We start from the raw sequence: 72089 nt of genomic DNA, 5'->3' as shown, positions 1-72089 counted from the left end.
ACGGGTCAGGAGTCTGTTGCTAGTGAATCCAGGAGAACTCCATGTGTAAGTTGTGGCACGAGTCATCGGGGTCAGTGTCTTGTTGGCACCGGTGTGTGTTACCAGTGTGGACAAACAGGGCATTCCAAGAGGGCTTGTCCATAACTGAAAGTAGGAGTTCAGAGGGACCAAGGAGTTAAGTCCCACACAGTTGAACAGCCGAGAATCTCAGCAGCCACAGAAGAGGGAACTAGTGGTGCAAGACAAAAGGGAGATGAGGGAAGACCTAGGCAGTAGGGAAAAGTCTACGCCATGACTCAACAGGAAGCAGAGGACGCACCAGATGTGCTCACTGGTATAATTTTGATTTGTAATGCACCTGCACGTGTTTTATTAGATCCGGGCGCTACGCATTCCTTTGTTTCTAGTATGTTTTTAACCAAGTTGAATAGGATGCTAGAGCCTTTATCGAAGGAGTTAGTCATATGCACACCAGTTGGCGACGTTTTATTAGTCGGTGAAGTGTTGCGTGATTGTGAGGTTGTAATGGAAGGTCTATGTATGTTGGTGAATCTTCTTCCCCTAAAGTTGCAGGCATTGGATGTAATTCTGGGAATGGATTTCTTATTCACTCACTATGCTTCGATGAATTGCCATAGGAAAGAGGTGACTTTTAGGAAACCAGGTTCGACTGAAGTTGTTTTTAGGGATGAGAGAAAGATTATCCCTACGAGTTTGATTTCAGCTCTGAAAGCTGAGAAGTTGTTGAGGAAAGGTTGCACAGCGTTTCTTGGCACGTGGTTGAGGTGCAAGAAGAAAAGTTGAAACCAAAACTCACGGCTTGGTTCTTCCGCACAACTCAACACCCTACGACGGCCAAGAGCAACTACAATTGAAAGTTGAGAGCTCGGGTTTGTTATTCTTCTTTTCCTCATCCTATGACCTCTTAACAAGCCACAATCCTCATCATCATCTTATTCTGTCAGCAATAGTTTGTTCCTTATTGTCCTTTAAAAGGAAAAATGTCCTAAAAGATCAAATTGGTCCTCCACAATTGAATCCTCCCCTTGCACGTGACTACTGTTGCACCATTGTTGAACACACACTTCCATCAGTCAACGACAATGAATACTTTGCTGTTTATTTTTCCTTTTGGACTTTTCTGGGTTCTTTCTTCAAAAGATTATGGGAGAAAAGAGAATGTGGGTATGTTTTATATATTTGGACAGTGGTTTGAACTGAAAGGAGAATGTAAGAACGTTTTTTGTTCATCCACGTCAATAATAATAATAATAATAATAATAATAAAGTTTATAAATTTTTTGATGTGTTTCATATAGTTTGGACAATGGTTTGAATTGAAGCGTTGGATGAATGATGTTTCTTGGGTATACAAGATTGGTAAAATAAACTTCCAAGAGTAGGTAAAATTAAGAACTCCAATCTTATATAGGCTATGAACAACTACAAATTGAACCGTAAACTCTAGGAACTAAAGCAGAGTACCACAACTACTAAATGCAATAGAATAATAATAAAAAAAAAAAAAGCAGTCAGAAAGAAGCAGATTATAAGAAATTAAAAGGGAAATGAAACTAAAAATTCATCGAAAAAGAGAAAAATAGTGATTGGAGGTCAATTACTGGCTGGAGTCTTGCGCTTGCTGAAGAGTAAACTCGTAAGCATGTCGAACATATCAACTTTCAAAATTGAAAATTCTAACGTTTTTATTCACACTTTTTTTTATCTCGAACAACTCCCAATTTTCAAATTTGAAAGAAAATTGTTATACTATTTTTGAAGTTGCATGATGTTTGCCAATCACATAAAGCACGTGTGAAAATAAAATCAATTTTGGGTGTTGTGAAATGTTTGTGAGATTCATAAGAAACAATTCTTACTTAGTTGACTTGCTAAATTCCAGAGCTCTTAACAAAACTCCTTGAACATGTTATTATTGGTGTAATTAAAGTAAATATTATTCTTGTATTTATGCAATATTATTCTTTTCTTAAGTAGGCTTTTCCTTTGTGTATAATTATCTTGTATCTTTGGCCAATATGAATAAGATATACAAAAATATTCAATAAAAACTATTGAATATATTATATACTACTGAATATTTTTGTATATCTTATTCATATTTGCCAATGATACTAGATAATTATACACAAAGAAAAAGCCTACTTAAGGAAAGAATAATATTGCATAAATACAAGAATAATATTTACTTTAATTATGCTAATATCCTCCCTCAAACTCAAGTTGGTAGAGTAGAAATCACCTTGAGTTTGTGAAGTAACTGAGTGAAACGAGGAGAATGGAGAGCTTGGTGAAAATATTTGTTGGTTGATCAATGGTGGAGATGGATTGGAGATTGAGGGTGTTGCTTTGAAGATGATGACAAACAAAATGACAATCATTTTCAATGTACTTTGTTCGTTCATGAAATACATCATTGTGTGCAATCTGAATAGCATTACGGTTATCACAATGACGAATAGTGGGTGGTCTTTGTGGGATACCCAGATCAATAAGAAGCCAACAAAGCCATAGTAATTCCAAAATAGCATTAGTCAAAGCACAATATTCAGATTTTGTGTTGGAATGGAAAACAACAGATTATTTCTTACTACACTAGGGATAAGAGCATCACCTAAATAGAAACAATAACCAGTGGTGGATCTTCTATCAATGGGATCTCCCATCTAATCAGCATTAGATAATCTAGAGAGAACCAAAGAGGATTGTGAGGAGAACTGTAGACCATGACCCAAAAGTGCCTTTAATATAGCGGAGAATACAAAGAACAACAGTGAAGTGAATAGTACGAGGAGCAGCCATGAATTGACTAACAATGTGAATTGCATACGCAATATCTGGATGGGTCACAGTTAAGTAAATCATGTTGCCAACAAGTTGCCCATACAAAGTGGGATTGTTAAGAGGAACACCATAAAAAGGAGTGAGTTGCATATTTGGATCCAAAGGCGTTGTGGACGTGGCAGAATCAGTGATACCAGATCGACTGAGAAGGTCAGCGGCCTATTTTGCTTGAAATTAGTAGTAGCCATTAGTCGAGGATGAGATCTCAAGACCAAGAAAATAGTTGAGAGTTTCTAAATCCTTCATCTTAAAGTGGTTATCGAGGTAACATTGCACATCGGATATGGCTTGAAGGTCATTTACCTGTAATAATCATGTCATCAATATATAAAAGGAGCACAATACCACTAGATGTATTTTGAATAAATAAGGTCGAATTGTGAGAGTTGGAGGTGAACCCAAGTTGGACAATAGTGGAACTGAATGTGGCAAATCAAGCTCAAAAAGTCTATTTGAGACCGTAGATAGCACGATGATGAATACCCACTTTCTGAGGTGGCGAAGTAGTACCAGGTGGTGGTTTCATATAGACTTCTTTAGATATGGTTTTATTGAGGAACACATTTTTAACATCTATTTGAAGGAGGGGCCATTATTTTGCAGTTGCGATGGCTAAAAGACTTCAAACAAAAGTCATTTGAGCTGCTAGAGCAAAACTTCATAAACATTTCCATATTCCTAAGAATAACCTTAAATCACCTTAAATCATTTATGTTTACACGATATTTTCCGAGAAATTTGATTCGTGGTGTTAAACTTGTGTTAATGTTGTATTTATGTTGATTTGATGCGATGTGGTTTGATCTCTAAAATTTGATCCTCTAATTTCCTCTAGGTTGGATGCTTATGCTTGATTTGAAGAAGTGAAGCACATGTTGTTCTTGAAGTTGGAATCTTGGAAGAAAGCTTATATCTTCAAAGGAGCTTCAATCTTTGACAGCAGTCGGCTTCAAGAGTTAGGGAGTCTTTTTGGCTCTTAGGAGAATTATCACTAGACCTTTTTGAGTAAAAAATTTCCAACCACTACAAAGGAAGAGATCTCCTCTATTTATAAAGTTCACTTGTGGGTTTTTATGGACTTTGGGCCTAGTTGATCATAGACCAAATCCATGGGCTCAACCACATGGATTTAGGTCATATTTAGCTTTGGGCTAAATTAAGCTTATTTTTTGGCTCAATTGAATTTTAGCCAAAGTAAATAATATTTAATTGGACCAAAATAATTAACTTGATCCAACGGTCATAATAAAGACATGTGGCATCATTAGAATTGGCCAATTTATGTCTTTAATTTTAATTTGAGACACGTGTCAATTATTAATTAGTCCCAAATCCAATTATTTTAGTAAATAACGTGGCAATTTATGATTGGTTCTAAAATTTCTTATTCAACAAATGCCCCCTTTTCAAGATTTATGCACATATATGGGTGGATCTCGAAAAAGATTAATTTGAAGTCAAAATACGAGCATTTTTTTCTTTTTGCTCAATTGAAAACAAAAAGAGCACGTATATGGATGGATCTCGAAAAAGTTACACCGTCATCATTTTGGAGAGTTGGAGGCCGAGCTCTACCATCGTCATTTTAGAGAGACGAAGTTGTACCGTCGTCGTCTTCTTGGAGAGGTGAAGATGGAGTTGCACCATCGTCACCCTCTCAGGGATACAACATATTGAAGATGACGACTTTCTCGACTGCAACATATTAGAGATGACGATCTTCTTGACTGGAACATATTTGAAAAGATACTTAATCTTTTGAAAGTTGAAGTTCGAGTGGAAGTAGACGCTGGACATTGGTTTTCTTCTTCTTTCTTAATCATACTCAACTTTTGAATGACTAAAGAATGAATAGTTGAAGGCTTGATACGATCAAAGACAGAAGTCCTTTGCTTAATTTCATTTGAATTGTCGACTTCTTCATAAGATGCATAATTGTTGTCGACTTCCATTATGTTGACGACATGACATGTAATGACTTCTAATACTTCCTCTAGAAGATCATTAAGAAAGTTTCTTGGGAGAAATTTTGTCAAAGTTATTGATTATTGAGGTCCGAGGAAGTCCTTGTCTTTTTTCTTTGATAGGCTTAGGCTTCCCCATCTTCTTATTTCTTTTTCATTTCTTTTTATGGGAGATGCTTCCTTTTGCATGCTTTTGATGGAAGTGTGACTTTGTTTGTATGGAATTTGTTTGTTTCCCTTTTCGACAAGCCACAACATCCATTCTTCGTCATCATCCTCAACAGGCTTTTCTTTGTTTTGAGAGTCTGTCGTCATGATTTTTTATTGGAATGTAACAAGTATAGGTTCAAAAGTCCCAAACTGAATCAAGCTTTTCCTTTGATCATAAAGTTATGTTAATGGCTGAACACTTGAAGTTATCTCGACTGCAACATGATTCGTTTAATATACTTCATCAATATCCAACTCAATCTTTTTTTCACAAGTCAACTCTAGAATCAGCTCCTTCAACACGAAACACTTTTCAACAAGGTGACTAATGACCCGATGATACTTACAGTAATTAAGATCATCTACTTTTCCTGCTTGTTCTAGTTATTTGTATTATGGCAGTTGAATAAGTTGTTTCTCTAGCAGCTGCTCTAACATGTCTACAACATCAGAGTTAGAAAATGGATAAACTTTTTTCTACCTTTCTTTAAGAGTTGGATAATGCTTCTCTTTGCCATCATGCTTTCTTTCAATTTTTGTTTCTTTTCTTTTGAAGAAATATTTCAATGGAGTCTCACGAACAATTATATACTCATTTATGACACTATTTACGATCTTTTTAGTGTCATTGATTTCATTCTTGTCACTCCTCATTTTTGGAACCAAGAAATCTTTTGCTTCCATGTTGGCAATACTTAGTTCCATATCATGGGCACGAGTCGCCAACTCTTCAAACATGCGGGATTTTATTTCCTATAGAATATAGAAAATTTCCCAATGCATGCCTTGGGTGCACATCTCCATTGCAGACAGTTTGGTGAGTCGATTTTTATAGTCAAGACTCAGAGCTCTCCATCTGTTGATGTAGCGATGACTGACTCTCTCTTTCGTTGTCTTGTGTTTGTAATCTCCATCATTCTTACGATATGTCCGGTGTTGTAGAAGCACTTGAGGAACTCGTTTGTAGATGTTTCCAACTGTCAATGACTTCGACTCTAGATCGGTATACCACTCAAAAGCATTTTCTTTCAAGCTTCAAACGAACTACCTAACAAGTTGGCCTCCTCTTGATCATGCGTTCCTACATGTTTCGACGAAGTGAGAATGTGCTGCTTTGGGTTGCCCTTTCTATCAAACTACTGAAATTTTGGAGGCTTGTACCTAAGCGGCATTCTCAAGATGTCAATTATTTTGGTGTACAACTTAGAGTACATGAAAAAAGTCTGGGATGAACCTCCATACTAAACTCTGATAAAGTTCGTGATCATATCTTGTAACTACTAAACCGAGAGGGAAGCTACAGAAGTTGATTGTTGTTGTGGTTGATTTTCTTGCATCACATTCTTTCCTTTGTCACCAACTTTTACTATAAGAGTTTGACTCAACTTAGTAGTTTCACGAGTCTGCATTTGCTCTCTCAAAGCTACAATTTCGTGATCTCGTTCCTCAACAATCTTCATCAGAAGATTAATTTTCCTCTCCATTTTCACTATGGCAGTCTCGACCGTTACATTAGCCATCATGACAGACATTACGCCAAGGTGTACTTCCTTCTTTGACTTTCTAGAGGTAGAGTCAGAGTTATCATACAAAGAATTTTCCTTGATGACAATCTCAGCTTTAGGAGACTCCATCAATTGCTTAAAATGCTCTGTGTGATGACAAAACCTTTATCCTGCGCTTGGATGATCCTCTTTGAACAACTATGGGTGATAGGTCTTGTGTAAGCGTCGCTTGAAACAGAATGCATGGATGCAACTGTCTTTGGTGCCATTGTTTTGCTTGTAGATTTGGATGACGAGAGAGAGATGAAAAGTAAAGAGGTCCCACTGGATGTGCCAATTTGTTCACATGAGATTTTCGGAGAAATTTTGATTCGTGGAGTTGAACTTGTGTTGATGTTGTATTTATGTTGATTTGATGCGATGTAGTTCGATCTCTAAAATTTGATCCTCTGATTCTCTCTCGGTTGGATGCTTACACTTGATTTGAGAAAGCGGAGCACATGATGTTCTTGAAGTTGGAGTCTTGGAAGAAAGTTTGTATCTTCAAAGGAGCTTCAATCTTCGAAGGCTAGCTTCAGGAGTTTAGAGTCTTCTGGCTCTTGGAAAAATTCTCTCTAAACCTTCTAGAGTCAAAAATTTCCAACCCCTACAAATGAAGAAAACTTCTCTATTTATAGAGTTATCTTGTGGGCTTTTATGAACTTAGGCCTAGTTGGTCCATGGATTTGACCTATGGGCTCAACTACCTGAATTTGTGTCAAATTAGCTTTTAGGCTAAATTAAGCTTATTTTTGTGGTCAATTGAATTTTAGCCGAAGTAAATAATATTTAGTTGGACCAAAATAATTAACTTGATCTAATGGTCATAATAAAGACACGTGACATCATCAAAATTGGCTAATTTATGTCTTTAATTTTAATTTGAGACATGTGTCAATTTTTAATTAGTCATAAATTCAATTATTTTAGTAAATGACGTGGCAATTTGTGATTGGTTCCATAATTTCTTATTCAACAATTTAAATTAACTATATAATTGATTTGGAGATAGTATTTCAAAGTTGGACAACGCGAGATATTTTCGAGATGTGAATGAGATATCTGTGAATTGTGTACGAGATATTTTTTAGATGTGTGTGAATATTGGCAAGATACATGCAAGATGTTTGCGAGATAAGGGTTTGATAACGTTTTTGTTTCCTGTTTTTTGTTTATGTTTCTTATTTCCGAGAAAAATAAAGAAATTATATGAAATAGTTTTTTCCTGTTTTGTTCTCATTTTATTTTATTATATTTTCATTATGCCTTGAAATTACTAGTCGGGCTTATTGATTGGGAGACATGCCTATATTTGCTTTTGGCTTAAAGGTCTTGGTTCAATTCCTAACTTGGATGATTTTTGTATTTCTTTCTTTTTCTTTTTTATATATTTCTTAACATATAATTTTATTAAATTTTCATATTTATATGTTTAATGTTTCTTAGCTTAACTTTTTCTTCCTTTATTAATTTTTGGGGTCTTTTAAAAAATATAACAAAACAGAAAAATATTTAACAATTTTGAAAACGGAAAAAGTCCACAGACCCATAATGAAAAATACCAAAAATACCATTTCAACAACGCGTGTAATATATTTGGTACATGATCGTTTAAATTTGGCTATTGTTTGGTATACGATTGTTTAGATTTGGGTAGCTAAATCTAAACGATTTTTTTTTCAAGATTCTTTATATACCATCGTTTAATTTGGTTACACGATTGTTTAGATTTGATAGGTTTTTTTCAAGATTCTTTGGTACACAATAGCTTACATTCGACTATCCAAATCTAAACAATTTTTATAAAGATTCTTTGTTAGATGATCATTTAGATTTGACTATTTTTGGTACACCAAAATCTAAACAATGTTTTTTTTTCTAGATCTCTTATATTTAGTACACTATCTTGAACAACTAAATAACAGTTTGAAAAAAAATCGATTTTTTATATTTGATACATGATCTTGAACCAAATAACAGTTTGTAGAAAAAAAAAGAAGAAGATGAAGAGAAGAAAGATGATGGAAAGAAAAAAATCGCTGAAGAGGAAGAGAAGAAATATGATGAAAATGAAGGGCAAACCTAAAATATTTAAAAAATGGTCATCTTCATGAACTTTTTCATTTTGTTATGTGGACTGCAAATATTTTGCCGGTTTATTATATTTATGAAAATTTTCCTTAATTTTTCATATTTGTATTTTAATATTTCTTAATTTATTCTTTTCTTTCTTTATTGATCTTTCATATAAGTTTAATATCTTTTAATATGTTTTTATTTTTTTCTTCTCTTCATTTTTCATAATTATATGTTAATTTAATTTTGAATTTTAGATTTATAGTATTTTAGATTAAAATATTATTTGATTTTCAAATTTTAGATTTAATTTTAGAATTTCTTTGGTTAATTTTCATATATGTAACAAACAAAAATATTTATGGCATGTATAATAAAAACGAAAAGCCCATAAAGCCGATAAAAATATTTTCATAAATTCCAAATTTACCCATGCTATTGCGAATGATTCGTCACTTCTCTTTCTTCTTCTTTTCGATTTATTCATCTTCTCTTACAAATTTCTTCAGCCCCTCTTCTAAATTTTCTTTCTTTTATTTTCAAACAATTTATTATTTTGTTTAAATCTCATATTTTATCTTCACCATATTTTTGCAAGATTTTTTGAAGCTACTTCATCTTCCTTTATTCAAGAATATCAAGATCGGTTAAATACCACTTTGACATGATCTAAACGATCGTTTACAATTGTCAACATGATCGTTTAAATTTGAAGCCCTATTGTTTAAAATGATCTGAACGATCGTGTTGACATGGTTAACATGATCATTTAGATTTGAAGCCTATTTTTCATCATTTAAAAAGAACTAGATGATCGTGTAGATATGATATAAACGATTATTTACCATAGTCAACGCGATCGTTTAAATTTGAAGCATTTTTCCATCGTTAAAAAGCACTTCACGATCATGTTGATACTACCTACACGACCATGTATCATGATCGTTTAGAAGAAGAATTACATGTGCATGTGGTCAATTAATCGCGTGTTGACTCGAGTATTTTTTATATTTTCTATTGTGGGCTTGTGAGCTTCTTTTTTTTTTTCAAATTGTTTTATACGGTGTAAATATTTTGCTAATTTGTTATATGTTTTAAAAAACCTCAATTTCTTTTCCATTTAGAAATATTTATTTTATATTTATATTTATTAATATTTAATATCTAATATTATTAATATTTAATTTATCTGTTTAATTTAATTTTCAATATTAATCTGTTCAATATTTAAATTTATATATTATTTTTAGGGAAATTGCATTAGATGACAAAAAAATTTAGAAAAAAACAGCCTATAGCACATCTTTTTACATATTGCAAATATGACAAATATAATAAGTAATTAGATATATCATACGACTATCAGAGAGCTATCCGCATTTCAATTTGCTACTTTTGCAATTTAGAAAATGTAGTGACATAGGGCGTATTATCATAAAATTATTTGCTACTTTTGCAAACGTCCCTTATTTTTATCTTCCAAATTTAAATTGTAAATATGTTTATTTACTTATTTTCTAAATTCAAAATTTGCAACATGCATCTTTATATGTTATTCTAAATTTAAATTTATTATTCTTACTATCATTGAAATAGTCCTAACTTTACATTTATATATATATTTTACTAAAATAATAATTTATATTATCTTTAATAGTTTACCACCACAACATAATAATATAATTTAGTTGAATTTAAAACATCATCAGTTAAGAAAACTGGATTGAATGTGTGAAATTATATTTCAAATCAAAATTTAACATCATATAAATAATAAAAATTATAGTAGATACTTATTAATTTTGCAATAAAATTTATGTATATTCGATAAGTTAAATTGTCAATGTTTTACAATTTTTTTTCATATTTTAATGAATTCTATATATTTTTTATTTTTTACATAACTAAATTATATTTAAACTAAAAAAATAAGCAAAAATGTTGTGAAAATAGTACAAGAAACGAGAAACAAAAAATGATTATCAAACAAATTATTTTATTTTTGTTTCTTTCTTAAAGAAACAAGGAATATGAATAGTTATCAAACATAGTCCCGTTTATTATTCTAAAAAAGAAGAAACAAGAAATGAGAAATATGGAACAAGAAACATGAAACGAGAAATGAGAACATTATCAAATGAGCTCTAAAAAACACCATAGACATGTTGTAGAATCACCCCAAATCACATAAAACAAGTATATAATTGATTTAGGATTTGACATTTAAGTCTTGAAACTTGCAAGATGTTTGCGAGATGCAAAAAGCAGCTAACAACTTCCTAAAACAGGTGTAGAATCACCCTGAATCATATTGAACAAGTATATTTAATTTGAGATTGAACATTTGAAGTTTGAAATTTGCAAAATATCTGCGAGAAATAAAGACAATAGCTTAAAACTCCCCAAAACATCTCGCAACTTTCAAATTCAAATGTCCAATCTCAAATCAATGATACACTTGTTTTATGTAACTTATGGTGATTTTACACATGTTTTAGGAAGTTTTTAGCTATTGCTTTTGTGTCTAACAAACATCTTGCAACTTCCACATTTTAAATGTCCAATCTCAAATTAATCATATACTTGTTTTGTATGATTTAGGGTGATTTTACAAATGTTTTAGAAAGTTCTTAACTACTGTTTTTGTATCTCACAAAAATCTCGCAAGTTCAGAACTTTAAATATAATATAAATCATTTATATACTTGTTTTATGTGATTTTGAGGATTTTATAACATGTTCGGGGAGTTTTGTTGTCTATTTTTTTAATCTCACAACAATCTCGCAACTTCAAATTTGAAATACTCAACTCCAAATCAATTATATACTTGTTTTATGTGATTTAGAGTGATTTTACAACATGTTTTATGGAACTTTTTAGCTATTTTTTAATCTCACAAAATCTCGAACATATCTCGCCATGTCTAGATTTGGAATACTCAACTTCAAATATGTTTGAAATCATTCTAAAATATCTTTAGAACACCTAAAACATGTTAAAATTGATTTTGGGGTTGAACTTTTAATTTTGGGAGTTGTTAGATAGGTGCGGGATGTTTGCAAGATGATAAAAAATAACAAAAAGAAAAAGGTTAAAAGTAACAAAAAAACTCGTTAAATATGTATTAACTAACTCTAAATCAATTAAAACAATTATAAAATTTATTTTGGGTTATACAAGATTTAAACATTTGATCGGGAGAACATTAAAGAATAAGAAGATTATCTATCCTTAAAAAAAGGATTATCTATAACAATAAAAAAAGAAAAAAACATAAGCACTTTTCAAAATAGTAAGAAAGCTTTATTCAAGAGTGACAAAAAAATTCTAAAAATTGATCAGAGAGGTTGATAGAAAAAAGTAAGAGAAAGATAGAGAGAAAATATGGAAAAAGAAAAGATTTTCATCGGTGTTTAGGAATTCTTTTTTTTTAAATAATGTGTTTTTTAAAAGATAAATAAAAAAATAAGATAGGAAGAAAACTATTACAAAAATAGGCTAATTTGGGCGAAATCGTGTACCGGTACACGATTTTGCTTGGAAGTGCCCGTCTACGACTTCAATGAGGTGGCACATAGACTCCACACCTTTTTTCTTTTTTCTTTTTATTTTTATTATATATATATATATATTCAAATTTTCAAATTCCAATTTTTAAAAATATTTTTCTTTATTAAATATCTTTCCAAATTCCAATTTTCAATTTAAAAAAGATTTTTCCTTATTAAATATCTTTCCAAATTTCAAATTCTAATCTCCAATTTTTTTAGAAAGGATATATATTAACAAAATATGTAATTAAAAAATATATTAAACAAATATTTGCAATCTGCCAATATTAACAAAATGATTTGTTGCCATAACTCTCTTCATTTTGATTTTAAAATAAAATTAGATATTCTTGCCGTATAATAGAATTAGATATTTTGATTCTAACAAAAATTAGACATTCTCTTGGAAGTCGTGGCGACTTCAATGAGACGACACGTGCACTCCACACTTTTTTCTTCCTTATATTATTTGGAGATTGAAATTTGAAAAAATATAACAAAAAAGATATTTTTTAAAATTGAAAATTGGAATTTGAAAAGATATTTAATAAGTAAAAGATATTTTTGAAAATTGGAATTTAAAGATTTGAATATTTAATATATATTAAATAATATAAGAAAGAAAAAAAGGTATGAAGTCCACGTGTCATGTCTTGTAGATCCATCCACAACTTCCAAACAAAATCTGTGTTATTGTATACAACTTAGTCAGAACTAGTCAATATTTTTTCTCCTACCCTATTTTTGACCTTAGTTTAAAAAAATTTGCATGGAAGGACATTTCCAACATTTTCAACTTTCTAAATCTCAAGTTTTAAAAATCAATTGAAAAAAAAAAGTCGGGGACCGATTTTGAGGCCTCATGGTGCCCACACTTTCCATTCGGCTTCCTCAGTTGGAGTTGGAGGCTCCAAGATGTTTGGTCCTCTCAATCAGAACTTATCCTCTTCCTCTTCACTCTCAACTCAACCTCTATAAAACTCCACTTCAAATTTCATAGGATAAAGTTCCAGGATTCTCCAATGGAGTTCAGCTTGAAGCTCCCAAATCATCTGCCTCCTACTTTTCCTCACAATTCTCTTACTTCACTTCAACCTTCTACTTTGTATGGCCATAAACATGCCTCCATTGCTCCACCCAGACGGAAACTTATGTTCTCTTCCGGTACTTCTCCAATTTTGTTTTACCCTTTTCTAATTTACAGCTCCAGCAGTAATGCATGCTTTGAACCCATTTGAGGAAAAACCGTGAAATTGAATTAGTGCCGTTTTCTATGATATTCCCACCCAACCGATGGTTGGGTTATTGGATTCTTGTTGTGAAAAATCTTTTGTGTTCTTTAAACAATTTGATTCTGATTGTCTTCACTGCTCTGATTCCAATGAGTTCCTGCCCATGTAATTTTAATCCGTTTGATTAAAGGATTCATCAAGAAATAAAGTAGCATACTGTTGTATATTCTTACAAGATGATCTTGCTCTGTTGCCCTTCACTTCTATTAGGATCCTTGACTCATTTTTTATGTTCTTCCGGCTGACGTATTATGTTCTGAATATCAGCTTTCGGGGTATTACAGGCTATAATACAAGGAATTCTGCCTCTTTTCCTTCCACCAGGCACTGTCGCAGATATTTTCTTCTGAAAGAAGCTCGAGGCACACAACTCAAAACACAAAGTATATTAGTTGGTTTGATTAAAATTTTTAATCTGGGATTGCAAATTTCTTGATTGTGTTTTAGAAACTTCATAGAGTCCTTACCTTTTGGCATTTGACTATTTCAGCATCTGTGAAACCAGTGAATGAGGAATTAGTGGAGGATAAGTCTAAGGATCTCCCAGTTAGCGGGGATTCTATTCGTCGACGGTTTCTTCAATTTTATGCTTCCCGTGGACACAAAGTTCTTCCCAGTGCTTCTTTGGTACCTGAAGATCCCACAGTGTTATTGACAATTGCAGGAATGCTTCAATTCAAGCCTGTATTTCTTGGAAAGGTATGACATGTATTAAAGAAGACTGGAATATTCAACTTTCAATTTTCTGGCAAGCGTGTGCCATGTGGTGTTCATTTATTAGGAAAGACTGCAATATTCAGTTAGCATTGGCCATTCTTTCAACAACAGAACCTGGGCTCTAGGTGTAGTGTGGTTAAGACCACTCTATGGGGTCTGAGAGGAACAATATTAAGAGTGCTGGTTAATGAATTTTGTTACTTCCGGAATACGCTTTGCACTGTTTCCTCTTCCTGTAAGACCTTACTTAAGAATTTCCGTACTTCCTTCAGCGGCAAACTCCATCAAGAAAGATTTTTGTAATCTCTTTGGTTTGATTTTCTCTTAGTATTAATGAAAGCTTGCTTCTCACCCAGATAACACCAAAGCCAAACATTATAATGATACAATGATTGTACACTTGCTAGGAATTTCACAGCCAATTGATCCAAGCTTTGGATTTCCTTCTCCTTGTGCTAATGGGAAGGCTTTCCTGCAACTACCTTGGCCCTGGTTGAGCCTTTCCTTCCTTGTTTGCTAATATCATTTTTCCAATTGGATAGTTTTATAATTAAAAAAAAGGAGTTCAATTGCCAATTAACAACGGTATTCTCTTATTGTTGTCGATTATCATCATCTCTTAAATTTTCTATCATTCGAAGGCTTCATGACTCAAGACTCAGCTGGAATTTCTTTGATCTACACCTCAATGATCTTTTTTCTCATTGCTCAATTAAACCATCGGGAAAAACCGGGTTACCAATCCACATATGTTGAACCCTATCAGCCAATCCAATCCAAAGTGATCAATCTTATTGTCCTGAAATTCGAATAGTTACCAGAAGAATCTTATGTTCTGTTGCTTACGAGTTATACCGGTTTTTGAGAGCTCGCTTTGTTTCTTATGTAATGGGAAAAGTGAGCACATGAGGAGTATGTTGACTTAGAAATATTTTCATTTTAGATTTAGAGCTCATTTGTAACCTTGGTTGCAAGATATTGACTGCCAGCTTGTTGTTGTTGTTCTTCTTGTTGTAGTTAGAGCAAAATATGAAATAACTCCCTTATTTCATTAATTCAACATATATAAACGTACATGGAAACCCTAAATAAATGCTAGTAAATTACAATAAAGGACAAAAGACTAATAAGCTCTTATAGTTACATATATACTATAAGACTCCCCCTCAAACTGGAGCATATATATTAATCTTGCCTAGCTTGTTACATAGGTACTCTATTTGAATTCCATTTAAAGGCTTTATAAAGATATCTCCTTATTGTTCTCCAGTCTTCACATATCAAGTAGACACCAAACCTTGTTGTATTTTTTCTCAAACAAAATGACATTCAATTTCAATATGTTTAGTAAGCTCATGAAATACTGGGTTAGATGCAGTATGGAGAGCAACTTGATTGTTACACCACAACTTAGTTGGAATTGTAGTACTAAAACCCAACTCAATCAAGAATTGATGTAACCACATTATTTCACACACTGATTGTGCCATTGCTCTATATTCTGACTCAGCAGTTGATCGTGAAACTACGTTTTGCTTTTTACTCTTCCATGAAACCAAATTTCCTGCAACAAAACACAATACCCAAAAGTCGATCTTTTGTCTTCTTTTGATCCTACCCAATTAGCATTTGAAAAACATTCAATTTTTATATGACCATGATCTTTATTTAAGATCCCACGTTTAGGTGCAAGCAACCTTAAGGTAACATAGAAGTTGTTGTACTGCATCCTAATGTCCACGTAGGTGAGGTCATAAACTGACTCATAATGCTTGTCGAATAAGCTATTTCTAGATGTGTTACTATAAGACAATTCAACTTCCCAACCAATCTTCTATATCTCTTAGAATCCTCAAATAGTTCTCCATCTTTTAGTAGTTGTAGACCAGCCATCGTTAGAGTATTGCAAGGCTAGACCCCCAATTTTCCTGTCTCAAATAAGTAATCAAGCACATATTTTCTTTGTAGCATAAAAATACCCTTTTTGCTTCTTATTACTTCAATGCCCAAAAAGTACTTCACCACTCCTAAATTTTTAGTGTGACATTGACTTGGAAGAAAGATTTAAGAGACAATATACCTAATGTATCACTGTCGGTTATAACAATATCATCAACATATACAACAAATAGAATAATTCCACTCATTGACCTTTAATAGAAAACCAAGTGGTCCGATTTTCTTTTCTTCATTCCAAACTTTTCAAGTGCTTTACAAAATTTTCCAAACCATGTGGACTTTGCTTCAACCCATACAAGGATTTAAGAAGGCGACACACTTCATCATTCTCCATCTGAGCAACAAACCTAGATGGTTGCTTCATATAGACTTCCTCCTGAAGATCACCGTGGAGAAGACATTTTTAATGTAAAGCTAATGTAAAGACTAATCTTGAGATGCTACCATAGAAATGAATAGCGTGATAGAATTAAGCTTAGCAACAGGAGAGAATGTATCAAAATAGTCAACCCTATACCTCTGAGCATAACCTTTAGCCACAAGGTGTGCTTTTATGAGCTATTGATCCATCGGGATTAACTTTAATTGCAAACACCCATTTGCACCAAATAGTCCTATTTCCTGCAGGAAAAGATACTAAATCCCACGTACCATTATCATCTAAGGCATTAACCTCCTTAATGATCGTATTGCGCCACCCAAAATAAGACAAAGCTTCTTGGATGGTCTTAGGTATTGAGATAAAATCAAGAGATTTAACAAACGAACATGTCGGATATGATAATTGGTCATAAGAGACAACAGAAGCAATAGGATAAGTGCAAGAACGTTTACCTTTACAAAGGGCGATGAGAAGTTCATCACTTGGTCTTGTATCCAATCTAGAGAGTCTTTTGGGACAGAACATTTACCTGGAGGTTGTTGTCGACGTGAGTAGACTTTTGTTATAGGTGGACGATTAGGGGCAGACATTGGAGGAGACAGATAAGGGGAGGGAGTTGGAGACGTGGGAGTATAAAGAAAAAAAACATCCTCCTCCTCCCCTTTACTCATACTAGGCAAAGGGGTAGTGAAAGACTTATTCTCAAAGAAAGTAAAGTCTCGAGATACAAAATGTCTATTTAAACTTGAACAATAACATATGTATCCTTTTTCAACACGAGAATAGCCTAAGAAAATGCACTTCAAAGACTTGGGGTCTAACTTTGTTAAATTAGGACGATCATCTCGAACAAAACAAGTACAACCAAATAGTTAGGCTTAATAGGAAACAATGATTTTGTTGGAAAGAGAACAGGGTAAGGAATTTGGCCTTGAGGAACAGATGAAGGCATTCGGTTTATAAGAAACAAGAAGTGGAAATTGCATCAACCCAGAAATGCTTCGGAAGGATAAGGCCCGTGTAGTTTAAAAACAAATGCCCATTCTTTCGTTCTACTATTCCATTTTGGGATTGAGTATCAACACAAGATGATCAACAAAAGATTCCATATGTATAAAGGTACAAATTGAGTGCTTCTGAAAAATACTCACCAGTATTGTCACTTCTCAAGGTTTTAAGTAACACACCAAACTTTGTTTGAGTTATAGCATGGAGATTGTAGAAATGAGAAAGTAACTCGAAACGATTTTTTATAAAATACAATCAAGTCATGCAAGAGTGATAATCAACAAAGATAACAAAATATCGAAATCCAATTTTGGAAACAACTGGACACATACCCCGAATATCATAATGAACTAACTCGAAGGGAGAATTGCCTGTTTATCAACTCTAGGATTGGAGCTAAGACGATGAAATTTGGCAAATTGACATGTGTCACAATTCAATGAAGACAAGTTATGAAACTGAGAACAAAGCTTTCTTAAGACTGAGAGAGATGGATGGCCATGGAGAAATAACTCTAGAACAAGCAACAATTGCTGATGTTAATACTTGGTGATCAAAATTGTAAAGTCTTCCAGATTCATGTCCTTTCCCGGTAATTTCTTTGTTACAAGATCTAGAAACAAGCAATAAACAAGATAAAATGGGACACACAATTAAGGTCACAAGTGATTTGACTAGTAGAGATCAAGTTAAATGACAATTGAGGTAAATTTAGGATAGATAACAGAGAAAGGGATGGGGTGAGATTTACAGTGCCAGATCCAATAACAGAAGACTTTTATCCATCTACTAAGGTAACATTGGTAATGGATGTAGTTGACAAAATTGTAAAAAATAATTTGGGATTACCTGTCATATGAGTAGTAGCACTAGAGTCTATGACACCCATTGTGTAGAGGAGGAAAAGAGACGATGATTCATGTTACCTATGTGAAACCCGTGTTTTGGAGTAAAAGGGTTGAGAAGGAGGTTGTAAGTACTAAGTATAGTTATTAGGCGTTTTAAAGAAAGGCTATGTGCTAGCTATGCGATGCGAGGAAGAAGTAGTTATGCGTTCTGGCTAGGCAACGTGAGGAAGAAAAGCTGAGAAGAGCAAGGAAGGGTCAGACGAGGAAAGGAAGTTGGGAAATCTAAGAGGACTCATTAATCTGAATTCGTCAGCAAGTTACGTGTTCAGTTAAAGTTAAGCGTGATTAGAGGAAATATTAAACCTACACGTGTAAGTCACAAAGAAAAAGTTGGCAAGCGAGGATGAGTTTAAGGATGACTAATCTGGTTAAGGGTTAGTATAAATAAGCTTTGTAAGCTCAAAGGAAAAGTTTTTTCCAATCTATGTAGAAATTGGCCCGAACAGGGATTTCCTTTGTGAGAGATGGATCTTCCAATTGGTTTCCAAACCATTCGGGTGTCAGTAAGTCCTTAGCAGGACCCTTGTGTTTAATAATCTTTTATCCTCTTTATCTTTATCCTCAATAGATAAGGTATAGCTGTTTGGTGCTAAGAAAATGCATTTCTTCACATGGTTCTCCAGTTTAAATTTACCCATTTCCATAGGAGAGATTAAATCATCAGGAAGAGGACTTCCAAGAATAATCGAGTCAGTGTTTGTATAGTAACAGTCAGGTCGGGAAATGTAGGGATACATGTGGGTACGAGCACAAGCTGTTACAGCGGCAGCCAATTGAACTGCAGACATCCAAGGTGCTTTCCAGTCATGGTCGTCTACTAAGCTACTATTACTACTATAATTCACAACATAGTAGTAATCGGTAAGCTTTTCCGCTGATTGAAAATTATCTTTCTTCAAACAATTCCGAGTATTTCCTGTGATTGCAGATTTCACTTACTGTACCTTTTGGATTAATCCCAAATCTTCCGTATAAGGAGTTCATTAGAACTTTGTAAATCCATGTCATGGGTTCATCCCCTCTTTTCTTAGCTTCTAGTTGGCTTTCATAGAGGTCGGAGATGATCCCTTTGAAAGGACTCAACTTCTCAAACAAATAACCCCTCGGGGGTATTATCTCGTAATCTAGTTTACGTGTGAACTTGAGTTCTTTGGAATAGAAGATTTTGATGAACTGTCCCGTGGGAAAGATTAAAGGACTAGTTTGATCCTTTCTTATTATTACATAATCAACTTGAACAATTGTAATTTGACCTGATTTCAAGTGTGGTCTAGTTTTGGATATACATACATTTAAAAAAAAAAAAACTGTCCGAGACTAATTCTTGTAGGTGTTTCTTCACAATAATTATTGCGATAATTATGATGCAGAAAATGCCAATTCAAAGTAAATGTATAGAAAACGATGTTAATGCAAGAAGTGCGGAGTTTAAGTTCTGTCAAAAGAATGGGCAAGAAGAGAAAATTGTGAAGTTAGGCGATAGGAAAGGAGTAGAAGGGAAGGAAATGTTTAGTCTTCTAAAGAAAGTGCAAAGTTTCTTAAGCTTTCCTTTTAAAGTCATGTTTTATAGCATGTTACATATTGTAATCTTATTTATAAATTTTTTATGAGAAGAATGACGGTTGAAAAGCATATTTACGAGTTAAAATATAGATTTCTTATAATGCTTGTATGCGATAAACCATTAGCTTTATTTCTATCAAGATCTAGCTATTATGTGTACATAAGAGCATGGGCTGCCTTGTGTTGAGTGTCTTGCTTGGTAGAAGGATGGCTAAATGCGTTGAGTGATCCGTGTTCAAGTTTATCGCCAGAGCAACTGGAATTGAGCGAGGGTCTGCATAGATATTGATGGTGAAATGAGATTATAGTAGTCTATGCGTTGAGGAAGTTCAATATCCAGGCGAGAGGAACCAGTAAAGGCTAATATGTTTTGTCTTGTTTAACGTGTGATGAAGCATTAAGACATTTTTGAAAATGAGAAAGTTTTTATTGTATGCTATTGTACTCCCAAGAGGTTTCCTAAATTATCACACATTAAGCATTAGGCTTATGTTTTATGTTTCCTTTCCCCAGGTAAGTTGAGCTTGGAGGCTGTTAAGAGAAGGCGAGTTGCTAGGCAATGAGAGCCTGAAGCTTTAGTTTTAGTTTTTTTAAAAGCGTTATTTGTATATGTATCAGGTTATTTAAAGATAATAAAGTCGTTAAGTTATTATCTTTAAATAATATGTATCGGGTTCTTAAGTTTGAAGTGTACTATTTCTTAACGTTGTGCATGTTCTTAAGAAGTTGAGCTTAAGCACGGGCATTCTAGCGTTTCACTTAAAAGCGCTGAGGCTGCTTAAATCGCGACCACACTTGGAGCTTAAGAGGAAGGCGTTTTGGGTGGGGCATGACAACTTGAATTAGCAATGGTTGTATTGAAAGTAGAGACAAGAAAACACACATATTTACATGGAAACCCGAGTACCAGGAGAAAAACCACAATATTTTGTTCTTATTATTTTCTGATAATCATAAAGGTACAAAATGGGAGAAATTTATAGGCAACATGAGCCTAATTAAAAGAATAAAAAATTATGACAGTAAATCTTAACTACCCATGGGCTTTCATCAAGGCCTAAGCCCATTATTTCTAACACTCCCCCTCGAGTTGGGACGTAGATATCCGTGAGATCCAACTTGCTAACACCAAAGTCAAAGTTCTGTATGAAAAGTCTGTTGGTAAGGACATCAGCGACCAGTTGGCTCGAGGAATGTACGAAATGCTTTTGCTACCTTTGTCCAACCTTTCTTTGATGAAGTGTCGATCAATCTCAACATGTTTAGTTCTATCATGTTAAACTGGATTGTTGGCGATGCTAATGGCGGCCTTGTTATCACAAAATAATTTCATTGGTATCTCACAATTCTGATGAAGATCAGATCAGATTTTCTGGAGCCAAATTTCCTCACATATCCTCAAACTCATAGCCCCGTAGTCGGTCTCAACACTGCTTCTGGCCATGACCCCTTGTTTCTTACTTCTCCAAGTTACAAGATTGTTCCATACAAAGGTATAATAACTGGAGGTAGATTTTCTGTCAACAGTAGACCATGTCCAGTCTGAATCTGTATAAGCCTCGATAGTTTTCCTGCCTGTCTTTCTAAACATTAATCCTTTACGAGGAGTAGTTTTTAAGTATCTCAGTATTCTGTTTACAGCCTCCATGTGTTCTTCAGAGGGAGCTTGCATGAACTGGCTCACAGTACTCAAAGCAAATGAAATATCTGGTCGAGTATGGGACAAGTAAATCAATATACACACAAAACGCTAATATTGTTCTTTATCAACTGGAATTTTATCATATGAATTTTCCAGTTTATAGTTGAATTCAATGGGAGTATCAGTAGGACGACACCTTAACATACCTGTCTCAGTCAGCAGATCAAGGGTATACTTCTTTTGAGATACGGAAATACCTTTTCTAGATCTGGCTACCTCAATTCCAAGGAAATATTTCAGATTTCCCAAGTCTTTGATTTCAAACTCATCACCCATCATCTTCTTCAATTGGATGATTTTAGCATGGTCCTTCTTAGATAGATGTCATCAACATAAACAATCAATACTGCAACCTTCCTAGCTTTGGAGACCTTTGTAAACAAAGTATGGTAAGAATGCCCCTAATTGTATCTTAGGGACTTGACAAATGTAGTAAACCTATCAAACCTTGCTTTAGGTGACTATTTCAGACCATATAAAGATTTTTGAAGTTTACACACCTGATGACTGAACTTAGCTTCAAACCCTGAGGGAGGGCTCATGTAGACTTCCACTTCTAGGTCCTCATTCAGGAATGCATTCTTAACATCCAGCTGATAAAGAGGCCAATCTTTGTTCATAGCAACATATAGTAGGACTCTAACAGCATTTAGTTTGGCAACTGGGGAAAAAGTTTCTGAATCATCAACATCATAGGTTTGAGTAAACCCTTTTGCAACTAACCTCGCCTTGTATCTATCAAGGGTTCCTTCTGCCTTGTATTTGAGAGCGAACACCCATTTGCATCCTGCAATTTTATGCCCCTTAGGTAGAGCGCAGATCTTCAAAGTCTTGTTTTTCTCAAGGGTCCTCATCTCTTCCATGACAACATTTTTCCACTTAGGACATCCTAAAGCAATGTGGATATTTTTTGTTATCACGGTAGAGTCGATCAATCAAGATTGGCTGTGAAGGCTCTAAACTGAGGAGATAGGTTCTCATAATAAACATAGTTAGTAATAGAGTGCTTAGTGCAGGACCTGGTACCCTTCCTTAGTGCAATAGGCAGATCAACATTACCTTGTTCACCTATATTTTCAAGAATAGCTGTCTTGGACTTGTCATTTTCAATCATTTTACTGTCAATATGTGAGTCAAGAGAATCAGTCATACTTGGATCTTGTAAAAGTTCAGAATCTTGGATCGGAGCTGGCTGATTAGTAGGAGACCTAACTTCCTTTCTAAGATTCCTCTTGTAGTAGGTTTTCAAAGGAACTTGGTTTGTAAGTAGGATTGTGTGGTGAGGATCTGGCTTGGTATGGTAATGAGAGTAGGACTGTAGACTCTAGGGATATCACCCAGTTAGAGTTACACTCTTCACTTTCACTCTCCTCCCAAAGAAGGCTAACAGGAAAGAAATGACAATTTTCAAGAAAGGTAACATCTATGGAGACAAAGTAGTCACGAGAAGATGGATGAAAGCATTTATAGCCTCGTTGATTCAGAGGGTAACCAACAAAAACACGTGCTTGAGCTCGAGAGGTAACTTAGATGGGTTAGGGCCATGGTTATGAACATAGACAGTGCACCCGAATACACGAAAAGGAACATTAGAAATAAGGCGGGTAGAGGGATATGACTCTTTAAGACACTCTAAAGGGGTCGGAGATGTAGAACACGAGAAGACATTCAATTGATAAGATAAGCTCTAGTGAGAACATGTAAGCTCTCTTTCTGCTCTCCTTTATTTTTTATTTATTTTACCATCTTCTAAGTTATGAAAAAGAAGTTGGTATACTTTCTATACTCTTTAAAGGTTGAACTTTTTTTGTAAGAAATAGTTGGGTTTAAGACTTGAATTTGTTAGATGCTTAAAAGAATGAAGATAAAAGTAAAAGAAAGTTTAATACGAAGTGAGGGGCATAATGGCCTATTCATAAAATCTTTTGTTAATAAAAAAGTTAAAGAAAAAACAAAAGGGAAAAAGAAAAAGAAAAAGATATTCTCTTCTTCTTGGTGAGCAAGTCGACAGGCCCCTCTTCTCTCTCGAATTTTCTCGACGGTAGCCATCTCTCTCTCGCACACCGACAAACTCCCACCATCCTCGCACTTTGGCCACAAAGCACGTCGGCAATGATGCAACTCACCGATGCCGAGACCCTCCTTCGACGATCCACCCTGCGAATGTTGGCGTTGCCTGAACCATCTTCACCGCCGCTCCAGCCAGTTGTTGGACGCGGGCTTTGTCGCGCTGTTACAGACCGCAAAATGTGTGTTGCCTACTTCTTTCATTTGATTTGAGTCGTGCCTTTTCATCATCATATTGTTAACGACTCTCATTCCCGCCAATAGTTGGATCTTGGAGTTTTGGGCCAAACCGAAGTGGGGAAGTGTATAATCCTATGAGATCGAGTCCTTGACTGTGAGTGGTTCATTTTCACGTTTTTTTTGTACTTATACATGTTATTTATGATGTTGTTTGGAAACTATTGTGACTTAAACTTTTTATGACTACATTTTCATTTATGCTTAAAAGATGTGTTACTCATCATGATTTTAAGAATGTGTATGGTTTGGATTTTATAAAAAATGTGTTTCAAGTTTCTGATTGTATTTGGTTTTAAAATATGATCATCTGTCGTTTATGATGAACGAGAAGGTGATTTCCCTAAGGCTATGTGAATATGTTTCCGTAACGTCACCTCTGGTTGTTAGGGGGTTCGGGGGCTGAAAGAGGTCGTGACTAGAGATCCGAGAACCTAAGCCTAGGTGAGGATATGGATAGAGGATTGTGATTTGGCTTCGAGCCTAGCTTAACCCATGGTGGGTGGCTCTATGTACACATAGGAGCATAGATATGGAGGTTGCCATTGTGGTGAGTACTAAGTATGCGTGACCTCAGTTTGGTCGCGTGTTTCCTTGTGGATATGGATCACATGTGCGCTATTCTTGGCTATTTTACCACAATTGGATTGGATAGAGGTTGCTATTATGGTAGGTACTAAATATGCGTGAGCTCAGTTTGGCCGTGTGGATATGGATCACGTGTGAGTTATTCTCGGCCATGTATTTAGTATTTTACCATGGCTGGTTGGATGGAGGTTGCTATTGTGGTAGGTACTAAATGTGCATGAGCTTAGTTTGGCCACATGATTTCTTGACTATGTGCGAGTTATTCTCGGCCGTATATTTAGGCGCTCTGCTATGGTAGACCCTTATATGGTACAGGTTTGTTGGCAAAGACTTGTGATTTATGGTAACACGTGATTATAACGTTTTAATTATGATTTCGCTATCTATACCATTTTTAAAGATTCTTGAGAGCATGTTTTCCGAATTTTTACTTCTAAAAACCTGCAACTCACTAAGTTTTAGCTCATGTTTTTAATGTTTTCTCCCCCTAGGTAGTGGTCCAGTTCTAGACTTTCGTTGAGTGTCTCGTCACTGGTTGTGGATTTCTTTTTGCTTTGTATGTTTGTATATTTATGTTTTTTGTCCATCATGAGGTTAGTTTAGAAATACTGACGGTTGTATTAAGGAACCTATCTTTGAGGAAATTGTCGTTGGGTGTAATCCTTGTAACTATTTTTAGATTGTATTTAAACTTTGATTGGGACTCTGGATTATTTTGGATGAGTGTGTGGTGAGACACACTCGATGTTATTTGAGTTTGAAAAGCTTAAAAGTGTGATTTTTATCCTATTTTCCATGTGTGGTTAGTCTGTTTTTCAGGGAAGACTCTTCCGAAATTTTTATAGAATTTCTTGAAAAGGTTTTTATCAAGCTTACATTTAAAAAGGAATGTTTGTAAAGAGTATCTCCACGATCTAGGTTAGAGGGAAAAACCTAGAACGGGGTGTAACAGAACAACATCGCAAGGAAGGGAAGTAGAGAACATAAGAGAACAAGCGACTTTCAAAAGGTGACAGTTTTTGCGCTTGGCTACCATATTTTGTTGGGGACTGTAGGCACATGACCTTTGGTGGACAATGCCTTTGGAGGATAAAAACTCATTGAGGGTGTGGTCTTGGAACTCACGACCATTGTCACTTCGCCAAATAGCAAACTATACAATGTTATAGAAGTCTCTGTAGACAAGGGTGACCTCAAATTTGTCGGAGACGAGAAAAATCCAAGTAAGACGGGTATGGTCATCAATAAAGGTTACGAACCACCCTTACCCAGATGAGGTAGTTATCTTGGATGATCTCAGACATAACTATGGACAAGAGTGAAAGGATGGGTTGGTTTGTATGGTTGTAAAGGAAAAGGGACCTGATGTTGTTTAGCCTGAATACATACATCACAAGATAAGGTAGACACATCAATTTTAGAGAAAAGAGGAGGAAATAAATGTTTCATATATTGGAAATTAAGGTGGTCTAAATGAAAATGCTACAGCATACAATCTTGTTCAGAAGTAGTAAAATAGGAAGATATAAGACTAGTCCTAGAAATGCAACTAGAAGAGGTGTCGTCATCAAGGAGGTAAAGTTCCCTACTATGCTGGGCAGTGGCAATCATCTTCCTGAAGCTCAAGTGCTGAAAAGAGACAGAATTAGGCAAGAATATTGTTTTGCAGTTTAACTCATGAGTAATCTTGCTAATAGAAAGCAAATTATAAGGAATTCTGAGCACATGCAAAACATTACGTAAGGAGAGCCTTGCACAGGGTGAAGTCTTCCATTTTTCAACAATGGGGGCCAATGAACCATCTGCAATTCTAATTGTTTCGTTTCCAGCACATGAAATAGAAGAAAAACTATTCAGAGGAACCAGTCAAATGATCTGTGGCGCAAGAATCTAGAATCCAAAATCCAGGGGTTCTTCCCATCAACATTAACAATACCGAAGAACCGAGGTATCCTGATTGTACAATGACATATAAAATAGTGGGACTGGGATCGATCTGGTTCCTGTGTGGATCAGGTGGAGTGAGAAGGTCCAACAGACTCACACACGTCCGTCCTGTGTTCTGTTTGTCGTTGAGAAAGCATTTCTTGCCTTCTGGGGGACGATCATGTAACTTCCATCACTATTCTTTTGTATGCTGTTGTTTTTTGCAATGCTCACAGACAGGAACTAGTTTTCCATTGTGCTTGTCATTGCCGAGGACCTTGACTAAAAGCATAGGAGTCAATAGTAGGAGTTGCTGCAAATACTCATAGCACTTGTACGATCTTCCTCGAGGCGGATTTCATAAGTCCATTAGGTAGGGAGTCGATCCCTGACCTAGTATACACCCTCGAACTACATCAAACCTAGGATTAAGACCAGCAAGAAAGTCAGAAATCCTGTCAATCTCTTCAATTCTAGAGTATTGTAAATCATCACTGAGATTGCTCCAGACTAGTTCTTTGCATAGTTCCATTTCCTGCCAGATAAGAGAGCTTATTATTAAAAAAGGATATAATATCCATGGTTCTTTGCTTACATTCATGAACCTGCTTTCTTAGCATGTATAGGCGAGAGGCATTATGACGTTTGGAGTGGAGTGTCTGGGCCATGTCCCAAATATCTTTGGATGTTGCAACATACAGTGATGTCTTGGCAATCCGGGGTTCCTTACTGTTGATCAATATGGATCAAAGAAGAGAGTCCTCTGCCTTCCAGTATCGTTCTTGTGGGTCGGCTAGTGGAGAACGAGGTATTTCCCCGGTCAGAAAGCCAAATTTATGTCGTCCTTCGAGGACCATTTTCACTGACTAAGACCATGAGAAATAGTTATTGTCATTCAACTTTTCCCCTGAAAGATGATATCTTGTAGACTGTGCTTCCGTATTAGTCACATAAGAAGAGGATAAAGTGGGGAATGAGGTTACCGGATTCTCTGAGTACATTGATATAGAAGTGTTGGATGTTGTCTCTAAGGTAACCTCAATTGCTGCAATCTGTTGTTGAAATCCTTTCAGTTGCTATTAAGCTATTCTCGAAGAGGAAGTTTGCACATTAGGGTTGGAATATGTCGACATTCACCAACCTTAAATGTTGAGTGAATTTGAGGATTCTTAACATCGGGATGCTAACTAAGGTTTGTGGGTGGCTGGGCATACAAATTTGACGGCAGAAGCAGTGATGGCTGGCTAGAATTAGATAGTAGGACATGAATCGGGGCGTGGGGAGCAATATAGGCCATAGATAAAGAAGAGTGTTACACAGATGGGATGGTTGGCACTGTCTGAGGAGGATGGACCAACTCGTGTAGCTTCGGCAGCGACGCGTGGAGGTCCAGCAGTGGCGGGGACGACGGCGGAATTGATGGGAACAATTCGTACATGGTAGCACTGATCCGAGCATCGAGGTGGTGCGAAAACCAGTGGCTGTCTCCTTATTTTATTTCCATCTCTAGTTGTGTTGTCTAGAGTTTGTTCAATGTCCCGCTCCGATACCATATTGAAAGTAGAGACAAAGAACCCACACAGAATACTTGGAAACCCGAGTACCAAGAGAAAAACAAAGATATTTTATTCTTATTATTTTATTGTAATCATAAAGGTACAAAAGGAGGGAAATTTATAGACAACATGAGTCTAATTAAAAGGATAAAAAATTAGGGCAAACTAAATATAGTTACCCATGAGCTTTCATCAAGACTTAAGCCCACTATTTCTAATAGGTTGTAACAGGGGGACGTCTAATTATGAAGAAGATGCTTTCGGCAAGTTTTGGTACTTTTAGTAGGCAAACCATGGATAGATTGAGGCTGCAATTGAGCCTAATTAGGCATCACTATGGGATCTTGTTCGGCCATAGGATAGTAACAACTAACAACCACACCGATTAACCACACCAAACCAGAAGCCACATCAGACTAAATGAGCAAAAAACAGCCGCAGAATGAGCAAAAAATAACCATAAAATAGAACAAAACAGCCACAACCCCTTGAAGCAATAGAATTTTCTTCAAATATCGTCATACCCACATGGATTTTAATGAAACTGAAGGCAAAAACTGACCAGAAACCAAGATTTGAGATGCACATAGCCAACGACAGCCTAAATTGGAACAAAACAATAAACCCTAAGAACAAAAGGGTATTTCTTCAAAGAACCTCACACCGATTAGATTTTAGAGGAACCAAATGCACAGACCAACCAGAAAACACAAATGGAGATGAACCTAGCAGACGGAGCACAAAACAGAACTCCCACACGCTCTCACACTTCGGCTTGTGGGGGACGAGGCAGTGTATTTTGGCGGCATGTGAAACTGATACATGGCTTCTTCCTGCAAGCGATACACTCAGACAGGGGCGGACGACTGCGATGCTTCTTTTGAGGCGGCGATGTCAACAAACGACGACTTGAACTTTGTGACCCAAACTTAAACCCTAACAGAATGTAGCTGTCAAAGAATAAACAAATAGATGAATGTTCTAAGCCTTGGATGGCTCTAATACCATGTTGTAGTTAGAGTGAAATATGAAATAACTCCTTTACTTCATTCTATACAATAGAATTCAATATTAGAATTCAATATATATAGGCATACATGGAAACCTTACGTAAAGACTAGTAAATTACAATAAAGGACAAGACTAATAAACTCTTTTAGTTAGATATATACTATAACATATTTCTTTTTTGTTTTCTTTTTCTTTTTCTAAAAAATAAAAATTGTATTTTTTACATTTTATTTCTTTAATATCCCATAGATATTATATAGTATATTATCTTTTGTGTTTGATCTAAAATGCTATCATAACTTAAAAAATCTATATTTTAATAAAATTATATAGGTTGCGTACGCGTCCTGTACCCTTTGGGAAATGGTTTCATGTCTTTCTTACATTGTCTCCAGTATCTGGATGCCTTAGAAGAGGAACTTGTAGGAGTAAAGATACTTTAGGTCCTAATAGTAAAATAAGAGGTTAAGTGTTTTTTTAGACTATTCACCATATAAATTTCAAAATAAGGCACCAAGGTTGTGAATATTTATCTTTGGGTAGTATATAACTTTGATTCTATCCTGGAAATTCTTTCCTTTATTATCTCTATTGAGCTTTTCTAAAGTTATTATTTTGTCTCTTTCTTTCTTACTCCTTTTCTTTTGTCGGATTAGATTATTTTGTTGTTATCTTCCTGAAATAAAAATTGTTTATGTTAAATCTTGAGCTAGTTTGAATTCCATAAACTTCAATTTTATTTTCATCGTAACCATCTTTTAGGTACCTAGACTGGTGCCTTGTGCTGTAACTTCACAAAGGTGCATACGTACAAATGACGTGGAGAATGTTGGTAGAACGGCTAGACATCATACGTTCTTTGAGATGCTTGGAAACTTCAGTTTTGGTGATTACTTCAAGAAAGAAGCAATTAAGTGGGCATGGGAGCTGACAACCATCGAGTATGAATGAATTATCACAATGTTTGTGGATTCCAAAAAAACGTACAAAACATATTCAAGCTCAGTTCAAATTGTGAAGCATGACCAGATTTCTCATCAAACAAATATTAATACCACCGCTGATTACATGCAAGCGCGGAGTTTCTTGAGCATATATATTCTAGGATAGGAATATTATCACAACTTTCTCCATTTATCTACTAACATTTCTAGGTTAGCTGGACTAGTATAGTGTGATCGATAAGCATGTCATTTAGTTCAGTGCTTTAGATTTTAATGGACGATGGAGAACATTTGATATTTTAAACTTACTCATGGTTTCTTTTTGTCCCCCTCCAGATTTGGGTTGCCGGCCAACAGACTATGGATTAGTATATATGAAGAAGATGACGAAGCTTTTGCAATATGGCATGACGAGGTTACAAAATCAAAATCTTTCCACTTGTTATGTTTAGTGTATTTTATCCTCTTTCTTGAAGCTTATGTCTCTGTGATTGTATGCTTCGATTCTTAACTAAACATCCTTCTCCTCCTACCCATCCCTGCTGTTATAATATGTGTTTATTGTAATTATTTATAGTCGTCCTTTATTGTAATTTTACATTCCCTAGATTAGGGTTTCTTAGTTGCCTATATATATATATGTATGTATCTTCAACCTGATTAAATAATAAGATCATTATATTCTCCAAAAATACATAGTACATGGAATCAGAGACTGTTTAGGGTTTTGAACATCCGTTTATTTGTTTATTCGTTTATTCGTTCCACGGCTACCTTCACACAAGGTTAGGGTTAGGGTTTAAGTTTGGGTCATCAACTATGAATGACCATTTGTCTACACCGCCCACCTTAAAAGGAGCATCATCCTTGTCTGCCTCAATCTGGGTTCGCTGTTTGTCAGAAACAGTCGTGCGTGAGGTTCATGCACTGCTAGAAGGAAATTATTCTGTCTCCATGCCTTGACATGTGGGAGCTCTATTTTGTTTTTTGTCAGTCTGGTTCGTCTTGATTTGTGTTTTTCGACTGGTCAGTGTATTTGGTACCATTAAAATCTACTATGGGGTGAAATTATTCGAAAATACCCTGTTGTGCTCTGTTTTTGCTTTTTGGTTCATCTTGATTTCGTTTTTGGTTTGCTCTTTTCACTAGCTCGTAATGGATGAAGTGAAGCATATGGTCGTGTCTAATGTAATTCCCTAGCATCGAAGATAACTGAACACAAGATAAATGGATCTAACTACTATGATTGGCGTCTCATGATTCAATTTTATTTACTTGGTACATTGATGCTCGACGTTATCTTCAGATTAAGAATGCTATTGAAAGTGGTTGTTTGGTAGATCATTTTGGCTTTGTGAAAGAGCTCCTAGAGTTCTTTGACTTCTTATACTCTAGAAAAGAACAAGTTCATCGAATGTTGGATGTCTGTATGCAATATTTTCGAGCTGAACAAAAGGTTGAATCTTTTACAAGCTACTTTACGAGGCTTAAGAAGACAACTGCCAAACTTGCTTTACTATTACCTTTTAGCTCCGATGTCATCCTCTCCTCCATTTTCGTCTGTGTCTCTTCCTTCAGACCCATGTCCTCCACCACTGACTTCTTTGTCATCTGATCCAGGACCGAGTGAGGATCTTTTCATTGCCCTTCGGAAAGGTAAGTGCACTTGTACTTACCCATTTTCTTTGTTTGTTTCGTAGACCAGTTGTCTTCACCCACATATTCCTTTATTACATCTCTTGATTCCACCTCAATTTCTAACTTTGTTCATGAAGCTTTATCTCATCCTAGGTGCATAGTGCAATAATTGAGGAGATGACTGCTTTGGACGATAATGGTACTTGGGATCTGGTTTTGCATCCGGTCGAAAAGAAGGCTATTGAGTGTAAATGAGTGTTTGCTATAAAGGTCAATCCTGATGGAACAATAGCTTGGTTGAACGTTCGTCTCATTGAGAAAGGTTATGCCCAAATCTATGGGATTGATTGTTTTCATACATTTTCTCCTCCTGCCAAGTTCACTTCCATTCGACTATTTCTTTCATGGTTGCTACTCACAGTTAGCCATTTCTTCAACCCTACATGAAGAATGCTTTTCTTCATAGTGATCTTCAGGAGGAAGTTTATATGGAGCAACCACCTAGGTTTGTTGTTTAGGGGAGAGTGATAAGGTGTGTCGCCTTCAAAAGTATTTGTATGGACTGAAACAAAGTCCTCGTGCATGGTTTGGTAAGTTTAGTCAAACATTCAAATGTTTTGGTATGAAGAAAAGTACGTCTGATCATTCTGTATTCTATTGATGGTCTGACAATGCTATTACTTTGCTTGTTGTATATGTTGACAATATCATTGTTACTGGAAATGATGTATCATGTATATATTCTCTCAAGACTTTCCTTCAAGGTCAATTTCATACTAAAGATTTGGGGCAATCGAAGTATTTCTTGGGTATTGAAGTAATAAGAAGAAAGAAAGGTATTTACCTGTCCTAACGAAAATATGAGCTTGATTAGTTATCTAAGACGGTAAACAAGGAGTCAAACCATGTAGCACCAATGATACTAAATTTACAACCTATTAAGGAGAATTGTTTAAAGATCCTGAGAGATAATAGGTGAAATGTCCTGACATTGCCTATTCTGTGTGTAAAGTGAGTCAGTTTGTCTTCCTTGACTGTGAATTTGCGGTGGAACAAATCCTATGTTATCTAGAAGTTGCATTTGGACGTGAGATCTTATATAAAGATCATGATCATACAAAGGTTGAATGTTTTTTAGATGTTGATTGGGTTGGATCTCGAGAAGATAAAAGATCGACCTCTGGCTATTGTGTTTTCGTTGGAGGAAACTTGGTGTCGTGAAAAGTAAGAGACAGAATGTAGTTTCATGTTCGAGTGCTAAGTTAGAGTATAGAGCTATGGAACGATCTGTGTGCGAAATAGTGTGGATAAACCAACTAATCTGAAATTGGTTTTAGTGTTACTGTGCCAGCTAAACTATGGTGTGATAATCAAGTTGCTCTTCATATTGCATCCAACCTATTATTTCATGAATGAACTAAACATATTGAGGTGGATTGTCATTTTATTCGCAAGAAACAAGAAAGGTTGATATCTACGAGATACGTGAAGACTGGAGAATAGTTGGGAGATATCCTTACGAAAGCAGTAAATAGAGCAAGAATAAGTTATTTGTGCAACAATCTCAGCATGATTGACACATTTGCTCTGACACATTTGCTCCAGCTTGAGGAGGTGTGTTATGATATGTGTTTATATTATAATTATGTATAGTCGTCCTTTATTGTAATTTTACATTCCCTAGATTAGGGTTTCTTAGTTGCCTATATAGATTTATATATATGTATCTTCAGCCTGATTAAATAATATCGTTATGTTCTCCAAAACAACGGAATACACTTGCAGTCTAAAGTTATTACTTTTGCAATGTACTATACAACTAGTTATTATTTCTTTCTTTTGTGTTCTTTGTGATGTCAAAAGCATACGTGACCTACTTAACTTCTTTTCACGTAGACAATGCTTTGCATATTTTCTTATTACTTGGAGTTCCTTGATGACACAATTATTGTAAATGTATTCAAAATATTCAATTATTCTTTATTATTATCTGATTATTCTTTTTCTAAATTATTTAAATATGAATTTAGAGAATTATAGATTATGAAATCTACAAACCTTAAATATACTAGACTAATTTTCTTCCAGGTAGGTGTTCCTGTTGATCGTATAAAGAGGATGGGTGAGGATGACAACTTTTGGACTAGTGGCATCACGGGCCCATGTGGCCCATGTTCTGAGATTTATTATGATTTCCAACCTGAAAAGGGGTATTCTGATGTTGTATGTAGTTTTTTCTTTTCCTTTATCGATTATGTGGAAGGTTGTGAACACGATGTCTACTTCATAGTAGCTCTTCATGTTTCCTTAAGTGTTGAAGAGTTGATATCTTTTACAGGATTTGGGGGATGATACAAGGTTTATGGAGTTCTACAATTTAGTTTTCATGCAATACAACAAAAGGGATGATGGTTCCCTTGAACCTTTGAAACAGAAGAATATAGATACAGGGCTTGGTTTAGAGCGCATGGCTCGTATACTCCAAAAAGTACTGTAGCTACTCATTGGAAAGTAACTTATAAAGTTCAACTTGAAGTTTCTATTTTTTTCTCATTTTTGTTGTAAAAGAATAGTATTAAAACTCGCTGATCTTGATCTTATATATCAAGTAACTCTATTATTTTACGCTAAAAATGCTTTTCTCAATGTTTTCTGCTGTCCATTTATGTGCAGGTTCCGAACAATTATGAGACAGACTTGATCTACCCCATTATACAGAAGGCCTCAGAACTAGCAAATGTGACATATGACACTGCTGATAATCAATCAAAAACAAACCTTAAGGCATGTGTATCCTAAAAGAAACTGACATTTAGGCTGTCGTTCCACTCCTTTTCCAATTATATCTTTACTTCAGTGCTTTGTTTTTTGCTTCTAGATCATTGGAGACCATATGCGTGCAGTTGTGTACCTGATATCCGATGGAGTTGTCCCATCCAACATTGGCAGAGGATATGTTGTCCGCAGGCTGATCCGAAGAGTTGTTCGTACTGGTAGGCTGCTTGGAATAAAGGGGGATGGAATAGGCAATATTGATCGGGCATTTACACCACTTATTGCAGAAAAGGTCATTGCATTAAGCAACCACATTGACGAGGATGTAAAAGGTAGAGCAGGACGCATTCTCGAGGAGCTGAAAAGGGAAGAACTTAGGTTTGTACAGACACTAGAACGAGGAGAAAAGCTGCTGGAAGAAATGTTAGCTGATGCATTGGCTAGTGCTAAAGAGGGTGGAAGGATTCCTTGTTTGGCTGGCAAGGATGCATTTCTGTTGTATGATACATATGGCTTCCCAGTGGAGATTACCACAGAAGTTGCTCAAGAGCGTGGTGTAGTGGTTGATATGGAGGGTTTTGATATTGAGATGGATAATCAGAGGCGGCAATCTCAGGCTGCACATAATGTTGTTAAGCTTGAAGTTGGTGAAGGTGCAGATATAATGGAAACTATCTCTGACACAGAATTTCTTGGATATGATACGCTCTCTGCTAAAGCAATTGTGGAGAGTCTTATTGTGAATGGTAATCCTGTCTTACAGGTATCAGAAGGAAATGATGTAGAAGTTCTGTTGAATAGGACACCTTTTTACGCAGAATCTGGTGGTCAGATAGGAGACCATGGTTTCATCTATATTTCAGAAGGTGAAAACAGTCAGAACGTAGTAGTGGAGGTAAAAGATGTCCAAAAATCTGCGGGCAGCATATTTGTTCACAAGGGTATCATCAAACAGGGAATTCTAGAGGTTGGGAGAGAAGTGGAAGCAGCAGTAGATGCAGAATTGAGGCAGGGAGCCAAGGTAATTTTATGGAAGGTTTTTGTAGACGAGTAGTTTACTCTATTTTGCTAAATCAATAATCATTTAATTCATATGCTTGCTTCCAAAGAGAGTACACCTGGTCATTGTATCATCATTTAGAAATGTTAATTTCATGGAACAAGCTTTTATGAGAAACCCACCTGACTTGATTTGTACTTTTTCTAGGTTCATCATACTGCTACGCATCTGCTACAGTCTGCACTTAAGAGGACCATAGGCCAAGAAACATCTCAAGCTGGTTCCTTGGTTGCTTTTGACCGGCTTAGATTTGATTTCAACTACCACCGACCTCTTGTTGACGCTGAGATCGTGAAAATTGAGGAACTAATCAACGGTTGGATTGGAGATGCAGTGCTTCTCCAAACTAAAGTTATGCCTCTTACTGAAGCCAAAAAAGCTGGGGCTATTGCTATGTTCGGAGAGAAGTATGGAGAAGAGGTTAGTTTCATACCATTTCCGTCAAGGGTTAGTTTGGATCATTTCTATTTAGTTAACATCATCATTAACCAGAAGACAGTTAGCTTGACCATAATATACTTTAATCTAAGTTTGGTTCATCTCTAGGAGAAAGGAGCTAAAGCTTTAAGAAAAAAGTATAACTCTCTGCTGAAAGGAAGTATTCATTCTTCCCTCAAACAACACAGAATCTTATGATGGTTAGCCAGAAACCAACGTCTTCTGAGTTCGATATGTATATGTTTATCTGGATGAACTGCATGGAGTGTGTTCCGTAACATTGATCTCTGTTATGTTCTAAGCAAGATTTAGATTTTCGTACATACATCAAATATAGACTTTTAACTATGCATAATTTACTGTGAAGGACACCCCTATATTTGTATTGATACGTTTTAAGCTTTTCTAGGTACGTGTTGTTGAGGTTCCTGGTGTATCAATGGAACTTTGTGGTGGGACTCATGTATTCAACACTTCAGAAATACGCGGTTTTAAAATAATCTCAGAGCAAGGCATTGCATCTGGAGTTAGGCGAATAGAGGCTGTGGCTGGTGATGCTTTCATCGAGTACGTTAATACCAGAGACTCCCATATGAAGCGGCTGTGCACCATGCTCAAGGTATCTACTCACTTACATGGTTATGTGCCACTCAAAAAACTTCTTGAATTAAGTATCATTACAGTATAACCAAGCCTTTACTTGATCGGTGAGCAATGGTGCATAGATTGTATTCTTTTGGAAAGATAACTTCACTTTTTCCTGGTGCAGGTAAAAGCCGAGGATGTTACGACCCGGGTAGATAATCTTCTTGAGGAATTGCGGATGGCAAGAAATGAAATATCTAATTTGCGTGAAAAAACTGCAGTCTTTAAAGCATCAAGCATTGCTAATAAGGCATTTCTGGTTGGAACATCAAAAGAGATCAGGTGATGAAATGAACATAAACTTCACTAAACATCCATTCCCTGGAGATCGCCACATTGTTTAGTTAAACATCCAACTTCGTATTTCCTTACTTTTTCATAAAGTTCTAGACGTTTTCAAAACAACATTCTTCCAATGAACTCAACAAAAGAGAACAATCCATCTAAACTAAGCACATAAAATCTCTTTCACAGGGTACTAGTTGAATACATGGATGATACGGACGCAGATTCATTGAAAAGTGCAGCTGAGTTCTTGATAGACAATCTTCAAGATCCAGCAGCTATAGTACTAGGTTCCTGTCCTGGGGAAGGAAAAGTGAGTTTAGTTGCAGCATTTACACCAAGTGTTGTCGATCTGGGAGTACAGGCAGGAAAGTTCATTGGATCCATAGCTATGTTATGTGGGGGGGGGAGGGGGCGGTAGGCCCAATTTTGCTCAGGCAGGCGGAAGAAAACCTGAGAACTTGTTGGATGCACTTGAAAATGCTCGATCAGAGCTCACCCGGATTCTGTCAGAGAAAGCGAGCTAGAACTCATCCGAATCACAAACGTCGAATACATTGGGGGCGTTGGGTCTGGAACTTGTATCCTTTAAACTGTCTATGGCAGAAGGCAACAGTTGTTAAATAACAGTAGCCTACAAATTGGTACAGTTTCTTTGGGTGAATCAAGGATAAAAATGTAATACATCACTGGTGAATTTTGAGAGTTTCTTCTTCGTTGCTCCATGATTATTGATTCTTTGACTGAAGCTCTTAGACAAATTTGGAAAAAGAAAAAGAAATTACAAAAATGATAAAGAAAGAAAGAAAGAAAAGAAAACTATAAAATGAATTGATTATTTACATATCATTATAAAATTATATCCATCGAAACTCTCAAACTTCGGGATTGCATGAACTCGAAACCTAAACTTCGGTAAGTATATGAATTTAAACACAACTTTGGTAAGTTCATCACATTTTGTTTAGCTAAACATAATTTGATATGTTATGTTTAAAGTAAACTTCTAAACTTTCAAAGTAAATCATTTTAGACTTGCAGTTAAGATGTTCCTGTCCTAAATGCTCATTCTCTTAATTTGACATTTGAAGATTGCAAACAAGTGAGAGTTAAATTCTGGACAATTTTCAAACGTAATCTTGATACAGAGCCTAAGTTCTTTTATTTATAACAATTTAGAAATTTCATTGAAACAACTGTTTACATTGCATTATAACTTTCCAAATCTGAAAAAGGATGTTAAGAGATACTAAATTTGATACGATCATTGGTGCAACACGCAAATCGATGCAATTTTAAAAACTTTGTGGAACTAATATTTTTCTTCAAAAATATTATTGAATTATTGTAACACAGACAACTTCAACCATTTCTTGAGTGGGAGCAGATAGTCGTGTAGTTTTTATTCTTTTCTTCCTAAAGTTTGCCCAAATTTTTTATTAGATATTCTTACTACATTGATTTTTCATTCATTTCTCAACTTTTTTTAGATCTTATAGCATTACAATTGGCTTTGAACTCTTGAATGAATTTGATATCTATGTATCAAGTTGTTTATCAAAATGCATTTTGTACTAAATCTCTTTGACAAAAATACGTGTCATGCTAGCTTAAAAATTCGAGAAGAAAATGTTAAAACCTTTCTAAGTCATACAATACTTTCTATGCCTAGTACATTGAATAACTAATCTTATGCCTAATTATAATCATTTGAATCATACAGAAATTTAAGCTTGCAAGGTAAAATCAAAATTCCTTAAACTGGATCAAAACTTTCATGCATACTATTCAAAGTTGAACTGAATTCAACTTTGAAAGGGAAAGGAAAGTGTATTTCCAAGATAACATTTTGCAAAATATAAAGTACATTTGAATATATTAATCATCTAAAAGTCCAGAAAAAAGCATTGTTTCAAAACTAAAGAAAAGCCAAAAGAGAATTATAGTGTTATTTTCAAAAAAAGAATTATAGTGTTATTTTCAAAAAAAGAATTATAGTGTTGCACTTGCTGCCTAGAAGTCCCAATTCAACTTTTATTATTTGGCACCATTTGTGTGGGGTTTTGTTTATGCTCAAAGCATTGATTCAACAGTTGTGGATTGGTATTGTTTGAGATGATATCTACATTTTTCTTACCAAAACGAAAAAATAGAGAAGAAGAAACAAGGTTGGATACCTTATCTTGGTAACACTACGAATACAGCTCGTTTTGTAGTTGTTACAATCGTTCTAAAGAGCTACAAATGATATGATCTTGATCATTCATGTCGAGATATCAGAGTGAGGTATTCTATACAAAAAGTTTGTATAAGATCGAACCATGGAATGAATAGTCTCTTTTATTAACACTGTTACTAGAAGAGACTACTTCATCAGAATGACCATAGGTGACTTGATCTGAGTCTTAGGTAAGTTGTGAACTCTTGCCTATGAAGGCGGCACTTTGATCTGCATGGATGAGAATGACCTATGTCGCCAACTCGACATGCTTAACATTTTGGGATTCGTCTAATTGGGAGTAGAGAACACAACTATATAAGAAGGATTTCTCTTTTTCTGTCACACCCCCTCCCGGATCACATATTTTCGACCCGAGAGATGATATGAAGTCAACCAATATCATTTCTCTTCTGAACAACACCATTTGACCTTGACTAATGAACTTTTTCGGAATGATGAACAATGAGTAAATTAAAACTATTGCAGTGAACTAACACAATAAACATAGATTAAACAACTTCAACACATAATTCTCAAAATAAGGTAAAGCTAAATGCCATTGATTATAGACGACACTTTAAACCAAATAAAAATTCACCACTTGACCAAGTTAACCCTAAACATAGCTTATGTACATGACATAGATGAACCTAAGTACTAACCTACCACAATAAAAGTATCAACAACTTGCACAACAGACTGGAGACAACGGTTAGGTTTTCAGATCACAATCTCTTCTTAGAAAGTGGAAAACATTTGGAAAAGGTGAGCTAAATAGCCTGGTGAGTGATGGTTTTAGTAAAACATACCTTTAAACTCAATTAATCTTTAATCTTTTGTATCAATCATTTATAAAATATAACATAATGTATAAAATCTTTAAACTTCTCTATTCTAAACTTTTTCTACTTTTGAAATATCTCTTTCTATCTTTCAAAAGCTCTTTTGCTTTATAAAATAAATCTCTGTTTCTTAGTCTCTGTTAGTTTTATACTCTTAAAACTCGGTCACGATAGTAACTAGCTTGACTAGTCGTGCCTGAGAACTCGGTCATGACTATATCATGCTTGAACTCGGTCAAGATAGTAGAGTTCTATTCATATAATCCTGCCCAAACTAGGTCAAGATAGCAGAGCTTTGTTTGAAGGAATGAAATTCCCAAGCGGAAGTGTATGAACGCCGTGCAAATGGAATTTAATTTGTAAAACAAAAAATTTAGATAAAAAAAAACTAAACATGCTAATGAGGAAAAGGAAAAATAAAAAGAAAACCTTTGTAGAATCTCTCCCAAGAACACTTCTTTGATTCTCCAAACACCACGAAGTCTTCCTAGTTATTCTCAAGGTGAAAATCAACAAAGAGTTGAGGGCTTCTGTAATTTGATTTGGTGAAAGAATTTTTTTTTAGAGAGATTTCTTTTTCTTTTTGGAACAAGGAGATCGTCAAAAAATGTACAGAGCATAGAGGTTAAGATAATATAATCTTAACCATTTTTAAGAGAGATGGAGGGGGAAGTTATCAAATAACTTCCTTCCTTTCTCTCACGTGGGAGTTATTCTATTAATTAAATTAAAATAAAATAAAATAAATATATATTTAAATCATATTATTTCTCATATAATATAAACTTTATATTATATCATATACAATATAACCAATGGTTTAGATCTCTCAGATGACTTATAGTTCTAAAGTGAATCAAATTCATATTAATTTTAACATATAGTTTATTTATGAATCTTATTCATATTATTATATTTGAATTATATTCAAATATTTACTTCTCTCATAAAAACTTTATATTATAATTTATCAAATACGTTATATTAATTGTATCATATAAAATTTATTTACTTTAATAAGTTTGAACAATTTAAATTTAAACCAAAATGAATTTGATTCTTATTTATCCTTATTGAGTTAACAAAGGGACCTTATGGACCTACATATTGAAGCTCCAACGATATGAGATTAATTAATGAAACTCTTTAATTAAATTAATCTCCATTTATTAACTATCAGTCGTTCTACAAAAGACTAACAGTTGCACTCTTCTTACTGTAGATATATTTTTGTGTTCGTTAGATATAACCAATCAACAGTTGAATGATCATTCACAAATTGCTTGTAAGTATAGCTATGCCAAAAATTACCATTTTGCCCATGTAATCACATCTAACTCCTTAAGTACCACTGATTCCTTTAATGAACAATAAGTTATAGTCCTACTATAACTGAACTCCTCTTAGGCCAAGAGAGGGTGTGGCACCACATTGTTCAAGTCGTGGAATCAGTTCTTAAGAGGTCAATTTCTCTACTTACTCTGTCTATAGTGAAGGAGTGAATTCCTTCTTGTGTAGCTGTGTCCCCAGCTCCTTAATTAGATAAAACCTCAAAATGGTAGGCATATTGAGTTGACGACATAGGCTACTCTCACCCATGAAAATCAAAGGTTCATCTTCATAGGCAAGAGTTTACAACTCACTCAAGATTTATGTCAATCACATATGGTCATCCTGGTGAAATGTAGTCTGAACTAGTAATAATGTTAATAAGAAAGAATATTCATTTCATGGTCCGGTCTTATACAAACTCTTTGTATAGAATACTCTCACTCTAATGTATTAACATGAATGATTAGGATCAAATCATTTGTAGCACTTTAGGAAAATTGTAACAACTACAAAGCAGGCCGTTTTCATAGTGTCACCACGATAAGATATCTAGCCTTATCCATCTGCTACAGACTATTTAGGTTATCATTTAAACATGATCCACTTGTATGTCTTCACATACATGTTTAGATTACAGAAGATAACCTTGGATGTTAGTTTATTGATTTTGTGGGTTAATGCAACTAAATGTTAAATAAAATAAGACACTTTATTTTATTAGATAAATAAAATGTTTGTATACTATAAGACCACGAGATTTGGGGCATCAACCTCAACAATCTCCCAATTGTCCTAAAGTTAGTGAGGTGTACAACATAAAAGTTAAAACACTATAATAGTACACAAAAATAAGAAATTTAGGGCATACAATACGCACCCAGTAAATCTTCCACTTGCCTTAGATTAAATGTGGCATGTCATGTAGACCTGGACTCTCTAGGTGACCCACAAACACCTTATCTGTGAGGGGTTTTGTAAACAAATCAGCAACGTTGTGCGCCGAAGTTATCTGTGTAACGATCACATCCTCTTGATGCACTATCTCTCAGATCAATTGATACTCGTGTTCAATATGCTTTCCACGCTTGTGGCTTCTAGGCTCCCTAGAATTAGCCACAGCCCTACTGTTATCACAGTAAAAACTAATTGGCTTTAACATATTTGGAATAACTTCCAAATCAGTCAAGAATTTTCTAAGCCACATAGCCTCTTTGGTAGCTTCACAAGCTGCTACATACTCTGCCTCCATGGTGGAGTTAGCAATACATCCTTGCCTAATACTTCTTCAAACTACAACTCCTCCATTAAGAGTGAACACTAAACATGAAGTAGATTTCCTAGAATCTTTATCAGATTGAAAGCCAGAGTCTGTGAATCCTGTAAGAATCAAGTTCTTAGAATCATACACAAGTATGTAGTCCCTCGTTCTCCTAACATACTTGAGGATAGTTTTAACGGTAGTCTAGTGAACTAATTCTAAATAGATTGATATCTACTAACTTCCCTCACTACTACAAAAATAGACTCTCTTGACGGTTTTAAACTGTCAAGAATGATTATTCTTGACGATTTTAAAATCGTCATTGAATCCAGTGTCAAGAAAGACAAAGTTCTTGACGGTTGGTAAAAACGTCAAGAATAGTGAACGTTGACGATTTATGGCCGTCAAGTATTCAATTTTTCATGACAGCTTAAAACCATCAAGAGTATAAGTGTTAATGACAGTTTAGAACCGTCAAGAATGTGAGTATGCATGGCAAAAACTGTCAAGAATACGATTATATATGACATTTTAGAATCGTCAAGAGTATACTTTTTCATGACATTTATTAACCGTCAAGAAAGTGATTGTTTATGAAATTTTGTAACCGTCAAGAGTATGCTTTTTCATGACATTTAGGAACAGTCAAGAATGTTGTTGTTTATGACATTTTAAAAACGTCAAGAAAGCTGTTGTTCATGACATTTCAAAACTGTCAAACATTTTTCTTTTTTTTAATTGTAATTTATTTATATATTTTTTCCTGTATTATGCTCCCATTGGTCCTGTATAGTGGTCCAACAATTGTTCCATTTTAAATACATATAAACGACAACTCAACATCATCTATTCATATCATTTCCAAAACTTTGCATTATATTCATATCATTTACAAAACCAATATAAACAATTCCATAAGATTTCCAAGAATTCAACTCAACATCATATAATTAACTAACTTTGCCTAAAAGTATATCATCTCCATACATGGTCCTCTTAAGTGCAGACTGTAGCAGATGTGTAGCAGTATGATGAACCTAGAAAAAGTACAAATCAAGTCAGGAGGGTTTCTCATAAAAGCTTGTTCAATGAAATTAACGAACAAGATTTCTAAATGATGATACAATGACCAGGTGTACTCTCTTTGGAAGCAAGCATATGAATTAAATGATTATTGATTTAGCAAAATAGAGTAAACTACTCGTTTACAAAAACCTTCCATAAAATTACCTTGGCTCCCTGCCTCAATTCTGCATCTACTGCTGCTTCCACTTCTCTCCCAACATCATAATGGCAACCTCCCTACATATGAACAATTCACCTAAACCCTAAACCACAACAAAGTCTTAAAAGTACATCAATCAACCCCCTCCATATGAACAATTCAAAAAATCAGCCACAAAAAATGTTTCCTGCTTCAAAATCACTAATAAGTTGTAGATCATATGTAAGAACCCAAAAAATCAGCCAACTCAACCCGCACCTCATCTAACTCGGCATGTGAGTATGGTTTTTGTGTATCAATCTGTAAACATGCAAAATAAATGAATTAGTATTCATGAAAATTATTATACCCACAAATTAAAAGAAATAGTTTGATATAGAACATACAAAATTCGAGATGACAATGCTTCCCCTATTTACAATTTCTCTCATAAACTTCATGACATAGTATCCACATTTGGTGCTCCCGACTTGTAGTGGACACTATAAGAACAACAAATTAGAATAACGGACTAATCTTAATTGCTAGTAGTCTACAAAATACAATGAATTTAAATATTTATACTTGCCTTTACTGTTCACCATAAAGTTTGTTTCCTGCTTTTAGTAATGTTCTTTTGCGAGTGAAATATCGCTATTGCTCTGTTCTGCCAAGATAAGATTGCACATATTTTAGAATATTGTACATGCATTAGAATTAACAGCATTACATGATATAGAAGATTAACTTACGTGTCGGTTACATATCTTGTAGTTTCTTTGGATGTCGTCCTTAGCGAGTCAAGGTAAAACACTGTATCCTCATAAGCATTTATGGCAAGCAGTGCCCAGTGACCCTTAATTATACAAAAATGTAAGTATTATTTTATTGTCAATGCAACCGATAAACTAACTGAACTTACCCAGGATTAAAAGGAGCAAGAACTACTTGGTTTGCTTTTGACACTATCAATCTATTACACAAATTTCAAATTCGAGATTCTTGTGTGTTTCCAGAAGAGATGAGGGATGGACCTACAAATACATACTGCACATTTTCTTTCGAACCAAGAACAGATGAGTACAAGTACCTACAAAATATATAAACTCGTAAATGAGATACAAAAATTAATGTAAGTTATAGAAATGAAATTGACTTACATCATATAGGCTACCAATGTAAACGTTTTGACTTTGTTCATGTTACAAAGATTAATGATATCGTCTCGAAGCACAGAACTCTTTCGACTAATACCAAAAATATCAGCTGGTAGTGGAAAAGTGATGCTGGAATCTTTCTCCATCTCAACGTATCTGAGAATCGACTTCAACGCTAATGGCAAAGTTGATGTCGACTCACATACAACTTTTTTTTTCGTAGGCATTTTTATTAAGTCTCTTTCGTAATTCAAGAACATCCACATTCAGTAAGATGTACGTATTAGACATTCCAGTTTAATAGTGGATTACATACCTTGAAGACGTCAAACTCTGGTTCATTCATCTGCACCATTGCCTTCCCTTTCATTTCATTCTCTTCTGGTTTGTCCATCGATTCCACTTCTACTCTCTTACTCTTCTCTTCAATCCCTTCTAACATTATTATCCTTGAACGACTCCTATGTGCAGACAATGGTGTAGACAAGTTTGAGCGAATTTGTGCCTTTCATTCACTAACTCGCCTTCAGAGTTTTTCATTCTCAAGTACAATGTTCGCCTCATCTTTTGATGTTTTCTTAACTGAATGAAAGTACATTGCTAGAGTAACGTATCCACCAACCCTACGCACATGACTATTGTGCTCTTTTGTACCCAATGCTTGGGTTAACACATCATTCAAATAGTGTCTATTCACAGACGATGAATCTGTATTCATTAATATTTCATCATAAAAAGATAGCAAAATTAATGTAAGTTATATAAATGCTTATGTAATTGATAATTGAAATGTGTAATCTACAAGTAATGACTTACTATTTTATGGACGACTTGCTGAACGTCATCGTTGTCGTACTGTCCTTGTTTGTTAACTTGAGCTTTCTTCCACATTTTAGCTTGATTAAGATAAACTTCATTTGAATCCTCCTTCTACATTCGAAAATATGGAGTTCAAGTGATAAACATATTAGCTTGTATTCAATTTTGGCATATTGCTACTGATTCCAGACAAAGAACAAAAAAAAAAAAAGTAAAAAAAATGCAAACAGTAACAACACAACAACATGAACAAACATATTATCTTTTTGTTAACAAATGTTGTTCAAATTTTTGAACAACTTGCTAAACAACAACCCTTCTATGGAGACATGGTATGTTCATAACCATTAAACAGTAACCATTAAAAAAATTGCAAACAATAACCATTTTTATCCTTTCAGATTAAATTGGAAAAAAATGGCAGAAAATGACATGCTTATCAGTGAAACTAGGCATCAATGAGAGAATTAACTTCAAATTGATCAAACCAAGGTAGGTGCTTGTCTTGAAAGAACCACTTTGTAACCAACTTTAGAGAGTATAACTTTAACTGCATTAGACGGCAAAAACTGAGACTGATGCTTCAGGGAAGGACCAAGTAGAATCTGAATAACATCAAATCTTGAATGCATACAATATGGATTTATTAAAACACTACTTTATACTAGGATTTAAGTTCATCGTGCAGAAGTAAAGTGCAGAATTAAAGTGCAGAGCTTATATACATATACATAAATACATGTACTAAAGTGCAGAACTCATATCAACTTCATAAACATAAATATCTAAACATTTTCAGCACAACAACAAGCATCCTTAAACATCTAAACATCTAAACATACTGCATAAACATCCTTAATAATATGCATAAAAATCCATAAGAAATCTCTCATCATCTCTTCCTTAAGATTGACATACCCTTTCCTTGAGATTTTATGATTGTATTTGTTCTTCGATCGTCTATCTTATTGCAATTGTCTTTTTTCCTATATCCAAATGTATTTGTTAATGAGAAAGTAGCAAATATTCTTCCGAATGATTTTGATGTATAAAAGTTATTCATACCTGAAAGGTCTCGAATAATCTTGACCTTACAAACTCTTCCCAATGATTTTGCTTAATGAAGGAATAGTTTTCAGGTGGAATTTGAAGTAGTTGTGGTTCATCTTTATGCGACATGATGTATGTCGTTGTTAGCCAGTTCTTAAACTGGCGAAATAAAATACCTGCAGTTTAGAGAACGTTTTTCCTAGATCTTGGATGAATGACGAATACAACCTAAATAATTAAGTACTTAGTCAAGTGTCCGTATAGCAAGAACATTATCAATATAAATACATTAAAATTATATATACCTTAACTATAGTGAATATCTTATCTTTCAGTTATGCAGGCACACTTTTCCAAGACGTATATGTGATAGGGACATGATAATGTGTTGTAGACCGTGTGAAAGACTTTAACTTAGCTTCATCCTCACCAATAGGTGCCCCATCTTCATTGTACCTCACCACTCTTGTCTCTCAAACTTCTAATGTGAGTTACATCAAACATAATAGTAGGTCATCGTCGTTGCTTTAACTCTTTTGGGGTTTTATTTCTAGTACCAATCTCTTCAACTGTTGCACTCAACTCACCAACACCAAGTTCTTCACTAAAATTGTCCATATAATATTATGCGAAGGCTGTCAATCAAAATGAAGAAACAATTAGCATGATATACAAGTTTTAAACAATAAATAAACTTATGGTCTAGTTGTCTGAAATTTTAAAAACACACAATTATAATATAATGTAGGTATCCATGTGCCTTCACAATCTGATCTTACGTATATTGAGATATTGTCATCCAAGTCATTGTTTAAATTGACATCTAGCACATCATTGGGTGTCCCTTCACGTTATAGTATTGTATCACCAAGGTCGTCGTCATTATATCTATCTTCAAAATCTCTTTGTGGTGGAGTGAGTACAATTGATCATCTAACATCACTTGGATCCTCAACATAAAAGACTTTCTTTGATTGGCTTGCTAGTATAAAGAAGTCTAACTTGTGTCCTACTCTATTTAAATACACTAGAACATAACCAAGTTCATCGATCCGAACACCACCACTATTCTGAATCCAATCGTATTTAAACACAGAAACATTAAACGTATTATAATTGAGTTCCCATATCTCTTGTATCACTCCATAGAATGACATATCTCCAATAACGGGATTTTTATCTTTAGAACTAGACACTTACATTGTTTTTGTAACTAAGCTAACTCCACTGTTTTGTACACTTCGATCCTTCTCACAAGATTTTGTGTGATAGCGACATCCGTTTATTGCATAACCACTATATGTCATAACAAAAGGATGAGGGCCATGAGCAATCTACCTTAAGTTATTTCAAACTCCAGTATTTCCAACTTCAAGCTCAGTTGATACCTACCACGAGAATTCTTATTTCAAGTTCAACACATAACATGTATAACTAAATTACTAGGTTCAACACTATACCTCTTCTCGTAGCCAATGTATAAAAGTTCGATTATGTTCCTCTTGAAGCTATTTCTGATTTTTAGACTTATTCCAATATTGTAGTTGCAAAGCCTTCATATGTTTTCTTTGTAGCCATCATTCAAACATTGTAATGTAGTTAGAGTAATTATATAAAAGTCAATGAAACAATGAATAAAGGAATGAATAAACTTACTCCATATATGGTTGGACATCAATTGTATTTTCCAAGACATATGGATGAGCTTGATGTAGAAGTTCTTGTTTAGGTTTGAATGGAACTCCCATGGACAACAACCTACCAATGTTTAAAGTGTCTAAATGGTCTTGTGACTTGCGAGTCCCAAGCTCAATATGATCTATTCCAGATAAGAAATCAGAACAAAATTCAATAGCTTCTTCTATTAAATAACTTTCAGCAATACAACCTTTTGGACGATATCTATTCCTCACAGAGTTTTTTATGACTTTCATGAATCTTTCAAAGGGATACATCCATCGAAGATATATAAGACCACAAAGTTTGACTTCCCTAAGTATGTGTACTGTGAGATGAATCATGATTGTAAAGAATGAAGGGAGAAACTACTTTTCAAATAAACATAATTTTACCACAATATCTTCTTCCAGCTTGTCTAATTATTACGCATCTAACACCTTGATTGAAAAAGATGCACAACCTAGTTATAGCATAACGAACATGTTTAGGTAGCACCAATCTTATCACAATGGGAAACAACTGTTGTATGAGCATATGACAATCATGAGATTTTAAACTATTAAGTTTTAAATCTGTCATTGACATAAGGTTTCTAATATTGGAAGAGTAACCTTTGGGAACCTTTATTTTGGACAAAGTCTTCAAAGCACATCGTCTTTCTTCCTTTGTAAGAGTATAACAAGCAGGAGAAATGAATATTTTCTTCTCACTACTAATAGGAGCAAGCTTCGATCTAAGTTTTAGACGAACTAAATTGCATCTAGCATTCAATCAATCCTTACTTTTACCAGGAATATCAAGAAGCGTACCTAAGATATTCATGCATACATTTTTTTCGATGTGCATCACATCTAAACAATGTCTAACATGAAAATCTTTCCAATCAACACAAAAAAGGAAGATAACCTATTCCGACAAATCTTTTCACTTCTATTCATCGATAGCTTCTTATGAATCTTCTTTCCTCTAGGAAATTCAAGATCTTTCAATTCCAAGTACACACCCTCCCCAAAAAGTTGTTTTAGAATTGTACCAAGTTCTTTTTTTACCGTTGAATGACTTTTTTTGTCGTCGGTACGAATGATCGCGTGCTAGAAATCTTTAATGTCCTAGGTATGCTATTTTCTTTCCATGTCGTAACCTTATAGAATTTGTATTATCTCTACAAATTGGGTATGCCCTATACCCTTTAACACAACATCCACTAAGGTTACCATATGTAGAAAAATCATTGATTGTCTACAACAAAACTGACCTTAAGTTGAATACTTCTTCTCGATAAGCATCATAACATTCAACACCATTTTCCCATAAAAGTTTTAAGTCTTCAATTAGTGGTGCTAAGTATGTGCCTATATCATCCCCCGATTGTTTTGGTACTGAAATTAGCATTGATTGCATCATGTACTTTCTTTTTATACACAACCATGGTGGAAGATTATAAATAACCATCATTACCGACCAACAACTGTATTTAGAACTCAGATCACCATGAGGATTTACTCTATTGGCTGACAATGCTAAACGAAGTTTTCTAGGTTTAAAACCAATGTCTGGCCATTTAAAGTTTACTAACTTCCATGTTCGAGAGTCTGCTGGATGTCGTAACTTACCATCCTCAATTCTTTCACTAGCATGCTAAGTCAGGTTTTCAGCACATTCAATACTTCGAAATAGCATTTTAAATCGTGGAATGGGTAGGAAGTACCATATCACTTTTGAGGAAATTTGCTTTCTCTCTTCATTTCTATCCTCAAAGTTTTTTCACCTGGGAAGTACCATATCACTTTTAAGGGAATTTGCTTTCTCTCTTCATTTCTATACTTAACGTTTTTCACCTCGATTGACTACATTCAGGACATGAAGTTGCATTTGCAAATTCTTTCCTATTATTAGGGCATGCATGAATCTTTTCATATTCCATTCCTAATGCACCTAATGTTTTCTTTGCTTCATACAATAAATTTGGGAGTTCATTGGTAGTTGGTAGAATTTCCTTCAAAGTTTTAAATAATTCTAAAAAACTAGTATCACTCCATCCATACCTAACTTTTAAATTATACAATTTAACTAGAGTAGACAATTTTGTGTACTTTTTGCATCCTTCATATAATGGTTTTTCAGCATCAATAAGCAAATTCTCAAATCCATTTGGGTCTTTTGAATACTCCTCGTGAGCAACTTCAATAATTTCTTTTACATTTCCAACATCATTCTCTTCACATGTATGTGTGTCAAACTTTGAAGATTCTCTATAGAAAGATGAGTTAGGAAGTTCTTCACCATGCCAAAACCAAATTTTATAACTTTCATCAATACCATTAACATATAAATGATCTCTAACAGCCTTTCTACTGTGCTTTTCACAATTCCCACATTTCAAACGAGGACAACGAATGTAGAAGGTCTTTGTATTCAAAAATATAAATTTGATCAAAGCCATAAGATTTTATTGCAGTATCAAATCTTATGTTCCAAGATCGAGAAGCTTGTTTCAATCCATAAATGGAACGATTAAACTTGTAAACCTTTTGCTCTTAACCTGGAGTTATGAGTCCATCTGGTTGTTGCATATAAATGGTCCTCAATATTGTCGTTCAAAAAAGCAGTCTTAACATTCATTTTCCGAATCTCATAGTCATAATATGCAGCAATTGACAAAAGTGTTCGAATAGACTCTAACATGTCAACATGTGAGAAAGTCATCAATAAACTTATCTATACATACATGCTTTGTCAAAGCATTCCAAACTCATGCTTTATAAACAATTTCTTGATAAATATTCAAATACTTTTTATAAACATTGTAAGTCGAGATATACCGATCAGGACAGTTCAATAGTTATTCCAAAGCATACTTAAACAATAGCTTGTTAAAACATATTTAGAAATTATTATGTCACTTACCGATGGTAGCTTAAACCCCCTGCTTGTAAATTTGTCTAGTCTCCTCTTGACTTGAAATAATGGAAAATAATCCATTTAATTCCCTTTAATCATAAAAATATCAAGGCTTTGCTTAAAATTTCCAAAAATCACTAAAACAACCAAAAATCACGATTGACATGGGCTGGTGCGCAAGGCATGGTAGTAGGGGTTGGCAAGTGCACGTAGGGCCTGGGCAGGCCGCATGCTTTTATTTATTTTATTACAAATGACAAATGAATCCGTACATTGAGTTTTCCCAAATTGAATAAGAAAATATAAATAAATAGTTATGGGAGCTATACAAAGTAGTTCCAAATGCTCCTACTAGAAGTGAACAATTGTTTTGTTATCACCTTTCAGTTTTAGCAGGTCATGTTCATCTAATTAATTGTTCTTACAATTACATCCATGCTTCCTCTAATTCTCTTGTGTTGTTGTTGCTCTTTTCCTATATTTTTGAAGGTGATCGTAGTCAAGTGAACCAATTGTTTAGTTTGAATAAAAAAAAATGATGGAATAGACTATTTGATTTAGATGAAAGCTATTTTGTGGTGTTTACATCATAATCTCTATTAGCATGTTAATCGAGAAACTTTTAACTCATTACCTCTCTTGTCTTCGGTTTATTATTGTTGTTGTTTTTTTTATATATTTGTGGAATTCCACCTTTCACCAACTCTCAACTTAAAAGGTGTCTTGTGAATCTATGGGAATAATCCAGTGCGAATAGTGGAGTTTTATATTTTCCTTTTGTGGAGTTAAATCTATCAGATGCAAGACACGTACTCAACTCCTCATGATATGAAAAACCCTTGGCTTTGCCAACATGGTTTATAGAAAGTATCTGAAAACGTTCACCACTTTTGCAATTTCAACAATAACTGTCAATTCTTTTGCTACTGTTGTTATTTAGTCAATTTGATAGTTGTACAATTTTCATTGTATCATGTTTGATTTATAGCCTCTTTAGAGCAGTTTACGAGAATATTGTTTAAGTATTTATTTGTTATAAGAATTTACCCACTCCTTTTCAATTGTTATTCAATATATTTCTTACTCTGTTGACAGCAGGTCTAAACAGAGGAACAAGTTCTAAAGTTCAAACTCCATGTTGATATTCTTCCGGTACTACTTTTATGTTTTCACAAATTTGTTGTTTTTAATGGTTCTAAGATGGTGACACTCATCCCTTTATCTCCTTAATCCAATTCATTGTCGGTGATTTTTGATCGATTTGAAGAAAAAATTTATAGCTATTAAGATAACAACTTCTCATCTGGGTCCCTTTGGATTTTTCAGTTTTTTAAATTGTATCTATATGTATACTTTTGTTATCAATTTCAATATATTTCATAATGAAGTAGTTCGATCTATGTTTTTTTTATTTGTATCTAAATATATATGTGTAAGATTTATGATTGTAAACAAGGTTAGCTCTAATCATTGAAATATTTAATGTATTGAAGTTGTGAGGGCTCTGTTCACACGAGATTTCCGAAGAAATTTGATTCGTGGAGTTGAACTTGTGTTTATGTTGTATTTATGTTGATTTGATGCGATGTGGTTCGATCTCTAGAATTTGATCCTCTGGTTCTTTCTCGGCTGGATGCTTATGCTTGATTTGAGGAAGCGAATCACGTGATGTTCTTGAAGTTGGAGTCTTGGAAGAAAGCTTGTATCTTCGAATAAGCTTCAATCTTCGAGGGTGTTCTTGAAGTTGAAGACTTGGAAGAAAGCTTAGATCTTCAAAGGAGCTTCAATCTTCGAGGGTGGTCGACTTCAGGAGTTGATGAGACTTCTATCTCTTGGGAGAATTCTCTCTAGACCTTCTGGAATCAAAAATTTCTAACCCCTACAAATGAAGAGAACTCCTTTATTCATAGAGTTCCCTGGTGGGCTTTTATGGACTTGGGTTGGTCTGGTTCATGGACCATAGCCATGGACTTAATCTCATGGATTTTGGGTCATTTTTAATTTTGGGTTAAATTAAGCTTATTTTTGGGTTCAATTGAATTTTAGCACAACTAAATAATATTTAATTGAACCAAAATAATTAATTTGACCCAATTGCCATAATAAAGACACGTGACATCATTAGAATTGTCCAATTTGTCTTTAAATTTAATTTGGGACACATGCCAATTTTTAGTTAATCCCAAATATAATTATTTTAGTAAATGATGTGACAATTTGGGATTGGTTCCAAAATTTCTTATTCAACAACCACTTTTTTTTAAAGCTGCCTTGTTAGAATTCCAAAGGTTAAATGGTTGATATAGTTATTGTTTGTAGAATGACTGCATCGATTCCTATGCTTGAAACAACAAATACAAAAGGATTATTTTTTTATTATACTTTCGATTTCACAGGCTGCACTTGACACAAAAATAGTGATGAGCGCAAATGTTTCTGCAAAAATAAAACAATCAAGATTCAGTCCAAATTTCAAGCTATTTGAGGTAATTCGTGAGCCCTAACATATTTGTTTGTTTAATTTAGAGTTAGTTAAAGAGTTTTGTATAAGAAATTCGTGTGGTTTTGGGGCTGGATTAGATGAAATGGTTGTTTAAAGTTTTGAATGCGACTGCCAAAAAACAGAGTATAACAAAAAGCTTTGATAAGCGAGGAAGAAGATGAAGTCTGACATAGTTTTCCGTCTTTGAACGCTTATTCCTTGGATTTAAGGTTGTTTAAGCAATTTGAAGCTATTCTTTAACAATATGGGAAGTATTAGATACTTTAACTTGAAAAATGGACACTAAAATGAGTTTGGAAGACTTAAGGTTCGCTATTGACTTTATTTGAAAATTTTAATTCAATTGATAAGAATGCTTAAACTCCAAAAGCGTCGTCATAAGTTATATCGATGTATTTTTTTTGCGTTGACAAAAATGTCGCCATATCCGTGTCGGGAGAAGTTCTTACTAACGAAATTTAGTTTCGTCGGCGTAGGTACCTTTTTCCCAACGTGTATTGTTGCGTTAGTGTACAAGTTTTACCAATGAAACTCAATTTTGTTAGCATACAACTTTTCCTGACGAAATACAATTTCATCGACGTACAAGTTCTTCAAACTGAATTGTATTTCGTTGGCGTACAAATTTTGCTGACGAAATGTACTTTCGTTGGCATTTCCATTTTTACTGACGAAAAATGTTGCATTGGCATATAATTTGTCCCGACGAAAATATATATTTTGTCAGCATAACTGTTCAAAATGTGGTCTAAAACATATGTTTGTCGACGTCGTTTTCATCGGCATAAGTGGTTTACAGTTTTAAATATGCACGAACAATAATTAATCGACAATTAAATCAATAGAGGAACAAATAAAACAAATATAAGCTTCTATATTAAAAATAAAACTCAACAATGTAACATTAGTAGGATTGCTAATTGAGTTTTCACAAATCTCACATACAACATTCCCTAAGCCAAAATTTTTCATTCTAACTCTTCACAAGTTTTCTATATCAAAAAAACTTTCATTCACCTAACCACAATATATCCTAACAAAAATAAATGAAATGTGTTTCAGCAAAATAAGTAGTCACGATCATCTCAAAATCTTCTCCCAATATCCAAAAACTGATGTTTAAGATCACACATATAACCTGAAATAGGAAACAAAATACAAGTGACTATGTAACATAGTAGCAACAAAAATGTGACAAAGTAGCAACAAAAATTAAAAAGTAGCAACATAAAGTGACAAAATAACAAAGTAACAACAAGTGGCCAAGTAAGTAGATAGCACATAATTTGAACGTAGAGATGGATGCATTCGAACTCCCCTCTTGCCCACCCAATGAACCAACATTTTAAACTATAAATAAGCATGAAAAATGCATATAAAATGATAAAGTGAACTTCTGTTGATGTATTTTATATGTTGATGTATTTTATATAAAATGCATATAAATAAGTCCTCGTCGAGTACAAGTTTTTCTAATGCTTGCCCAAATATAAGTGAAGCAATAGGTTTCCTAGGTAATCCAGGGTCGAACACAGGGAATTGATATCAAAGCCTAGTTCTAAGGTTCACTCTTCATTTACGCAGTATAAAATCTATTCAGTATGATGAAGTGTAAGTTTAAACTATTTCTACTTATCTACACTAGAGAATCTGTAATAGGGGATAAATATGGAGGCAAGATGGAATTATGAACTAACTTGTATGATAGAAAGTGAAGGAATTCTCTGTGTTACTAGGCGTTTAAACCCTGTGAGAGCTTTGATGCGATATGACTCAAATAACTAGCTTATGATTAAGGCGAGCACCTTTCAGTGTCTTAAATGTCACACTTGCTCCCCTTTCAGGATGTAAACGACTAAACTTGGTTAACCGAGATATATCTAGAAGGTTTCACTTATAAGGGTGACGGCCTCTCGACGCCTAACACCACACTTGTTCTCCTTTTGGTATACAAATGATGGAAGTTATGTTGCTAAGGTAGAGTTTGTCTCCAAACTCCTCTCTTAGCGCATGTTAGCCATATACTTGTTACTTGCCCCTCGAGTAGTTTGCGATAAGCACTGGCCAAGTGATGACTATAGCTCAACTAATGCGATAAGATCATGTCAGCGTCGATTGCAGCCTTTGTCAAGTCACATCAATTCCACTACTATTCTTGTCCTTTTGTGAACCGTGCTCGTGTGATGATGTAGCTCCTTTCTTAGAAGTTGTACTTGCCAGACGGGCTCTTCTCACATTGCTTTTGAGCGAGATCCTCTACGATTCACTAGTTTCTTCTTTTGTTTCTATTCTTGCGTTAAGACACTAGAAACGCAATAAAACATGTATGGAGGCTTATGTACAACACATTTCCAAATACTTATGAATTTACAACATAAACTACCTGTTTTGATACTGTTATCATGCGTTTTGGCTTTACTATTCTTTCTAAAAGGCTATAATAATTTGTATTTTTACAAGTTATCAACTTCTTCCAATTGAACTACAATTTTTACCCCCCTCCCCCCCACCCCCCGAATTTTGTAATTTTCATGCAAGGAATATGTTTTAAAAATTTACAACAAAAAAATCTAATAGATAAGCAAAAATAAAGTTTTATACTTCAAAAAGAAAAAAAAGAAAGGAAGGAAGGAATAAAAGATAAAGACTGAATTTATGATTTTTTGGAAGTAAATGAAACAAAATTGATGGAATGAAAAAGGTTTAAAACTGTAATTTGTGGCTAAAAGCAGAAATTAGGTACAGACCATCATTTTAACCTTACTTAAAATTCCCTTCCCCACACGTCTCTCCATCGTCCATCCCCTCTTTTCCACGTACAATGCATTCACGTACAATCCATCGTCCATCCCATCTTTTAACCATATTTGTATGCAATTTTGAAATCTTTTTTTAAAATTTTCTCTTTAAACCATTTAGATTTTTTTCTTTTTGCTTTAAAATTATTTCTTTTAAACTCAAAATTAAATATATATTTCATAAGGTTTCCTAATCTGCTTTTTTTTTATAATATCTCATGCCGATTTCGCTAAAAAAATCCTACGATGGAATCTAAAAATTTCTGGGAGTCCGTTATTTTTAGATTCTTAAGGTGAGGGATTAATATCTTTGGGAGTCCGAGATTTGATCCCAAGAGAAAATATATTTAATCAATGTTTTAAAAAAAACATTATTCGAAGACTAGCCTAGGATAGAATTTGAGAAATTGTAATAATTTCTCATTCTCTAAAGGTGAGAAATTTTTCCTCAATATAGTCTAATTATAATGGGTGTATCCCGTTTATTTTATGGGATCATTACTCCAAATATTAGAGTAGTGAGCAATGAAATAAGACATAGTTCTTGAAAAAAAAATGAATTTTATTCAAGACATTAAATTTGGCCACCGTTTTCTAAACGGGTGTTACGGGGTGCTAACACCTTCCCCGTACACAAATGACTCCCGAACTTAACTCTAATTTTTTCGTAGACCATTTTTTATTTTATTTAAAATGATTCACTTTATTTCGGTGTCCAATCACACCGTAAAAAAGATTGGGGGCGACTCCTCTTTTTTCGTTTTTAAAATTAAACCCTTTTTAAGGACGTCGGTCGCTCCGCGTCGCCTCGGGTACGTGGCGACAGCTTTTACCCTAAACTAACTTCAGAGAATTAGAAAGATTTCTAAGGATTTCTAAGATCCAAAACAAGCCTGAGTTCGACGAGGATTACGAGAAAGTGTAAAGAAAATTCTTGACGAAGGAAGCTAGGCTGAATAACTAGTTGACTGCGACTGTGAGTGGTTCTTCTCATAAAATGTTTCCGAATGAAAAGGATTTCTATAATGTGTTGAATCCTTAAATATATTTCTAATTGAGACTATGGAACCATATAATTTTCTTTATGTTTTTCAATTCTTAAAATGTGTATGATTGATAAATGAATTGGATTTATTATATGCACCGAAATGATGTGATGAAATGATGTATTCTAAATAATACATGAGATCCGGTAAAGGATAAAGTGAGTTGATCATAAAATACGATATGAAATATGACAAATGATTTAAAAGAAGTATTTTGTGAGAGATTTTTCAAAAGAAAGAAATGTTTTCCAATCATTCTCTTTGAGTCTTATGTTGTATTTATGTTTAACGTGTTATGTATGTATTGTTGATATTGACATTGTATATTTGAAAAGAGAAAAGTAATATTCTTGAGATGATGATTTTGGAAGAATCCATGAACCTGTGTGAGGTTAGAAATGAGATGATCTTTGTACCCTATGCGATATAATGCCTTATCCTTGTCGTGTGATATGGGATAAGATGATTTATTCTTGCTGTGTGATCTAGAATGGAATGACCTATTCATGTTGTGTGATCTTGAATAGGATGTATCATCCTTGCTGTGTGATCTGGTGTGGGATGCCTCATACTTGTTGTGTGATCTGTATGGGATGTCCCATACGCTGTGTGAACTGGTATGGGATGCCCCATACTTGCTGCGTGATCTGGTATGGGATGTCTCATACTTACTATGTGATCTGGTATGGGATGTCATTTGCTTGCTATGTGATATGTCTCATACTTACTATGTGATCTGGTATGGGATGTCATTTGCTTGCTATGTGATATGACATTGTAAGACGCATTATGCATAGTGGAATTGATGGAATTTGCTATATGCATTGAGATTACTCCGCATAACTGCATCTTGGCAAAAAAGTGTGATAAACACTCAAGCTAAGGAAACCGTATTAAGATGTAATTGAATATGCAGATTGATTATACAAAATGACTATGTGGTATGGGGGAGGCATACGATGCGATATGGATTACTGTAAAAGAATTTTAAAAGAAAAGAATTTTATGTGAATTATGATGAATGATAAAAGGAGAGATTTTCCCTTGGGATTTCTGATTTGTTGATAAATTGAGATGTGAAAATGCTTAACGCCTTGAATGAGTGTTTTAACAAAATCCAAATATATAATGATTGACTTAAATATTATTTATATCGCTTGATTTGGCAAAATGGCTATGTTCCGTTAAGGCAACCTTGATTTAGTAAAGGTATTGATAAAAGATCCCACTCACTAAACATTTTGTCTAACCTTTCAAATGTTTTGTTTTATCCCCCGCCCTCCCGCCTCGTGTAGCAAAGGACATCCAATGTTGAATTTGCAATCTTTATGGCTTTCTGTGCCTTGTAATCGCATCATTTTTGTAGTAACCACTGTTGTCTCACATTGTATGTAGAAGCTAGCTGAGAAGAGTCAAGTTGTCAATTTGAGTCTACTATGTTTCTTTTGAAAGACTTGTGTACTAAGAATCAAATGTACCCTTGCAATTTGTTTATCAATGAAGTTTTCTTGTTTCATTCAAATTCAAATTCTACGTTTATATTTCTGGTTTAAGAAGTTGTTCCGTTCATGAGGCATTCAACGTGCTATCTCATGGAGAGATACGAGTTGAGTGACTAGGCGACACGCCTCCACTTGGTCGTATGAAGTGACATTTGGGGCAGCGCATGACACAATTTTTTTTGTAAGCTAATAATTGCCATGAAACTAAGCTCAAATTGAGTTCTACTGTCTAAATATATTCCTTTTTAGAAGGTTGTAAAGTTAAAAGTAAAGATGTATTGAGAGGAAGGTGTAAAGAGATTTTGGATTTCTTGTTTGAAAAGTTGAGTTTTAGGACAGATAAGGGTCTGAAATGACCATAATATCATTATATGAAAAACTTCTTTTCATCTCTTTTTTCCTCCAAAAACATGAAACGCTTTCTCGATCTCTCGTTTGCTCTCATCTTTCTCTCACTTCTCCTTAACTTCTCTCCAACTTATTTTCTCTCAAGCTCTCTTGCAATTCCTTTTAGAATTTTGTAGCCATAGTTGAACAAGCTCACTTGCTATTTTGGTAAGTGTATGTTTTTGTTTGTTGTCCTTTGATTTCCTCTAGGTGAAACCTAAACCTTAAATATTTATCGTAAAACAATTTTACGATTATTCTCAGTGTGGGTTGTTTTAACACATATTTAGAAAATCTTTTATTTTTTTATCTAACAAACTTCTCGTAAATTCCAAACTTCAAATGTCCAATCCCAAATTAATTATATACTTGTGTTATATATTTAGAGTGATTCTACACATGTTTTAGGGAGTTTTTAGCTAAGTTTTTGTATCTTGTAAATATCTCGCAATGTCCAAATTTGAAATATCTAACACCAAATCAATTCAATACTTGTTTAATGTTATTTAGGGTGATTTTACAATATGTCTGATAGAGTTTTTTTAGTTATTTTTTTAAATCTTGCAAATATCTTGAAATGTCCAAATTTGAAATACTCTACTCCAAATCAATTCTCTACTTGTTTTAGGTGATTTAGAGTGATTTTATAACATGCTCGAGAATTTATTTTTAGCTATTTTTTATATCTTAAATAGATCTCACAATATCTCGTAAATGTCCAAATTTGAAATGCATAACTTCAAATTCATTTTGTACTTGTTTTAGACATCTAGAGTGATTTAACATGTTTGATGGAGTTTTATTTAGCTACTTTTGTTAATCTCACAAACATCTTGCACGCTCTCACATTGTCCAAATTTGAAATATCAAACTCCGATATAATTTTATACTTGTTTTAGGTGATTTAATACATTTGATGAAGTTTTCTTAGCTATTTTTTAAATCTCACAAACATCTCGCTCACGACTTGCACATTTTGCAATGTCTAAATTTGAAATACCCAACTCCAATTTAATTTTATACTTGTTTTAGGTGATCTAATAACATGTTTGATGGAGGTTTTTTTTAAACTATTTTTTAATCTCGCGAACATCTCAAAGACATTCCACAAACATTTTCCCGTAACCAAATTGGAAATAACCAATTCCAAGGTAGTATACTTGTTTTATGTGATTTAATATGTTTCATAGAGACTTTTTAGCTATTATTTTAATCTTGCACACATCTCGCAAAAGTCTCGCAATGTTCAAATTTGAAATATCCAACTCGAAAATTAATTTTATACTTGTTTTAGGTGGTTTAGGATGATTAAACATGTTTGGTGGAGGTTTTTTAAGCCATTTTTTAAACATGTTTGAATCAAACACATATCTTGCAAGTATCTCATAGTATCTCATAAATATCTCGCAACTTCAAAACTAAAACATCACCAACTCTAAATCAATTCCATACTTATTTTAGGTAATTTAGAGTCATTTTTAACGTATTTTAGCAAGTAATTTTGTCACACCCCTTCCCAAACCACCTTCTATCTTGATCCAAGAGAAGGTGTGAAGCCAACAGATACTTTTGTCTACCCAATAATACCTGCTGACCCTAACCTTTAGTACCTTTACTTGAATAACTCGCGGAAGTAAAATAACACAACTCTAAAGGAAATAAGTATTAAAAGAACTCAAGTGCAGTCCATATAATAATAAATGTGAAGATAGTCTTACATAGACCATAGTTTCTCTAGTAACAAAAACCAAGTCCCTCTACTCACAACTCAAAACCTAACTACATCCTAGGCATATTCACAAGACTATATTGTACACATAAGTATAAAACGAATAAAGAACATACTGAAGAAAAGACAGAACACTCTAGTAGAGTGGCAACAGTGTATTAGGTTTCAGGACACGATCTTTACTTGGAAAGTGAGAAAAAATTTGGAAACAGTGAGTTGGAAAGCCCAATGAATGACTAGGTTTTAAAATAATTGTTTTATAAAACCTTTAAACCATAAACTCAACAAGTATTTTAATAGTTCAAATAAACAATTTAAAACAGTTCTTCAAACACCAGTTTTTCCTCGTCTATAACCATGAATCAAATCCTCAAGAGATGGCAGAGTTAAATGAATACCAAATCCTAACCTCATCCACGATGGCAATGTTAAATGAATACCAAATCCTAACCTCATCCACGATAGCAGAGTAAAATGAGTACTATCAAACCAACCTCATTTATGGGTATCCCCAACTCAACCTCAGAGATAGGTATCCCTACTTCAAATCTTCAGAAATAGATGCCTCTACCTTAAAATTTCTCTAGACATAATGTCCTACCCCGTTGGGCTATAAAGATAATTTGGTATTATGGGTGGTGCCACGTCCTACCCCGCCATGCATCTTGAACCACAACGCGACCTAAGCAACTCTGATGCCTCTTCTCAAAACGTCAGAATGCTCAACTTAAAATCTTGAACTTTAGCTTTATCACCTAGTTCCAACTTAACTCTTAACTACCAAGCGATAATAACTTAACTCTTAACTACCAATCATGTAAATACATTTTAGAGCCTTATTCAATAATACATAAATCACATCTTAGCCTTTCATATTTCTTTTGCCAAGAACATGAACCATTCCCCCGTATAGACTACAATGATGGCCTTTTCATCTCTACGGTGGCCCTTAGAGAATTTCTCAATTCATTTTCCGTTGCTCAGGCTACTTACCCAATAGGCTCCTTCTACTACGGATTGACCAACTTCTTACTGTCATGTGGCCCTTTCACCCCATGGTTGCCTTGACTCATTATGTGCACACAATAGCTAGCTCATTAATAGGAGTAAAGCTAATGATTTACTCGCATATATACACATACATACAATCATCAACATGAAACATTAGCTCAAAAGCTTTCTTTGTAAATCAAACTTTCTCGTAAACTTTAACATGAATTACAACATTACAAGATAACATGAAACTTAATAAAGAAAGCTTTAGAATCTTTGTTTATCTTTAGAAAATCACTCACAACACTAAGTTTCTTTCTTCTCTTTGAACGCCTAACCCAGACCTTCCTCTCGCCTAATAGTTTCTTAGCAGCACGACACTTAACTCTTTCTCTTAGAAAAATTTCATAACATCCTTCTCTTTTGTCCTCTTATCCTATTTATACTAATCCTAAATTGGGATTAGACACTCCTTAAGCTTTCTTAATTTACCAGTTCCTACTTGAAGTGCTACACGTGTCATTTTAACATTTCTCTTAACCATGCTTAAACTTAACCTTGACATGTAACACACTAATTAAGCACAATTAGGAAATTTCCTAAACAATTCCTAACTCTGCTCAACTGGCTTCATCCTGCCTTAAGACATCCTAATCACTTCTAATCGCAATTGCCTTAATTGTGTTGCCTAGCTTCAACATGAACTAGTACTCAAATGCCTACATCAAAACGCATCCTTCCATAAATCCTTTTAATAAAAGACTCTTACTTCAAAATGACCATTCTAATTCGGACACGGGTCTCACAGGTGACAACGATTCGATTTGATTTAGTTTGGCGGCCAAATCAAATGAAACTGATTTGTTGGTTCAAATCGAATCAAATAGAACCATATTTATGCAGTTGAGTTTGGTTTCAAACTTGGTTTTGGTAATTGTAAAATATTTTAAATATAATTCACTTTGGTTCAGTTTTAAACTTGATTTCATTCTTTAAATCGAAAATAGTTCGGTTTTAATTTGGTTTTACTCTTTTTAAAAAAATATACAAATATAAAAACATAAAAATAAATATATAGTAGTTAAAAACGGTTCGATTCGATTTCAAATTTCTTTAAACTGGATCAAATCAAACTTTTTGGTTTCATTGAGTATCCGATTCGATTCGATTTTAAGAAATGTTTTGGTTTTTCCTATTTGAATGGTCATCACTACTTGGTATAGTCTAAAACATGCTTTAAATCTCAAACTTTTATTAAAACAAGAACTCGGTATGTTTAAGAAATCTCTTACTCAGCAAACCACAAAACCATAAATCATACTTATCAAGTACATTTATAAACTGAAATGCTCATAAATAAATTTTGTTTCCTCTTGCTAGCCAAACATACACCTCAACAAATTCATGCTTATCAAATAGGTTAAAATACTTCACATGTTTATCAAATAGTTTAAAATACTTCACATGCCTATGCTCACCGAATACCTAACTAACCTCAAGTCTTCCCTTGCATCCTGATGCTTGACCCACACTCCCAACTTTAGAGGTTAATAACTAAAACTTCATAACTTTAATGGGAAGACTTCCTTCTATAAAGTTATTTAGAAATGTCTTAACTAGCTTACCTCCATATTTCAGCCACAAAGTCCAAATATTGAGTTCTATTGCTTCAAAACACTTAACACCATCTAGATTTTCTTCGAAAATGACCTTTCACTCATTCCTCAATTGGTTGGATATCTTTCTTGCACCATCTTAAACTGATGATCTTTCCTAAAAACCAAGTTAAAATGGAAGCTATTGGAACTGATTTGAGAGAAAACGCACGAGTAAAATGAAAGCTTTGTCTGTTTGAAAATGACCTATTTATGGGAACCTTTGCATGGCTTTGAAATGTCATCTCTAGCTTGCATGGTAGCCTCTTGATAACTTGTAGAAATACAAGTTATTATGGCCTTTTAGGTAGAACAATGAAACCAAAACGTAGGATAATGTGTCAAAGTGCCTAACTACCGCAACTTCATAAACATTAGAGAATATAACTTGCATAAGTTTCCATGCCTGTTTTACCATGTGTTATAGTGTTTTATCGCAGGACTATAAAGAAAATAGGAGACATAGTGAATCGCAACGAGGAGTATGTGCAAAAGCTCTGCGATAGGAAGCTTGTCTGGCAATTAAACATTCTTATGCGAGAAACCACATCATTACGCGATAAAGATTCACTAATAGACAAGAATGGTAGTTAGAGTTGATGTGACTTGAAGGACTACAGTCGATGCTGACATGTTTAGAAGAATAGAAACTTCCTGCCTAAAGTAGTATATATAAAGCCTCCTTCCCTATCATTTACTTGATCTGGTTTGGATGGGCCAAAACCTAAAGAGCTCCATGAGAGCCGGCGGAAAGGACTAGCCTTTTCACCTTCTACAAAAAATTTTCCCTCTTATTCAATCAAACTGTAAGTAAGAGCATAGAGAGAGATTAGAGAGAGACCATCATCTTCTTCCCTTTAACTTGTTAAAGAGCCAAGGAATGTTTAGGCATTCTGTGTCTTAAGTCACCTTCTTTACTTTCCATTTTGTACTTTCATTTTAATGCTAATTTTTATATTGTACATGGTCATAAGGCCTACATTTATCAAAACATTGCAACTTTATTCCTATTCAATTTGTCACTTCTTTATTGTTCATATGTGAAAGTGTCATAAGTAGTTTAGTTTTTGATAAGTTCTTGATAAGATATCTAACTTATAAAGTTCATTGCATTTAGTTGAGCTCACTCTATTGCTTGGGCAACGCTTGTCGCCAATTGCTCGAGAGAGTAAGTAGCAAGGACATGACTAAACACACATAGGAAGGAGTTTGGCCTGGTGATTAAACCTCCATCACTTGTGTCCCGAAACAAAAACAAGTGTGGTAACTTGGTGCCAAGAGGTTGTCACCCTAAAAGAGAGGTAACGTGATCCTTACAAGTAATCAAATCTAGATAGTAATCATGTAATTAGGCTTTGTCATTTACATCTCAAAAGGCAAGTAAGTGTGGCATTTAGACATTGATAAGTGTTTGCATTAATTAGAAGATGATAAATTGCATGTTATCACATTAGGGATTATGGGTGGCTTAATTGTCTAGAATGCGAAGACATTCCTTCACACTTTCCTAACACAAGTTAGTTCAATCTCCATATTCCCACCACTTCTTGTCACCTTTTACAAATTCTCTAGTGTAGATAGTAGATTTAGCGCATACACACATTTACTCTATCTTGTATAGAAATTGTATACCGCGCCTAGATGAGAAGTGAACTCATTAGCTAAGGTTTGATAGAAATTTCCGATGTTTGACCCTGGCTTACCCAGGAAATCTATCACTTCTTTTACACTTGGACAAGTGAAAGGAAAACATGTACTCAACATGGATACAGTAGTTATGCGAGGAAGGGAGAATGTACCTTTTATTGCACAATCCTGACTTAGAGCTATGTGAGCATCTCGCATGCAATGACCATAACTCATTGTTTAACACATTCGCAGACTTAGAACCTCAATGTGACACCTACGAACTAATCAATGATGCGAAGAGACGTTTGCGATAGGACCACCAAGATGATAAATTTGACTGATTCATATCAGTCGTGCAAACCATGCAATAACACAATTTCACAGATAAGCCACCTCTCCACACGTCTTGCTTGCTACAACCTAAGTGTTTGAATGTCATGACACATGGAAACCACTCAACAAAAAGACTCTAAAAACCTAAGACACTCCTTTATCCGTTTAACCTCCAAACCATCTCGGATTGCCCAAACCTTAACTAACATGGGTTACTAGGCCGCATGCCTCAATGCATAGAGGATCCCATAACACTTCTTGCTGCATAGTTTTGCCTAAAAACCCTCTCTTCTCGTGCCTTCAAGCCCTTGGTCGCATAGCCATCTTGCCTATCCCTTATCTTGCTCGCAAAGCACATCTAAATACCTAGCATGACTTGCTTAGCTGTTTAGCTTTATCCTTAGAGGTTATTTAAACAACCTTGGCCGCTTAGTCTGACCTCAAAACATCTAATATCGTGCAAAAAGTCTCACCTTTGCTTTGGTCGTCTACTTGACACTTAGCTAATTTTTCCAAACTTTCCTTCTTCTAACAACCATGATACTCTTATAATTAAAGAATACCAATAATAACAAACTAATGATGACACTTAGGCCACTGCCACAACTTAGTAAACTTGTTTTCAATCCTTCTTTACTGAATCCTAGTTTTCAACTAACCTCAAATCCAACTCATCCACTTATTCTATTGGAAGGTTTAGAAATGCTATAATTCAGGGTTTACAAATTTTTAGTTAAATTCTTTTAAAAAGTTTTTACAACCAGCTTCTTGCAACTCCCAAAATTGATTTTTTTTAACTCCAACTTCTGCATGTTTTAGGCACTTTAAAGATATTTTATATTGATTTTAAACATGTTTTAACAAATTTTTAGTTATAATATCTTTTAACTCTAAATAAATTTTGCATGTTTCAACTTGCGATTTATTTGTGAGATATTTGATATAAGAAAAACAATACCTACAAACTCATTTCAACATGTTTAACTTCACCTTCAATCTGTAAATCAAATCTAAATCACTCAAAATAATTATAGAATGTAATCGAGATTTTAAAATTACCCTAAATCACCTAAGCAAGAATTGTGTATTTTAAGTTTGGAAGTTACGAGTAAGTTGTTGCAAGATTAAAAAAGTATCTAAGGTCCTATCTAAAATATGTCTAGACTCATCCTAAATCACTTAAAACACATATAAAAATGATTTGGAGTTGGCCGTTTTGAGTCTGGAAGTTGGAAACTTGTTGCGAGATATTATGAGATGTTGCAAAATAAAAAAACCACCTAAATAATATTTACAACATGAATAAACCAACCCAAAGTCATCTAAATGTTCATACAGTTGAAATAGTGAAAAGGGAAAGTAGGAGAGCATGATTGAGAAATTAGGGCGTGAGGACAATTTTCGCATTTCACTATTTATTTATCCCAAAACTCGACCTTCGGAAAAGTTAGACTCCATTGAAAATGTCTCTCTTGGTAATTTCCCAATTTTCATCATCGTATAGACATTTTATTAAAATACTTATATATTTTTTTATCAAGTTGACTTCTTCATGATGGTGAAGAAACATTCTCATTATATTGTAATTTTTCTCTTTGAAAAAACAATAAAATATCACTAATATTTGTGTAATATAAATAATTAAAATATTTTTAAAAAAATAACAAATAGAAAATTCGATTTATATCAATTTAAATCCTAAATTAATAATTATATCGAGTTAAACTTGAACTTTGAAAGTTCTAGATCAAAAACTTTTGTAAATATATCAATTTAAACCTTAAACTTACATAATTGTATCAATTTAAACTCTCCATTATATTTTATTTAAATAAATTTATGAAAGTTGATGCTGTAAATTGATATATTTATAAAAGCTAGGAGTTTTAATTGATACTTGCGAAAGTTTAGAGTTTTAAATTAATATAACTATTGGATTGGAATTTAGGTTAACACAAACTCTCAAATTTCAGAATTTAATTAATTTGATATAATTATAAGTTCAAAGTTTAAATTAATACAACTCAGTTTAGAATATAAATTGATATTCACTCTAGTAAATATTTTAACATATTCCGAAAAGCATATAATATTTATTTATTAATTAAAACAATTAATGTTTATAGTGTTTATTAATTTTTGAAATTTTTTAGTGAAATTTATTGAAATTGTCTTTTGTTTTCCTGTGAAGTAAAAACTTTGACACTTTCATCCACATTCAAATTTTAAACTTTCATTCAAATATAAAAATAAATAGAGACTACATCTTAATAAAGGGATGCAAAAGTAAATACAAAAACAAATGGATACTACATGTTAACGAAGTGATGCAAAATTTACAAAATTGTGGTTAATGAAAAACAGTTAAAAAACTGATAGTGACAACTTATATCAATGGCTTAGTCATAGAAATTTCAAAATTATAAGTTGTTTGCTTTTGAGCAACCTCATATTAGGTGATCTCTAAACATCTTCTCAGAAACATGTGATCGACGTTGATAAAAATATCTTAAAAAAACACAAAAGTTCAAACTTGATCTATTTGAAATTTTATTATGCGTCCCAAATTGTACAGGTTTTCCATTCTAGTATACATATTCAAGTTTCAAAACTCAAATGTATGATAATTAAAAAGAAAAGAAAAAAAAACAAGGAATAAAATGGATCACTAAAAATAAATAAATTAAAAAGGTCTCTTACGCAACTGCGAAAAAAAGTAAACTTTAAATGAGTGGTAAGGATATATAATCATTGGAATTTAGAAAAGAAAGTGGGAAAAATTAGCAATTTTATGCAATGGCATGTGTTCTAAAAGAATCTAAGTTATAAACATAATTTCAATCTCTCTATATGGAATTCTGTCCATTTTAATTTATGCATTTTAAATTGTCCCAATTTCACCGACCTAATTTGAATTATAAAGGTTATTGTCATAAATATAACAAATTGACGAAAATATTTACAGTTTGTGTAACAAAATAAAAAAACCACAAAATTGGTCATTTTTAAAAAATAATATTTCAGGTTTGTCCTTCTTTTTTTATCGTCTTTTTTCTCTCTACGATTTTTTTGCAATTTTCTAAATCTTTCTATTTGCCCTCCTTTCCATCATCTTTTTTCTGCAATTTTTCTTTTCCTTTTCATTGTCTTTTTCTCTTCGGCTTTTTCAAATTGTTATTTAGTTTAAGATCGTGCACCAAATATAAAAGATCTATTTTCTTATATTTTTTTTTCAAATTGCTATTTGTTGTTTAAGATTGCATGGCAGATATAAAAGATCGTGAAAAGAAAAAGATTGGAATAGTGGATAGCAAGATCTAAACAATCGTATGCAGAAAATAGCTAGTACAAAAAAATCCTTTAAAAAAATTGTGTAGATTTGAGTAGCCAAATTTAAAATAATTGAGATTTGACTAGCCAAATTTAAATGATTAATTTTAAGTGATTGTGTAGCAAAAAATAAATGATCGTGTTCCAAAATTTTTTGAAAAAAATTGTTTGGATTTGACTACCCAAATTTAAACGTGTACCAAATCTAAATAATTGTTTACCAAAAAATCTTTAAAAAATCATTTAGATTTTGCTACCCAAATTAAAACGATTAAATATAAACTATAAAAAATAACCAAATTTAAACGATGCTGTAGGAAAGAATAGCCATATAAAAAATGTCAAATCTAAACGATCGTTTATAAAAAATATTACGCATGCTGGGTGTCAATTAATCATGAGACATTTGTTGTATTTTTCATTGTAGGTCGACAAACTTTTTCTATTTTCAAAATTATTCTATATAGTGAAAATATTTTGTCGCTTTGTTATATTTTTTAAAACATCTCAATAATAAATTAAATTAAAACTTTCTTTTATTGAAAATTGTTAAATAACAAAAATAATTTCAAATGTAACCAAAGAAGTAAGAATATATTTCTAAATTAATAAATATTTAAATAGATAGTTGGAGACTTTTTCTTTTTCCGAACAAAGAAACCAACAACAATAATTATCTTAAGATTTATGGAAATGACTAAAACACTTTTATGACTAATAATTAAATATATAAAAATATTTTAAGAAATTTTGCATATATATCAAAATATATCTGTGATAGATTCTATCATTAAAAGATTCTTATTAGTAATAGACTTCATCGTTCATAAACTTTTTATAGTAACATAATCTATCACTGATAAGCTTGAGTGTTGGATTTCAATTTTGCAATATCTACAAATTTTTTGCATTATACTATATTTGCTAATACATTAGGGTTGGTTGGTATACTTGTCATTGCCTGCTTATTGAAAATATAGAAATTAAAATGTACATTTAAAAACACACATCAAAATAGAATAAAACCTAAGGCGGTGTTTGGGTCTAGGTTTCAAGTGGATGGAATAAACTATTATAATCTACTCTATGTTTGAACTCTAATTATAATATTTGAAGTTTTCACAACTAGACTAACTTAATATTCCAAAATTTTCTACTTTACAACCTTACAACATTTACTATTTCTTACTCATTCTTTGCTATATATTATTTACTATTTCCTACCTAGCTAAAATAGTTTGCACAATAAAATATTGATAGGAACAGATACTACACACGATCTTAGCTAAAAGGTCGAGAAATAGTCTGTATCTTAATATAACCTATAAACTATAATAACTATAATAACTAATTGTTCCAACACTCATAAAAGATCTTTTAAAAAAAAAAAGAAAAAAAAATTCTATACGTATTAAAGGAAAATGAAAGCTCAATGAAATAGTGATAGAGGAGGATACTGGAGATAAGTTCTGCACGTGTTTGAACAATTTAGCCACCAAGTTATGATTGTTTTGAATCAGAAACAAGACAAATAGAAAGAGTCTAAGACAGAGTACTGTTGTTTTCAGACACTATAGGGATACTAGACTAGAGACTATCTTTAGACTTTTGGGGAAACATAGATTGACACTAAAAAGAAAGAAAAACAAACAAAAAAAGAGTGGGGCTTTTCTTTTCTTTCAATGGCCATTAGTTTTCCCTATAGGATCATTTGCACATGTGACCCTCTTCAATACGAAACCATCCTCAACCTTCATCTTTTTTTGACACGTACCACACATATCGACACTACCAAATTCTGTTCCACCAAAACTTTACTTATTAATAAGTAATAATATAATGCATGTTAGGCAGGGAGTGGAAAATTAATCCCATCTACTTATTCCCCCATTAAGGTTTTCTTTAGCTAAAGCTTCTCCCTACACATTTTAAGGAATTTATGCCTCGTTGACATGTCAAGAAGTTCAGTTCATAGCTAATAGGTAAAGAAAACTTTCAGTACTTTTGGTGTGTTCTGGTGATCTGTTGGTGAGAAGTATAAGTGGACTAGAGACTCTCATACAAGTATGGGAAAGATTCTCATCTCTTTCTTTTTACTCTTATATTTCGTCTTATCCTCGTTTGTTAAAGTACAATGTAACTGACAAAGTAATGGTAAAGAACAAACCAAGAAGGGGAAGATTTTTTTAATCCAATTTTCTATACATATATAGTTAACTACATAACTTTTTTTTTTTTCCAATTTTCTTTTTTAATATTTTTTAATCTTATTACTGTGTGATTAGAGTGTGCAGCACGATAATGGGTGCAACCAAGGTTCAAGTATTGCTATTCTTTTCCTCCTCATTTTCTCATTTTTAGAAGTCTTTAGCTCTTTTTTTTTTTCCAGATTTTACTGGCTTTTTGAAGAAAATGGCGTTAATACAAAGCGGCTATTCCCTGTCATCCGAGTGCCCAATATCAGAGTGAAATAGAAGCCCTTCCTTATATGTATATGTTTTCATATCCACATGTATTTAACTTAATCATCTAGCTCCTCTAGGCTCAACCCAGAGCAGTGAAATGGAAGGGGAGGTAGTAAAGTCCAGGTTCAAAAGGGTTTGTGTGTTTTGTGGAAGCAGCACAGGAAAGAGAGACTGCTATAGAGATGCAGCCATTGATTTAGCTCAGGAGCTGGTACGCTTTGAAAATCTCTCTTAATATCACCCATTCACGAAAGCCTCTGTCTTTTTCACTTTCCCCCTTCCTTCCTTTCTACGTGTATGTACATATTATGCTGTTGTTTCTCTATGCAGGTTTCAAGAA

At 34.0% G+C, this 72089-nt stretch overlaps 2 protein-coding genes and 1 long non-coding RNA gene across 3 annotated transcripts in view; 2 read left to right on the top strand and 1 right to left on the bottom strand.

Moving 5' to 3' along the window:
• Positions 1–13090: 13090 nt before the first annotated feature.
• Positions 13091–37637, top strand: LOC103490555 (alanine--tRNA ligase, chloroplastic/mitochondrial). Its single transcript, XM_008450101.3, is given in 14 exon segments — positions 13091–13375; positions 13788–13886; positions 13994–14202; positions 29890–30068; positions 30408–30486; positions 33798–33932; positions 34048–34197; positions 34383–34493; positions 34588–35505; positions 35692–35964; positions 36392–36601; positions 36752–36909; positions 37102–37312; positions 37314–37637. Coding segments are annotated over 14 exon segments (3000 nt in total). The 5' UTR covers positions 13091–13233; the 3' UTR covers positions 37440–37637.
• Positions 37638–70741: 33104 nt separating this feature from the next.
• The window catches only part of LOC103490550 (uncharacterized), a 2498-nt gene continuing 1150 nt past the window's right edge, over positions 70742–72089 (bottom strand). Inside the window, exon 2 of the long non-coding RNA XR_537894.3 lies at positions 70742–72089. This exon is cut by the window's right edge and continues 880 nt beyond it. This is a non-coding gene — a long non-coding RNA (uncharacterized LOC103490550).
• LOC103490551 (cytokinin riboside 5'-monophosphate phosphoribohydrolase LOG5) overlaps positions 71817–72089 on the top strand; it is a 1596-nt gene continuing 1323 nt past the window's right edge. The window contains exons 1-2 of the mRNA XM_008450100.3: positions 71817–71960; positions 72080–72089. The exon at positions 72080–72089 is cut by the window's right edge and continues 88 nt beyond it. Of these exons, the coding sequence (XP_008448322.3) occupies positions 71847–71960; positions 72080–72089 (124 nt within the window). The 5' untranslated portion in view covers positions 71817–71846. The remainder of the gene's footprint in view (positions 71961–72079) is intronic.

Source organism: Cucumis melo, chromosome 11 (genome assembly GCF_025177605.1).
Source record: "Cucumis melo cultivar AY chromosome 11, USDA_Cmelo_AY_1.0, whole genome shotgun sequence".
Taxonomy (NCBI): Eukaryota; Viridiplantae; Streptophyta; class Magnoliopsida; order Cucurbitales; family Cucurbitaceae; genus Cucumis; species Cucumis melo.
Note: the sequence above shows the minus strand (reverse complement) of the source record. Positions and strands in the feature narration are given on the sequence as shown.